The sequence below is a fragment of the Motacilla alba genome, chromosome 2 (assembly GCF_015832195.1).
Source record: "Motacilla alba alba isolate MOTALB_02 chromosome 2, Motacilla_alba_V1.0_pri, whole genome shotgun sequence".
Taxonomy (NCBI): domain Eukaryota; kingdom Metazoa; phylum Chordata; class Aves; order Passeriformes; family Motacillidae; genus Motacilla; species Motacilla alba.
Genome location: NC_052017.1, coordinates 126717773 through 126778720, shown reverse-complemented (window position 1 = coordinate 126778720; position 60948 = coordinate 126717773). Strand labels below are relative to the sequence as shown.

Below are 60948 nucleotides of genomic sequence, written 5' to 3'. Positions count from 1 at the left end.
AACTTAGATTTCTCTTCTGTTTGTGTGGTGCATGACTGTAATTCTCCCATTTCTTTTACAAGTGGTATCTCTGAGACAAAAAAAAAAAAGAAAAAAGAAGAAAACAAAAACCACCTGCATTTTCAATATACACTTGAATTGAAATGAAAATTGAATTGAATTGAAAAGTCAATAAAAAGTCTTATTTAAACAATTGTCTGTGGAGGCTAGAAAAATCAGGAGATGAGCAGATGAGATTTGCTTGAAATAATTTGAGGAAAGGTTGGGGAAGTTGAAGAGGGCATATTAGAGAAAACATCTAGATAAAGAGTCCTTTAATAGAGGCTCTGCCATTTTCAGCTGATATTGTGGAATAAAGCCAATACAAGAGCTGTATGAAGCGGATCAGAGTTGGTGGTAGAGTTGCTCTCAAGATTTGTAGGTCTCACCAACGTCAGGGGATACTTTGAAGATCTTTGGGTGGGAGTTTGCCTTTTGCCAGGTTTTCCTTGGAACAAAGAAATGCTCTGTGCTGCACAAATTTAGACAAAAAAAACTTTACAGCTGCACCTTGCAAGACGCTGAGCCCTTGGTGACGGTCTAGCACAGCACCTCTCGGGGGTGGCATGGCCAGATGCTCATCAGGGCACCTCCCTGCGCTCACCCTCAAAGGGCTGAGGGTCTCAGGATTCTCTGCACATTGACTTTGGGCACCTCAAATTCATCAGGATCTACAGGGATGGGAAGAACCTGCATGGTTGGTGAAAAAAAACCCAAAAACTTTTACGGGATGAGAAATGCTAGTGAAAAGCGCCCCCCTCCCAGCGTCCCAATAAAATTTGAAGCAACTTTTTTAGAAAGGTGACTGTCTAGGCTGTTTTCACTTAGTTAGAAAGGTGGCAGAACCTCTTCTAGCCATCCCCAAACTCTAACCTGCTCTCCTGACACATGCAGCCATTAGAAGCAAAAGGGAAAAGGAAAGGGGGAAGGGGAAAAGATAAGTGGAAAGGGAAGGGGAAGGGGAAGAGGAAGGGGAAGAGAAAAGGAAAAGGAAAGGGGGAAGATTCAGTTTCACTCGGCTTCACCCCTTTTCTCCGAGGGAGGAGATAACAGATCAAGAAAAAAAGAAAAAAAAAAGGGGGGGGCGGGGGGGGGGGAAGTACGGAGAGAAAAAAAGACAAGAGAAAAAGGCAAAACATAACAAACCAGGTGCCCCCGCCCCAAACCTCGCAGGTGCCCTGTGCGAAGGATGGCCCCCGTGCCGCGTACTCACAGGGCGGAAGATGCGCAGCCCCGCTCCCCGCTCCGCCGCCACCCGCCCGCCTCAGCCGCCGCCGGGCCCGGGCTGTCCCCGCTGCGGGAGCCGAGCCCGCCCCGCCGGGCCCCGGGAACCCGCCCCAGCCGGGGCAGGAGCAGAGGCGGCCGTGCGGGGGCACACGCCCTGTTGCATCCTTCGGGCGTGCCCTGGCGACACTTGCGTTGTCTCCACGAAGGAAACTTGGGTCTCGCGGTCTGTCAGGCCACGTTCCCACCGTCGTTTCGGCCGCCTCCTCCTTCAGCACGGTCACTTCTGGGAGATCTTTCCCAGGAAAGCCACGAGAGCCCATTCCGAAGATGGAGTCCCGGCAGTGCAGGGGGTGACGGGGCGGCTCTGTGCTTCCATCTGCGCTTCCATCCCGGGCACCGCCAACAGCTGCGCTCTGCAAAAGCGCTCGGGCTCGATAATAAGATGATGCTTGAATATAATATACCCCTCAAAGTGGCCCGGCCAAAAATCAGGGGCTGCAGGGACGTGGAGCGCGCAAGGAAGCGAGCGGGGAGAGTTGGGATGGGGCAGCAGCGGGCTCGGAAGAGGGTGCCGGGGTCAGGGAGAGGAAAGCAGCTCTGAGCGGAGCTCCTCCGAGCTATTTCACACCCGTGCCAAGAAGTTCTCGCATGGATATCCTGTGACAGGGGCTGGGACTCTGTGCTCCGGCCACACACCAAGAACAGACGGCATTGCAATTTTACATCATATGTTACAACAGTGCGATAGATTATATGCCACAGCTAGTGATTACTATGTATGATACTATGCTTCTTAACTAGAGTGAAATTTTTGTTTTAAAATACCTTCATGGATGAAAAGCCTCGGCTGTGGTGTGACTTGAAAGTTTCTACTTCTCTCACCTCTCTTTCCACGTTTCAGAGGAAAACCCGAGAGATGGAAGAGAGAACTGTCCAATTGGAAAGACAAGGCATTTCACAGGGTGAGCAGTTTTTATCTCAATTCATAAAGATGGCTTTAGAAAAGAGGTGGAAAGATCATCTCAGGCTATTTTTGCTTTTTAATAATACTGAAAGGCTTTTATTTAATCTGATTTTTATGATGGAAATATGGGAATATATTTTTTTCCAGAGAGAGGAAAGAAGAAAAAAATCCAAAGGTAGTCTCAAGAGCCAGGAGGGTGAGTAGAAATAAGAACAAGTTTCTTTATATTATAGAGGGGCTTGGTTTTGTTAACTTTTATAGCAACGACATGAATAATTTACATATTTAACTTTTTGGACTAATTTCTATCTTGGTATAAAAAGACCTTTGATGAAGACCCAGTATCTCTCCTTTTTGATTAGCCTTGACATTCACCAAGAATATTTTGTTTGAAAAAAAAAGGCGCCATCTTGATACTTTTAGGGTAAAAATTAAAACATAAGATTTAAAAATGTCTCATAGGATTTTTATTATATGAAAAAGTTGTGAGTAGAGTATATGTGAAACTTACTGATGATAGTTTTCGTACTGCTTTAAAATTACCTGAAGCAATATCTCCATTTTAATGCCACAAGCAGAACCAGAGCTCTGAATTTTACTCTGTTTCATATTCATTCAATGATCTCCCTCTGCCTCCGAGCAAGAAGACGTGAAGAGAGGGGAATGCTGCTCTGGTGCCCTGTGATGTGGGAGTACAGGTGCTGCCTTACTGGGGGGATGATGGCTTTGTGACTCGCCCAGGTGAGGTTAGCAAAGGTCAGCACTCAGTGACATGCTCCCCTCTGCAGCCACAGACCTGTGCTGCTCACCATCTATTACAAGAAATAAAAGTTGTTCCCTGTGTGTCTGAGGATAAAACCTAAAAGAGCCTGTTTTTTTCTTGCTGTGTGTCAAATCATTGAACTTTTATTTAGAAGCCAGGTACTTTACTAGCATCTTTGCTCATGTGAAATGAATTGGTCAGCCAGCATGCAATGATTTTGCCCTTACATCTGGGAAAAACAAACAAAGCTGGCAGCAAGAGTGACCCTCCACTTACTGCGCAGTGGATTGTGATGTGCAACAGCCATTGATGCTGAGATAGATAAACAGCAAAACTTCCTTTTTACTGAGGAAATGCAAGCTGTCCAAGTGTCTAATTGAGTTACTAAACCATTCCATGATTCTACACTCTATGTGTGTGGCCTCTAACTGACAGGAAAAACACTATGTAATGTTTGTGCCAAAATATAACCTCTCCAGCAAAAGAACAGTACTATTTGCACTTGGCTAAGGGAATGGATCTGCTTTATGGTCTTTTTTCTTTGCTGCAGGAGCTGACTGGTACATATGCAAATACTGGCTGAGCCAGTATTATACAGAGTCCCCTTCAGCTTTCAAAACCTGTAGTTTTGTCACGGTTTGACCATCTGGTCTGGTGCTCTGTAGGCAAACCCCATACCATACCAGCCTCTGGTTTGGTACTCAAATGCTGCCCCTGCAGTTGCTCCCTTATAACTTTTCTTGGTCATAAAGTAAAATCAGAGAAAATTCAGATTTAGTATGATTTTTGCCACGGCTTGTGGGCAGAAACAGGGAGCAAGAGGCCACCTTTCTTTTCCTTCCCTTTGTGTCTCACACATGGACTAATCTGACCCAAGGGAGAGCCCAGTATCTTTGCAGCTCGGTGTTCCTAGGAATTAGACTCTGATGATGAAAAAGTAAGTCCTCCTCTATAACAGATGGTAACTGTGCCAGTGACAGCAAGGGTGGATGTACAAAATCCCAGAAGGAGTGTTGGTGCGCCTGGAAAACCTTTAGGTCAGGCACCCATACAGGAGTGTGTGGCTAGGTATAGTTCATCAGATGAAAATCACCTCAAGGTTCCCAGCTTTGCCAGTTAACTTTACCCTCATCGGGATCCCACCTGGGATGAGGCCTGGGTCTGTTCCCATGGCTTTCCTGCCCTCCTCCTTTCCCTCTGCTCCCATGTCCACTTGGTGGTGGAAAGGAAAACCAGACAAAGGCAGTACTGAAGCCAGGGCAGTTCAATGGCAAGCCATTGCAGACAGCAGGGATGAACACCAGCAGGTGAGCCTGAATGCAGTCTGCATGGATTGGAGCTCTTTCCTAATCCACCAGGAGAATAAATATGATGTAAAGCCCTTGTGAGAAGTGGAAATGTTAGAGGTTAATGCCTCAAAACAATTGGCCATTTGTAGAGGCAGCAGGGTGCCTTACTGAGGCAGGGTTTGCACCCTGGCCAAGGGGAGGTGGGAGGGTAAAGGGGCACCCAGCAGCAACTATGGCTCTTGTTGAGAAAAAGCCTGCTGTGAGACTGGAGGGATAAGGCAGATATTTGCTCATCAGATCTAAGAAAAACAATTAAGTAGAGGATTGAAGAATAAGGGTCAGAAGCAAAATGATGTGAAAGCACAGTGAAAAACCTGTATTTTTATTCTCTATATTTGCAACATTCCCACCAAAAAAAAAAAAAAAAAAAAAAAAAAAAGGTAGGACAGGGTTAATTCTTTTGCAGTAGCTAGGAGGAGGCATGGCTAGGGCACTGAGGTTATTCTGAATCACGTCATGTCATTACTGGAGGCAGGGGAAAGTGACACTTATTCAGGGAGCAGGGATTCCTTCATATCAAGAAAACATAGTGTTTTCTATTACTGGGGATTTTTCCCACCATGTGAGTCGCTTCTTTTTTTATAACCTCTGTCATCAATATTGTTGCTGTTACTGATCATTTTCTTATCTCATCTCTCTTTCCAGTAAATTGTTCTTACCTTAACCCATGATCTTTGCCTTTTGTGCTTCCAATTCTCAAAGCCATCCCTGTGAACGGGAAGGGGAAGGGAGGAAGGGCAAAGGGGAGTGGGTGTGTGGCTTTGGAGAGTCTCGGAGGGGACAGTGAATTGGAAATACTGTTTCTAAACCATGACAGATATTTAATCCAAACCCAAAGAATTTCAGTTCACAGTACCTGTCAGGCTCAGGTATAAGCAATGGTCCTGAGCAGTCCATACATCCCTGCTCTGTTCCCCCTAAGAGGGGGAGTCATAAGGTTATTTGTATTGCAAAGCTTTAGTTAGTCATTGTTTATCAAGCCTGGAAGAACAGTTTCCCACACAGCTGAAGAGGTGAATGAGGTTCCCACAGAGAGTTAATTCCAGTCTTAAGGGTCCTGGTCTTTAAGAGCTCAGAATGAGCCATTGACTACAGAGCACTTTTAGGAGTCTGGGTAATTTATTCAAACTCTTGTGGCTAGTTGGAGTGTGTAAATAACTAAAGTTTCTTCCACGTGTATGTGCCCTCCTGCCAAATGGCAACCTATATGTAACATATTTTGTTACTGTGGCTGTCACTGAGAAAAAATGGCAAAGGCCTTGTGCCTCACACCTGGGCCAGAAGTGAGCACATATACACTTGTAATAGACAGTACAGCAATCTGGGAGAGTCTCTGAGCCCTGTGACAGGGAGTCATGGTTTTGAGTTTGGCAAAACTTCCGTGCCTGAGCTCTGCTTTAGGTGCCCAAATATTTTACTACGTGTAGGCCATTGTCCTTCCTGTTCAACTGGGATTTAATTACATGAATCCAATAAAAAGATCATGGATCAGATAAGATTATCTCAAACTCATTTCTGTAGCTGGATTTGAGATTTTTTTTTTTTTAAAGAAAAACTGTATTATTCCAATGGTTTTTTGAACTGAAGAATTTTTTCCCTATCATTCCCAGGCTGATTCTCAGATATATATCTCCCATGAAACAGTACCTCATGTGATGATTCCAGCTCTTTTCTTTGCTTTTCAGTTTGAAAATCCCTGCCAGTTGTTGAAATTCTGCTGTCTGAAACAACCTCCTGGCTTACACCAATTCAGTGATTTCATCTCTTGGAGCCATGCTGACCGCTCAGAATATGCAGGCAAACCCATCTCCCCAGCCTGGCAGCGCTCACAGCCCAGTGGAACATCTCCTGCTGCTTCTTACCCCAAGGAAAGCAAAGGGCTCTTCAAGGCCTTTTTGATTGATGTTTTGAACATATTGCTACAACTGTAGATGAGACTCCATTTTGCTTTCAGTGGATCTTTGTGGGGAACTGAATTCTTGCAGAAAGAGCAAACACATCCCCATCTATTAAAAAAAAAAAAGTCTCTAGCAATTTTATATTGCCAGAGAATTCAGTGCCAAGTACTGTCTGCTCTCCAGCTGCTACTGTGCTCAGTCCTAGGCTAAGGAGAATAACACAAATAAATGTAAAAAAAGGAGGGAGAGAAGTTATCTCTTCTTGGTTTAAACAATAATTAGTACAATTAATAGTTAAATAATTAATATGAGAACTAATAGATGTCTACTTGAAATAAAGAATCACTTTGCTATTTTGCAGAACCAAAAGCCTTAATCCAAACAGACCATAGCTGTGAAGAAATTTCTATCTAAATGCGACTCTGTATGAGAAATAGAAATAATTTCTGGGTACAAATGTTGAAGTTTTGGCTTGCTTCTCAACATTCTGCTTCTTTGGAGAAATTCTACCTAAAATACTCCCAGAGAATTTCTAGTTACAGATGGGATTTGAGATTGAGTGTAACAGTAAGTGATTTGGAAAAACATATCCCACTAATCCCATTATTCTGGTGCCAGACTTGTGGGCCTCGTTCAATGCCCCAGTGCTAGCCCAGCCCAAAGACAACTAGGTTAATTCCTGGCCATATTCTGTGGGGTCCTAGACAAAGAATTTAGTAGCACTGGTACACCTAGGAGCCCCTGGATCCACAAATTATCTGCATTATCTGCACAGAGAATGCACCCTGTCCCATCATCCTTGTCATTAATGAAGATGTTCTGTAGTACTGGTCCCAGTACTGGTCCCCGTGCTGCCCCACCTTAGTGACTGGCCTCCAGCTGGCCTGGAGAGACTAAAAGAGCTGTGACTGTTCAGCCTGGAGAAGACAAGGCTCCTCAGTGCATCTACCTATAAGGACAGGGGCACAAAAACAAAACTCTACAACTCTTTGGATACAGATTAGATGACTAGATCTAGATATTTCTGGAGCATATCTATATCATCTATATCTACATCTGTATCTATATTTAATCTACCTATAGATACATAGCAGTATTTAGGGACTTTATGTTTACCTTTCAATTATTCTGCCATAAAGGGACCTCTCAAAATTCCTGAAATTTGTGAAAATTTTTGACAAACATGGCAGCACATAGATAGAAAGTAAATATTTTTATTGCAGACATTCCTAGAAATCTTAACCATGTAATATCAGTCTCTCATGCTGGATGCTTAACAGCTGCAAGACAAATGGCAAAAATCACTGGTGAATAATATCAATCACATAATTTTTTGTTTAAAAGATCTATAACAGAGATGTAATGAAATTCCTCCTCCCTGCATCATTTTTGATATACGTCTGCTTCTCTTTACCTCAAATAATGTCCTCAGTAGTTAAGAGATAGTAAAAGCAAATATCCTGCACACAGTACTACTATACTGCACAGTCCCTTGTGACATGCCTTCAGAGCAGTGAATCTGAAACCTGTAAATCCATATCACTAACTTTATTGCATCATGGAGTGCATTCATTGCCTTGTGGTTGTGTCATAAAAAGGCTATTTTCAAAAGGTCATCAGTATGTGACATCTAATTAGGGATTGTTCTCAAACTCCTTTGCTAATCAAAAATTAAAAATGATTGTAAATTGAATTGTCTGTAGGATAGACAATTTGGCTTCTTGGTATTAAAGAATTTTAAGAAAATTAAGCTGGTATTAAAGAATTTAAAGAAAATTAAGCTTAAGAAAATAGATAATCAAAAGCCATTCTATAATGATTGTACCATTTGACTGAAAATAATCTAAAATCACAAGATTCTGTTAGATCTCAAACAAAACTGATTACCTTGTTCAAAAGTAATTTCTGCTTTCAGTTATTTCATTCTAAATATCTAGGCAGTTGTAAATAAAAGATTTCAGCATTGTTGTTGTTTACAGGCTCAGAGAACACTGTTCTTCATGTATAAATTAGAGGGTTTTTTAATCAAAATAGGACATTGTTTGCTCCACTCCAACTCTGAATTGATATTATACTCTATCCTAATTTTTATTTCTAATCTGTTCATGCTGGGCTGCCTCATGCAGTTCTATATAGCTACTACATCTGTGCCATCTTGTGGTCTGCACAAAGCTTGTAGATTTTTACTTTGGGAATTAATCAGAAGTGCAAGAGCTCGTCCTCAGCCACATCCAAGGGGGGATGGCTCAAATGGTACCCCCCTAAGCAGTGGCCCAATTGATCTGCTAAGGAGAGGATGCTTAACAGACAGACACATGCCCAAAACAATGTTTCAGGTCTGCAGGTTACTGGTTGGCAGGCACAGAGAGCAAGGCATGTCAGGATGTCATTGTGGTAATGTCCAGAGATCTTTTCATCTTCAAATTGTGTTAGTTTTCTACCTGGAGTTTCAATAACTCATAGCATAAGTATATATAAGGTTTTCTACAAGATCCTTCATTTTCCAATGCAGAGGATTCATAACCAGCCCTCTGCCATTGCAATTCAGCTCCAGCTGTGGATCTGAATGGTGGCTGACGTTCCTTATTGTGGGCTTACTGCTCTTCTTGCCAGTCTTTTCCTTCTTTGCTTTTAGGAGCAGGAGTAGGTAGGTTCAGAAAGGGCCAGATAGGTATGATTCCAGTTTAATTTATAACCCCAGAGCCGAGGAATTGCTTGCTCTGATGTAGGACTGGCCTTTTAATCCCAGCATTAATCCCATCATTACTGCTTTGAGAGCAGTCTCTCCCATTGAGAGATGAAGTGGTTTTACTTAACTGCTATGCAATTTGGTATCCCTTTGGCTTCTGTATGTCCAGCTGCAAACAAGAACTGCCTTTTGACTACTCATGTTTTATTTTTCCTGCTGCAGGATAGTGGTGCTCCAGGTGGCCCTTCCATATTTTTAGTAGCTGCTGTCCTAAAATTGCATATGCTTCTTTTTCCCTTTACTGAGAGACAGCCCTGCTTCCTGGTAGTTATTCTCCCCACTATTTTCCAGACAAAACATATTCATGGCCAGTTTATTTCCACGTCTTGCTGTGTCAGTTAAAAGTCCTTTTCCTTCCCTGAGGTTTGGTCTTGATAGCTTTACAGAGAATAAATGTTTCTTCTTTCAGCTTTGATTCTGCTGAGTTAATTAAGTTAAACTTTTTAATGTTTCTCTCATTAAAAGAAGCTGTCAGCTCCCGCATCATGTCTGCTTCTATGCACACTCTAATGTTACTCATTTGCTTCTCTTTTTCAAAGCAAGGGACAAGGGTTTTATGCCACCTTTCAGAAAGGGCTCATCAGGAAAATGTCATTACATGTCCTGACCTCTTTGCTAAAATTAGTGCAGAATCACAGAATAGGTCCGGTTGGAAGGGACCACAGTGGGTCATCTGGTCCAACCTCCCTGCTCAAGCAGGGTCATCCCAGAGCATATGGCACTGGATTGTACCCAGATAGTTCCTGGATATCTCCAGTGAGGGAGACCACCACCTCTCTGGGCAATTTGTTCCAGTGAAAGGTCACCTGCACATTATAGAATTTCTTCTTCATACTCAGGTGGAACTTCCTGTGCATCATTTTCTGCCTGTTGCTTCTTGCGCCCTTGCTTGGCACAACTGAGAAGAGCCTTGCTTCATCCTCTTGACACCCTCCCTTTAGATACTGATAGACATTGATGAGGTCCCCCCTCAGTTGTCTCTTCTCAAGGCTGAACAGACCCAATCCTCTCAGCCTTTCCTCAAAAGTGAGGTGCTCCTGTCCCCTCATCATCTTCATTCTCTGCTGGACCTTCTCCAGGAGCTCAGACACTACTTTCTGGATACCGTTGTTCCTTTGAAAATAAATCCCTGGTTCATCAACTCCACTTGCAGTCTGCAACACAAATCATTGCATGTCCAAGGGGCAGGATCTTACAATATATTTGATGAAAGATCATCACACTATTTTGACTCCATGCCATAAAGTTCCCTAGATCTTCCTGAATGATATTGCAGCCTTCTGCTTTGTCACTTCATGCCGATATCAATTAAAAGTAACAAAGTAGGGATGAAAGCTCTCTTTCTGTGTTTGTTGTTAGTTTCTGCTCAGCACAGGAACCTGTTTTCTTAATGAGTTCACAGATGATCTGGCAGTGCTGTCAATTGGACTTGAATTCTGAATCTTGCCTAACAAGACTTTGTGGTGTTTGTGCAGCCCTGACAACTCTTCTGAAGGTGTCCATGCTGAAGGGAAGTGGGAGGCATCCCCTTCCCTGCACTGGGAACTTCCCTGTCTGGGTATTGAAGCTCTCCTTGGAGCATACACTTGCAGCCCAGGAGCGGATTTGCCCTGGTGGAAGGAAGGGAACTGCCTTGTAACACTGGCTGAGTAATGCAGCTCAGGGTCCAGAGCAGCATTGCATTCATTTGCTGTGTAGCCCTGGAGCACCTGGTAGGAAAATCCCTCGGGAACATATTGGGTTGAGGGGGGAATAGCAGTGTAAGTGCTGTTACAGAAAATGACTAACCCATCCCAAACCCACAAGAATCTCTACTACTAACCTCCTTCCGGCACAGTAATTTTCTTTTCAACAGAATCAGTTTGTCATCTGTCTTGTTCCAAACTTCATGCATTTTTCCATTTCTCTTGTGAGTTCCTTTACCATTTATCTAGCAGAGATGGTCCCAAGTGACAGCACATTAAATGTTTTCCTGGAGTTCAGATAGATGAGATCTGCATTTCCTATTCTGATCTCTCAGCACATCAAAGAAGCTTGGTCTGGCGTGATCTACCATTGGTAAACACAAGCTGCCTTTGATGTAATTTTCTATTAACTTCTGTGAGTGAAAATTATAAGAGATGTGCAGTGTTTCTAATCAGAATTCACACTTCCCACGAGTCCCATTTTTTATTTTTATTTTTGTTCCCTTCACAGTTGCTTATACATTCATGAGTAGCAATGCAAGTGTAAATAAGTATACATATCATGTTCCTGAAAAGCGGGAGATTAACAGCTGAGATTGCTGAACTCCATTAATCCACAGATCAGGTGCAGCACAAACTACAGCCTTGAGAAATGCTGCTTCTCTGGAGAAGTCAGGACAGGAATAGCTCATGCAAAGGGTCCAGAACTAGGGCTATCCCTTGCCCAGCTGGGTGGCTTGGGCACAGCCACCGGCTGTCCTCTGGCCACGGGGGCAAGTGCTCTGCACACTGTGGGCCCTGCTATGGAGTCAGAACAGCACATGGCTCTAAGATTTTTATTTTCAGTAGCTGACTCATGTCTTAACTTTCATGGATCTGCTATTTTTCTCTTCTCATCTGGTGCAATTTTGCTGTAAAAAGCATACAAAATCCTAAAGGTTTTCACCTTTTAGCAAAATGACCCAGGCTGCAGGCACGCTCTGGTTTCCCCTTTGAACACAAATCTGCCAGGAGACAAACACTCGCCCATCATTTTAGATTTTATTTTTTACACTACAGCCTAATACTATGTAACCAAAAGCTTTAGGTAATTTTCTCCAGTCTCTCTGAATTAAAGTGCTAGAACTGTATATTTTCAGCAAACGTGCCTTCTAATGGCTCTAAACCAGAATTAGTTGAATAGAATAATAATCTTTGAATAATCTTTCCAACTTTCCACATTAAAGTATTTCCTCAGAACTAAACAAATAAGTCATCAAAGGTGCTTGTGAATAATGATTTCACAGACGTTTTAAAACATAAAAATAACACTGACAAATATTCTACCTTAACATGTAAAAGGAACAGAAAATATATATGACTTTTTTAGAAAACAGAGTTTATGTTATTTATATTTTGGAGAATAAACATGATGCCTATATTAATTTTAACTCATTTTGAACTTATCACATTTAGATAAAAATTAAAATTGTCATATGATGAAACAGCATGAAGGTGGTTTGAATAACATCCTTCAACAACATTCTTCTTTGCTCTATTTGCATTGTCGTTGCCAGTGTGTTTCTGACATGGAACACTTCAGAAATTCTGAATCTTGCCTAACAAGTCATTAAAACAAAAGATTTAAAGCTTTGCAAAGCTAGTCTCCTATTTCCCTCTGTCTGACATTCAGCAATCTTGTTTAGTCTTTAGAAAGCTGCAGTGCATGGAAAGAGGTTTATCAGTCACATCTGGTCCCCATCTTATCTTCTTTCCCTCCATTTTGTATTTCAATTCCTAAAATTCAAAGGGCGTGAACAGGTTAAATGAGAGCAGCAGAAATAAAATGCATACATATACAAACTCCATCTGCACAAAGAGCATTGCCCACACTAAGCCTTTCTCATGGATAAGAACTTGGGAATTAACAAGGGTTAGTAGTATTTGTCATGTATTTGATTAAACCATGGAAGCTATTAACAGGATGATGACCAAAGATACCTACTAATGAGCTATCAATTTCTGCAAGCCACAAATTAAAGCAGGGAAAGTGCTTACAGAGAGAGAGACACGGGCAGTGTTTGCAGAAGCTGGCACGGTCTGTTGAACACTCTGTCTGCTGAACAGCACTCTGTGTTTAACTGCAGCATCTTTAATATCTCAAAGCTGTTAGCTCCCGATTATGTTTCTTACGGTAGAAAGTGATTTATTTTCAGAAGAGATTACAAGGAAGGAGCTTTAATTTTGATGAATATAAGATGAAATCCTGCCATGGATACAATGCATAAAAATTAAAAATAGGGCAGATTTAATAATTTCCCCATTTGTATTTGATTTGTCAATATGATTATTCTCAGGCAATAACAGTTTCTTGACTGAGCAAGGATTTAAAGTCTGAAACCTTTGTAGAGAGAAGAATGTTTATGGAGATGCGTAGCAGATGTAATTTTCCCCTTTTATTATTATTTTTGTAAATATTCACTGGAACCCAGCTGAGGTCTCTTTTATCTCTAAGAGACAAGATCCTCGTAGCCCCAGGGTCTTGGTGCAGAGTAGTCTTTCCCTTCAGTTTCCCCAGCAGTCATGCCAGCTTCCTTCCCACAAACTTTCTTGCTTTGCACTTTGCCAAGCACTGGATGGTCCATCCTGGTCCTGGCTATCCTGCCTACCTGCTCAGCAGGCATTAATGGGCAACAGGAGTGTGCCTGGGAGGTGGCATGCACTAGGGGAGAATCAATGCTGAATTTAAGGATAGCTGGTGGTTGAGTTATATCAATTCTCCCTTCCTGTTTTGTAGGAACACACTCAAACAGTGTGCACTGCTCTCCTAGCTTCTTGCACATGGCAATAAAGTGGGTATTTATGACAGTCCTTGACTCTCAGCATGGCCTCAATTAACAGCTAAGATTTACCAGCCTTACAAGCTTTGTGTTGCCAACAATGAGGAACCAAGGCAGTTAAACAGTAAAGAGAGGTATTTATCAGATGAATCTCACTTGAAAAGGAAGCAAGTTATGTGTAAGACATGTCAAAGACACTAAAGCACTCCTCAGAAAAGGAATATTACCACAGCCCCCTGCAGCCTGGGAATAACTCCTCTGCCAACTCTGGACTATCTTGAGTAGGGGCAAAGGTACATCTGCAGACTGAGGACCTAGAGAGTCTGTAGCTAGATCTTACTTGTCACACTGACCTGGTGAGGTTCCTGAGCTGCAAAGAGTGTGTGCACCCTCTTCTCCTCCGAATATGGGCAATATTTGCGACACAGGTGACATCTGCCCAGAATGTGCTGGTCTCCTCATTATAACCCCAGAGCACCTCAGCCCCTGCTGCTTCTCGTGCTGTCCTTTGGGGGAAAGCCACGCTGCCTGCAGTGTGCACACTGACTAATTACATCTCCTTGACAAAGGTCAGATTTTCATATGTGTGCTCAGTAATAAAAGTCTCCTAATCTCTGGCAAATAAGCCTTGATTCTAGTATTGGGTTTTGTTTTAATTTTTTTTTTTCTGTCCTTCAGAACATTTGTTGCTTTTAGAATCAACCAAAGCCAGCCTGACAAATATTTGTCAGTAGTTACCTCTGACAGTTTCCCACCCACAAATCTTTTGCTTCAACTCCCTTTGGCCCTGCTGAGTCCTGCCTGTCTTGCAAGCTGAGCATTATTTCTTAGTTCTTTTCTTTGTGTTTGTGAAAATGGGCTTCCAGCTAAAGCAAATCTCCATCCACTTCAATTGTAAAAGCAGGCAGGGAAATTACACAACAGGTCTGCAATGCAACTCCATCCTCCCTCTAATTCCCTATTAACCTCAAGAGAACCAATTAATTTTTTTACCATGCTTCAAGTACATCCACTCTTTGGAAAGCTTTTTCTTGTTAATTGAGATACTGTCTATGTATTTTTCAACTTCAGGCCTTACTCCTCCCTCCTAATTTTTTTAGATAAGCTTCTTTTCCTAATCTACCCATTTCGCTCTGATCACCTCTTTAAAGGCAGAAGAGCCTCATTTAGCCAGCACTCACTTTCAGTATGACAAACTACATTAAAGCTGGGGTGTGCTGTAGGTTTACAGCATTTACCAGTATAGTTTGGTATCAATATTTAACCCTTAGACAACCTTCCATGTGTAAAATACATCCAGCTGTAATGTCTGTCTTGTAATACACTTTTGTACTGACAGATGGAGCAAGAGACTCATGCCTAGAAACGGTGGTAGTGGTTGGTAGTGATGCAAGTGTCTGTCCAGCATTTGTATAATTGTGTCAGATGAACACAATATAGAAAACAAAGGATAAAGTTAAAAAGGTAGGAAATTTATTTTAATTTCTCCTTTGGGAAATGAAGCTTCATTACAAATTAAACTATCTGAAAAATGCACTGCTTTTTATGAAATTCCATGATGAAAAGAATTGAAAAGCATTTTTACAATGTCAGTGTGATTAATTTGGATCCTTTTCAGAATAAACTTTTTCATGATTAAAACTCAAACCTCTTTACAAGTTACTGTCTTAGGGTAATACATTTCAAATTTCCTGAAACAACGTCTCCTCTAGAAACTGTCTTTTAAGAAACTATAAAAAGTTGATTTTGTTCTCATTCAGAATGAGCACAATTTTCAAGGAGTCAGAACTTCCCTACGAATTATAACTGGAGTGATGTATAACAAAAGTAATTTGAGAGTCTCAGTGGATACAATAGGAAAATTTAGAAGTTAATTCCAAGGATTATGAATTAGTACCTCCATGCTCCCATCACTTCTGCACATGGAAAGTTTTGTGGGAAAGGTAGTGCTATGTTTTTTGTTTTTTGTCTTTCCAGAAGAAAAAGCCAAGTGCTCTTGATCTCTCTCTCACTCTTGCTGATGTCTTAATAGAGATGTCAGTCTAGATCTATATTATTGCAAATGCTGACTGAACCTGACTGTGTTGCCTTATGTTTAGTGCTGGTGACCTTCAGGCCACCTCACAGAAATTTGCTGGTGTAAAATGCTAAATATGTACCACTGGAATACATTACTGGGACACACATCAGAGCTAGGTAGTTCATTATTAATCTTACAACCCATCAGTTGCTTCCATCCTGTATATTGCCACCAGTCAAAACTTCTGCACCTGGAAATCTGCTGACTCTGGGAACTTTACTAGTAGGTCATGGGACAGAGTAAAACACTGGCTAGTTCTGCTGCCTATACAGTTTGAACAAATGAGGTTAAAGCTTTGCTTTGTTTCCAAAATAAGCAAATTCAAGCAAACCTATAGAGAAGGGTATGATTAGTTGGTGATGATACGTGCACAAATTTCAGTTGTGTTAGCACATCTCAATTTATACTACAGCCACAGGTTTAGACAATTACCTTTTAATTATCAAGATGATAACTGTTTATTCATTATCACTATATATCAATTAACAGTATTAGTGGGAACTGAGTTCTCCTTCTTATTGGAGATTTTCACAAATTTCAGTTGTGTTAGCACATCTCAATTTATACTACAGCCACAGGTTTAGACAATTACCTTTTAATTATCAAGATGATAACTGTTTATTCATTATCACTATATATCAATTAACAGTATTAGTGGGAACTGAGTTCTCCTTCTTATTGGAGATTTTCACTCTTTGACTCAGTGATCCTTTCCTTCTGCTCACTTTATTGAGAATGTAACTCACGTGAGGAAACAACAGTATAATGGAGAGTACTGCCTAGTGAAATTTTCCCAAGACAGCCAAATGACTTGGCAGCTGTACTGGTCTCAGTCAGACTTATAAGTCTAAATACAAGTTTTTCCTTTGGTTTTCTACTTCAGAAATAGGAATCAGAGGTATCCTTGGTGCTTATGAAGGGGGTTCCCCAAATAAACTCTTTTTTCTCTTTTCCTCTTCTTCCTTCCCCCTTCCTTTTCCCAGGTTCCACTGACAAGTCCTTTGTCTACCTAGAAGATACTAGAAGAAAATTAATCTAACTAGTAGTCATTAACAGCTCCATCTTTAGTTTGAAGGTGGTTCTTGATTGGGTAAGGAAGTGAATGTGAAGAAAGATCATTGCATACAGAAGACATGGTCTGAGGTTGGAACTGAGATGACCTCTACACCCAGGTACAAAAATGGCTGCATATGATGGTTTGGAAAAGTTAGCTTCAAAACTAGAGGGATGGGATATTTCAATTCATCAGCAAAACCCCTTGGAGTTAAGTCACTGCATTTTTTAAATATTGAAATTTAGCAGAGGATGAGTTTGGCAGCTGTAGAAACTTAAAAGAAAAGAACAAAAGAATTTATACTTCCTTGTTGTACAGACAATGTTGCCATCAAAGCAGGCAAGAGATTTTTATTCCTCTCTTCACTTTGCTTTTGTGTGTATCTTGCAGGAACTACAGTTTATAGTCTCTCAAACTGTACATCAACACTGAAAAAAAACCCCATGGATTGGATGGTTTGGCAGAGGTTCTGAAAAAAAACATCAGTGGAAAGGAATTTGATACACATGAATATGTGAATATGAACAGAATTATGCATAGAAGTATCTTCTGTGAGCAGGGAAACAGCATTAACACACTCTGTTTCCCTTAGGACTTCATATTTAATCAGGGGCAAAATAATAGAAATACTAATTTTCTCCCTTGCTAAGGATATGACCAGGGTGCAACAATCCTCATCTTGTGGCACTTTTGTGAGACATGTTCTTCCCATCATTTCTGACTGAGCAGCTCCTGAATTCTCTCATGTTTGTGGGCCAAACATTCTGATCTCTTGTAGGCTTCAGATGTACTTAGAAATTATAAACACATTATAAATACATGCTGAGTATTCTGAGTATTTCTCAATAGAGAAAAGCCTACTCTCTTGTCTTTTTCTCCATGGCTTCCCTTTCCAATGCCCTCTAGCAGAAAGAATAAAGCTTAATAATTTATTTTTGGCGAGCAGCAAAGGGAACATTATTATTCAGGTGCTGAATAACCTGAACTAATCAGATTATTTTAAATATAAATGGCAAGAGAATCTAGATAAAACACAAGCACTTCTTTTATTGGATGGCTGTATTTGCACTGCTCTTTCTCTTAGGCTCTCCAGCTGTAAGTATTCCTATTGCCTTTTCCTTCAGTCCCTGGCTGTATAAATCTATACAGGCTACACAAAGCTATAATTCTGCTAAATTATATCTACTTAGAGGGGGTAAACTTGCTAAAAAGTATCTGAAGGTGGGCAAAAGACAGGTAGTTTTTATCAAGGTCTCACTCGTGGCTATGTCTGCTCACCATGGCCAAAATCTCTCTGGGTAATGCAATTAGAGTTGCTAATTCCCAAGGGTTTCCCAAGAGGGAACCTGGCCTAATTCAGGAGCTGACAGAGCTCCACTTGCAGAGCCAAGTGGGAGGGAGTCTCACCTGCTGTAGTGTGTGCATCTATCCAAATGCCTGTCTGAAACCAGCACAGAGCTGGTCACATGCAGGGTACTGTAGTCTTGTGTAATCTGCACTTCTTCCTCTGGAGTTATTCACATTTTCCTTCTCCTGAGCTAAGGGAAATCACCATGGACATCTTTTCAGTCTCAGAAGAGACTCCCACTCCCATGTTGATGGGCTGTGGGAGTTCCATAAAGGATAAGTATTTGACAGGATCCTGGGCTCATATTGTATACAATACAGATAAAACTAACAGTTTATTATAGAGGGCAAAGATTAATAGTACACTCTCTAGGAAAATCTGATTGTCATGCTGGTATTCTGAACATGAGACGAGGACAGACATTGTTGTGGGGTCATGATGGCCCTAAGTATATTAGTTTCACTTTGAATCTCTCCTAAAAGATACGTGGCATTTTCAGATTGACTGGCTCGTAACATTTTTAAAGGAGCCTTTACTGCATGCTGAAGAGAACTGCCGAAGAGACGTCCTTCAAATATATCTTTTGATTTTTGTCCAATTGTTAAACAAGTGTTTTTCCAGAAGCTGGCCTGTGTTGGCTGCCTAAATAAATGCTCAGGAAATAAAAAAGAAGAATTTTCTGTTTTATTTTTAACCCTTCTCATTCCTTAATTAAAATCTTAATGATGATACAGTCCTTATTTTCTTTATTTTTTAAGTAATTTTTGGTTGCCTAGGCTGAAAAGTGGTATCTGAAGTAAGGAATAACCTTACTTCAGGAATAACCCCTTTGTGGCAGCTCCCCTTTCCTGAAGCTGCATAAGCAGTACAGGCTCTCTTGCACATACTAGTTTTGGTCTCCTCTGCACTTACACAGGACTGTTTAGTTCAGTTCAGAAGCCTGAGGAGATTATTTCCTTTACAGGAAGTTCTTCTGTCTTAAAGTCATGTTCATTCTTTTAATTTTGAATTGTTTTGCTGCAGAAATATAGGAAATAAAAAAAACCAACCCACTGTGGTAGCAACATTAGCTGTGCTAGTACAGTGTATGTTTAAATGTGATTCCAAAAAATATGAAAGTAGAGGATGATGTTTATGTGATAATCTGTATGTTAAAGGACAGGATTTAATGCTGTACTGCCCATATATGTCAACAATGAGGAAGAGCCAAAAAATTTACCCATGTCTTGAGTTCCCCTAAAAGCAAAGGTCTGTTAGCTTGGCTTCCCTCGGTATGGTTCTCCCCTCCCCTCCCCTCCCCTCCCCTCCCCTCCCCTCCCCTCCCCTCCCCTCCCCTCCCCTTGCTATGGTTTCCTCTTGCTTGAGCTCTGAGAAAGAAGAAATCTCTTGGCAGTGTAGTTTGTCCCTCCAGTTGACCAATTTTTCTTTCTTTTGCCCTCGTGGTAAAGCAGAGATGCTGTTGCAGACACAGTGAAGATCTCTTGCAGATCCATGTGCAGCATCTGCAAGTATTTGACGCCGGCAGAGCAATTCCATCCCTCTCCCCCAGGACAGCAGGCACAGCAGACCCTGTCGCCACACTGATCATTTCCCTCCTGTTGTGTTGCTTTGAAATCACAGCTTCCCTCTTCAACTCTGCTTCCAAACCACAGAGACGGTTACAATCTGTGGGAGGGCAGGAAAGATGGGGAAATACCCTGGGGCTTTTCACATGTACTTTGCTCTGAACTAAATGCTGGCATGAAGAGGAACAGTTCATCATCCACTCAGGTGTGCTACGCATCCACCACCAGCCACAGGTGACCTGGTCTAGACTCGTCTTAATAAACTACTTCACACCAGCTGGTTTTATGTTAACAAAAGGAAATACAGGCTACCTATGTGAATCTACTTTCTTAGGAGTTCTGGATGAACTGTGAATCCCACAGCTGTTTCCAGGGCTGGCAAGCACAGCCTTTTCACATTCCCAAAGAAAGGAGAGCTTCCTGTGCTCTGAAAATAACCTCATCAAAATTGTGCACATCAAAGCGTATCATAAAGATATTGGGTCCTTTTGTTAAAAAAAAAAAAAAAAGAAAGAAAAAAGGAAAAATAGAACACCTCTCCTTAAAGTTCTCCTTTTGCTGAAGTTTCTCCCTCCTGTGTGCTTCCCTGGGACCTGTCATTATTTCCCACCATCAATCAATCATACTCCCCAGTGAATCAGCTCATCCACTCATCTTCACCTCCCTGAAATTTCCCAATGAGGTTAGAAACAGCAAATTGCTCTGATGTTAAGTAATAAACCCCAACCTTTTTATGACTTGGCTGTTGCTTATTTTTCTCTAGTGGATACCAATAAAATAAAAAGAGCTCCCTTGAGCAGCACATCTGAGAAGCTGGAATGCTTTTAAGTGCGACAGGTTAGAAGATTGTCTTTAGACACAATCTCTGGTACTCTCTAAAATTAACTCCTTGGGGAAATCCTAAATAATTCTTCATAATTAGAAACCTTGTAATTGGATGCAGCAGAGTTACAACTACTTTATCATCTCTGTTGTTGAAGCAGCCTTCTGTTACAGTGAAGGCTAAGTAAGCCTGACTGCTTCTGTGTCTCCTATTCTGCACATGCAAAATCTCTGATGTCAAGGAGGATAATTTCTTCTATATCTACTGTAATGCCCTATTGAATCAGATCAAGTTTTCAGCTATGTAGCTACTTGATGTATAGAATTTTATTAATCTCCCTCCTCCAGTTTGTTACCTGTTTAGAGAAATAATTCCTAATGATGGGACAGTACCCTGAAGGAAGAGGCAGGGAGGGGAGACAGGTAACATGGCCCGTAACTTTCTCCTGGTCCATCCTTCTTTAGCCTCTTCCAGCATGCACATGGATTCAGACACAGTGTGTGAAGCCCCACAACACAGTCCCCAGATGTAGACAAGAGTTGTAACCAGCCCTGTTTGTGTTTGCTGTCCACTAGTGACATTCTGTGATCATGGTATAGGTACTGAACCAGAAAATATATTGTGAGAAATGTGTAGCAGGAAGTAAGAAATGTATTCAAAGTAAAAATATATTTTGAATAAATATTTTCTGTATGTTATCTGAAAATACACATTGTAAATAGCCTTCTGAGAACATGAAGAACATATATAGGAGTAGTCATAATGGACTTGCCAAAGGAAAATCCTGCCTGAGCTACTCGATTACCTTGAATAGACTCAATTTATAATTTCTGAGATAAAGGAATAACAACAGAGATGGGAAAGAGCTGCTTAAACCTAAATAAGTAAAATGGTATTAAAAAATCAAGACAATAAAAAATAAATGCTTTGTGGATTCCAAATGTCAGTGCAATGAATTGTTCCTCAATTTGGTGTGTCTCTAAAGGGTAAGTTTGCAAAAAGCTTCCTCATATCTCTTGGGAAGTGTCCTGGGTTAAGGTCAGTCCCTACTGGGATTGACTTTATCACTACAAACTAAGTTTATCATCGGTTGGCTTAATTCTGAGGCAATCTTCAAAGATATTGCCTAAGAAATGTAATCTGCCTTCTGCCCAGCAAATGGAGGAGTGGAGGAGTAGTGACCAATGAAGTAACTTGAGGCATCTGAAGGGCTGAAAGTTTAAAGTGCATGACAACTTTTAAAGAAAGGGGCAACTAGGAAACAATAGGGTGAAATCGTAAAGACTAAAGGTGTTGGACACCAAAGATACACAACCTTTGTTCTCAACAGAAACTCAACACCTCACATGCAGTTTTCTTGCCAGTTTTCTGATTTCTTTAAAGAACTGCTTCATTAGACTCTTCATTAGATATTTCAGAAAGAAAGAAAGAAAGAAAAATAACAATAGCTACTGCAAAACAAATCAACCACAAAAACATGAAAACCCCAAATAACTTTTTAATGCTATGTGATCCTTTTTAACACATGTCAACCTCTGTTAGCATAATAACCATGCGTAAGTGAGAAAAGTAGTTTGTATTTGTAACACAATTTTCCCTGGAATTAGCCAATTAAATTACATTGTTCATAGTTTAAGCCCATGTGGAAATTAGGCACCATGCAGCTGCTCACTCAAAGCCCCTTCTCTCCCCACAGCCCAGTGGAATGGGGAGGAGACTCAAAGTAAAACTTGCAGGTTTCAATAAGAACAGTTCAATAATCAAAACCAAAGTAAAACACAGTAATAATGGTAAATTGTGGTAATAATGACAATAAAAAGGGAAGAACAAATGATGTGCAATATAATTGCTCACCATACACTGACTGATGCCAGATCCCCTTTCCTGAACCCTGACTGGCCCCCCCTTCTGTGTAACTCTCCCAGTTCATACACTGGGCATGATGCTCTGTGGTGTGGAATATCCCTTTGGCCAGTTCAAGTCACCTGGCTATGCTCCTTCCTATTTTCTTTTGCATACCTCCTCTCTGGCAGAGCATAAGACAAAAAAAAAAAAAAACAACCAAAAACCAAAAAATCCCAAGCCAACCAACCAAAAAATACCTTCACAAACCAAGCCTAAATGCCTCGCCTGCAAAAAAACCCACCAAACAAACAAACAAACAAAAAAACCCCCCAAAAAACCCCAAAACAAACAAAACAAAAAACCTACAAAAAACCACCAAATCCCAAACCAAAAACCCATTAACTAAATCAAAGTCCTTGACTTAGATAAACACAATTTAGCAAGAACCAAAACATCAGTGTGTTATCAACACCATTCTCATTCCAAATCCAAAACACAGCACTGTAACAGCTTCTGAAAAGAAATGAATTCTATCCCAGCTAAAACCAGGAGAATTACCTATATTGAAGCAAGTCTTCACGTTTGGGATCTCTGCACGTTGGATGTCAGTGCTCCTCAGGGCAGTACAGGTCCTTAGTGACAGCAGGTGCAGTTTGTCCATGGATTCAGACTAGAGATAATTTATGTCTCTGTCATTACTGGTGTGCATGTCTATCCTTCAAGGTGATCTAGAAGGAAATTCCTAACATCTGAATTTATGGGAACAAAAATGTTTCTTCAGGAATCCAGCAGTTCTCTTTTGGCACCTTAGGTCAAGGTATGTGATACAGAAAAAGTCTGTAGCTTCACAGGTGAAGGAAAAGGCACCATATCCTTTTTCTTATGATTGCAATAAGTCATTGTGGAATGGAAAGGCTCATACAGAGGTGCCATGGTCATGCCAGAGTCTTACTCCAGCCATATTAATTCCTACAGAGCATATAGTGTGTCAGAGACTATCATCAAAGTACATGTATTGGGTACACTTGGTGGCTCTTTGTACGGAAGGATAACATTAGCATCACACACTGTGACTGTTTGCTCAAGTTATTAAGTATCACACAGTGATAAAAAAAGTGTCTTTTTTTTCTTGTCAAATAATTATTTTATGGAAATTTTTGTGCACTGTGTAGGGGGTGAGGTGGAATTTACACTTTAAAATGCATTCATATCATAGCAAAACTTTTCAATACTTTTCTATGTCTTGCTAGATGTGAGACTAATCTGGAAGATCTTGATGCCTAAAGAAGAAAATTAGGAATATGAATATTAAGGCAAATTTTTGCTGGAGTGATGTGGAATTTCATTCAAAATTCATTAAAAATTGAGCATAATAGCTCTTCAAATATTTCCTTTGCTCTTAAATGATTCCTGTATTATTCAACAAATATCAATAACACACATAAAGAAGAATGAAACTAAATTATTTTTGAAAAAAAATGTTATCCAGTTTCCAGTAAGCAATATTATGGTGGTGGTGCTGCTGTAAGGGCAGAATGGCATCTCAGCTGGATTAGGACTGGCACCTGCTGCCCATCTGACAGTAAAGTGATAAAGCAGCAACAGCTGATGAGGGGCATGAAGAAGGTAATTTGAGGAGATCTGCATGCCTGAAGCAACTGGTGTAACTGCTTGATAATACACACCTGCTACTCCATGGCCATAGGCAGAATGCCAGGAAGAAGGCAGAGGAAGAAGGGAAACGGGGGTGAACCTCCCACTGTTATTGACTGGGAACAGAATAAAGGATGATAAGTGTTACCACTGGGACCATACAGAATGACAAAGCTAACAGTTTTCTAAACATGGAGCAGTATAAGGCATTTATATATTCAAAAATGTTTCACGGGGGAACACAAACAACACTGAAAGAGTGATTTCAGAATACGCTAATAAAATTGTGAAAAGCAGGAAGAAAATTTTGGGATCTCTTCCTGTTGCACAAACTTACTTTAAAAAATCGTCTTTACGTTTTTTAAGATTAAAATAAAGAAGTACCCAAAAAACCAGAAATATGTATAACAGGAAAAAAAATCTGGTTTTTATCCCAGTTTTGGTACTAGTTCCCTGTATTTAACCCTTTTGTTTTATTTGTGATCACAAGAAGTGTGAAGAAAGCAAACATTGTTCAGAGGTTTTACAAAGATAGCTATTTCAATGTTGTAGAAAGCTTTTAAGGTGCTCTTTCAATGAAGAAGAAATTCTCTGGTCAAGTCAGGACTTCTAGAAATGATATCAAGCCCCCCCAAGATTTGAGTGGCTCAAGATTTGAATCAGACTTTGCAATTTGTTTTTTAATTGTTTCCCAGTAGTTCTGGCTGGACAGTTATGATTAAGCAATTGCATTGCGAATGTTGTATGCTTGGCTAATCTTTTGTTTCAAGAAAAAAGGAAGACAATCCCAAGATGAATGGGCTGTCTGGATGAGAGCCACCAGGAGTGAAGTCAGCAGAACTCAGCAGTAACTGAGGAAAAGGCAATTGTGGCAGTGACAGATTGAGACCATTGACTTATTGACCACCTACTTAAAGAAGACCCCAGACTCAACTGGAGGGAAGAACTGCACATGCAGACTAATTAGCATGAGGAGCAAGAGATAAAACTAATAAGAATTTGAGTACTAATTAGTAAAATAAATATGTAATCTGTAACCAGTGAGTGCTGATGCCTTTGTTTGTTAAAATGCATTGTCTTGATGATCAGGGAGACAGCCTTTTGTGGGTTACCTCCCTACTTTCTGCAAACTAGAATAAAAAATTGAAATACCTCAACTTGGTGTGTGAATTGGTGCTGCACATCAGGGAATGAGCAGCGTGACACAATGGTTCACATCATCATTTTTCTTATTGTGGGAGCAATAATGGGGGAAGACTCCATTATGAGGCTGAGAACTTCTTCCCGGGCTTTGATATGCTGCTGATGTGTTTATTTTCTAAGGCAAGGGTTTGCAGACCTGGGTTTGCAGACTGCCTGTTTTGCCTGGTGACTTGGAAAGCACTCTAGAGCAGATTCATTCAAAGGGACTATATGCTTGATTTACAGTACACATATTTTATAAAGGCAATTTTAAGTGCTTCAAGGGACCAATGGAGGCAATATATCCAACACAAAATGCTTATACAGTGTTTGAGAATGGAAAGTACACAGGAGCCAGACAATTGAAAAAAAAATATTGTGCCCAGTGAAAACTGGTAAAATTGAAATTGTTATAATAAAGATGAAGAAGCAATGGTAGAGGTGGCTCAAACCTCCAAACACATTCAGAAACAAACTCTAAAACTAGGTAAAGAACTGAAGAAGAGATGAGCTATAGAGCATATCCATGGAAATTTCTGTATGCCTTCAGGTTTTGTGAATGTCTTTGCCTGAAAATGTCTACCAGTGACATTGTCTACCTTTTCTGTGTGTTTAATAATGTTGTATGCAACTATTTACAACATTCCTTTGGGGTTTATTTGCTGTAAAGAGAACAGTTTTGACCACAGTACAGTCAAAGAGGGCAGACCAATATATCTGCTTACATGACTAACACCTGTGTGCTGCTAAGTCTTCAAAATACCAAGTTTGGAAACCTCTTTCTGATGTTATCTAACGATATCATTTGAACCAGGTTTACTAAATAACTTCAGTTTAAACACATGCTTTTGGGTATCAATATATGAGCATTTTAAGTCAGTCTCAAAGTCAATAAATAGTTTCAACATGTCTAAATATTTTTCAACACAGCTATTTTGTCTCTGTTGAACCTGGCGAGAGGTACCACTTGGAAAGATTTGTTTTCAAAAGTCCAAAACACCACGCACCTGGACTCCTACTTGCCTAAGCTGTGTGCCCTATAATAGAGATCTGCTCTCTTCACAGGCTCTGTATTTAGCAAACACCCTAATCTTAATTACTGTGTGCAAGGCTGTCTGTTCCAGCATCACAGGTTCCTTCTTTCTGTTATGGAAAAGCTGCCCTCGAGTGTAGGAAAGGGTGCATGGAGGTTGCCATGAATGGAACAGGTTTGGGGTCAGAGGGAGCAGGCTCCTTCATGCACAGACCTAGTCCCTCTACCCTGTTTCTCATTCCTTCTTCTGTATAACTCCACTCAAGTGGGACTATAAGGCATTTTTATGTATACAGCATCTCTTGTGACTGGAGGAGAGGAGGAACGGGACCAAGAACACACAGCCCTTTTTCATGTGATTCCCTATTGAGACTAACATCCTTTAAGTCCTTTCAGCCCTCTCCATCTCATCTGATCATTAATTTATTTGTATTCTACGTCTCTCTCCCAAGATGCTTGATACTGAGCACCTCTTACAAGTTCCTGTGTGGCCGCCAAGCCTGCCGAGGAGTACTGAATGCTTCAAAAGAAAGACAGGACACTACAAGCCTTTGGCAAAATCTTTGCTGCAAATTTAATGGATGGCTGTTATTGCAACTACACTGTGTCCCCAATCTCAGCTGCTGGAGCAGGGGTGCAGATACCAGAGCCTAGAAAAAACAGACAAGAAGTGGAGTTTCCACTTCACAGTCTTGGCACATAGGAGGTGAGACCATTAAGAAGAGACTTTTCCAAGCCCAGTCATAATCTACGTCTCCTTTAAACTGCACAGTAGAGAAGAGCCAGGCTGTCTACTGAACTCTGATTTTTGGGGCTTCTAGTTAAAATGCTCTTTTGCCTGGGGCTAGGGTCATAAGAGTCGGAATGGGAGGCAAATTAGGCTTAAAATCATGTTTTCACCAGTGTTTAATAAAAAATGTGAATGTTCTCTCAGAGGATGCTTGTAACTCATCAGTTAGTCTAGCTTGAAACGATGAATAATAAATAATTTAGTAGATATGCTACAACAAGGATTATAAACATGCAAACTGATATAAACAGCGCCTGATATAGGGAAACACTCAGATGAGCTCTGCCTTTGAGTTTGGAAGTTGAGATTCTTTTTCAATCCTCATGCTTCTACAGAGGCATAAACCCCTGCTATGTACAATGTCTACCAGCAGTTACCATATTGTGGGTTCTTAAATACAGAAATAACAACAAAGATGAAGAAGGACTGCTGAAACTTTGCCCAGTAAAAAACAATTATAAACCAAGAAAACACAAAGAAATTAATTCATAAGCTTTTTCTTTTTTTCTCTGATCTAAGACTGCTGTAACTGATGGCCTGATTTATACCCTCAAACTTAAATACATGTTTGTTTATCCAAGCCACAAACTTGATTGTCTGCTTCAGAGCTGACTTGAAGCTAACCTTAAAGCTGCTTAATAAAGCTTAATAGTAAAACTCAGTCAAATGTTACTGTGTTATTAAAACAGTCTCTGGGTCTTGGGTTATCCTTTCATGCTAAATACTTTTACAAAATCACTGAACCAAAAATATTAGGTGAAACTGACCTCCAATCCATAACCCTTGCTGTGGAAAAAGTGAAAATGCAGACGACTTTTCTCTGCTTCACAGCTTCCTGAAATATACTTTAAAAGCAAATATATGAAAGAGATCGATATAGCTTTTACACATGGGATTGCAGATGTAGCAAAAGGAATCTGATAACTTGTTGAAGAATATCAAACTATATTGCTTAAAAGAGACAGATGTGTGGGAACTGATGAAAACATGACATTAAGGATGTGCTAGCATTTCCATTCACTTACACCCCTCCCATTAAAAGTGCCCTGAGCATGGCATATATTTAGCTACAGTTCCTCTTTTAGTCACTTCAAAGTGGAGGAGAATCTGGGTGTAAACAGCCTCAATAAACGACTTCACCAAGAGAACTTCCTGTTCCTCAGATATGCTTTTCTCACTGTATTTTGTTTCATGTTACCCAAAATTCCTTTTGAAAATACACTTTCTAGATCTTAGTGCTCCCAAGAATTGCCTCAAGCACTCTCTTGCATGAAAATGTAGATTCCGAGTTTGTGGTCCTGGTAGAAGTCAGTAATTACTTGGCTAACATTTTGAGGTGCATCTAATGATTGCACTATGCAATTAAGGAGGATACAATTAATTTAATACTTGGACTTCTTCCATAGCTTGCCATTTCCTAGGGCAACCAATGTTAGTCTAGTCCCACAGAGGAATTTTGCAACTTCCAAACTTCAGGCTGTTCTGCATTATCCCAATAGCCCCTGACTAAGGCATTTTTTGGGCAAAAAACCAGTCATTTCAGGGAATGGAAAACTGGCAGAAGTTTTTTCTGCCAACCAAAGGATATCCTTTTCCAAGAAAGAATTCCCTGTGAGTCTTTCAGATTAATTAGCTTAAGTTTTCCATTGCTGCAACAGGTGAAGGCAGCTATAGATATACTAAGTATGCAGCTGTATTTTTGCCTTACATAGATGGAAAGTGTCCTCTTTCTGGTCTAGGACACTCTAACAAATATCAAAAATCCCCACTTCTAACTGAAATGGACTTGTTTTTGATGTGTCACTGTTTACATAGTAAGTCACACTAGAGTGATGTCTCAGAATTTTCTCTTCAATGTAAATATTTCAGCACATTGCTTACTGTATTTAATTGTTATTCATGCCTTACATAGAGTTGTAATCAAATTGGCTTGAAATGTTTCTTGTAAAATCATTGTATAAACCATATTTCTTAAGTTGGAGCATGTATGAAAATAAACTGATTAATTTTCTGAATTATATGAGTTTATGATAGTATAACAAATCCTTCAGTGTTTTTAACATGATTATATGACACTTATCTGGGAAATTGGGATTATATATCAAGTAATAAAGTTTCTGTAGACACCTAATAAATCACACTGCAAAATAACACAATCTAGATTCTCACCCCAGGACTTAAAATCTCTTTCAGGGATACATTAAATAAGGTTTATGCGTATTTAATTTTTTATGCTTGTATATTTTACATAAAGATTTTTCTGAACTAGGTAGCTCCTGGTGAAAGTAACACAAAATTTATTACATCTTGATAGATATTGGTCCAAAAATTAAAATATTAGATGATCCCAAGTTGCAAATAGTGCCCTTTCTCCTCTTACACCTGTTCCTGATGCAGTAACTTCAGAGCTATCACCTTTCATGGGGAATTCAAGCAATGTCATAAAATGCTACATGATACCTTGTTTTCCTTCAGCACAACTGTCTTTCACTTTGACAAAACTGTGAATGCACGTGTATTTGAAATGCAACAATCCAAATCAGTGGGGCCCAAGCTATGGCTTGCAGACATAACTTGGTCGACCAGAATAATTTCTCTGGTCATGACTTCCTCCTTGCCAATACCATCCCCCACATCTTGGCAACTCACACTCTGTTTAACAGTAAAAAGACCCTGCATGAGTTTACATCTCTCTTCCATCAGGTGGATGTAAAGGAATCCATAGCAAGGAAGACTGCAGGCCAGATAGAGGCACTTTCAGTGAGCCTGCTGTGTGTGGCCTAAAACTCATTACTCCTGACATAGATTAGTCAATGCTGCACTTCCCACCAAAGGATCTTTACAGTAATGGTGGCAGGACTAACAGACATTTAGAAGTACACTGGTGTTATGGTTCTTAATATCAAAGTCCTGCTTCTCCCTCCCAAACAGCAATTCAGGAAAAACTATGGCAAGTTGTCAGGAGCTTCAGAATTATTTTAGGTCCTGATTTGTGGCTTAATGTATCCTACTCCCCATCTTCAGGGTCCCTATTCACTGTGGACCAGTTGCATGGATTTAAATGAGTCATGCCTTTCATTTCAGTAAGATGACTCACATGTTCAGTTGGGTGTGTTTGCATGATAATAGCCCTTCAAATAAAAAATGAGACAGAAGAATCATAGTTTCAAAACACAAAATAGCGTTTCTCAGCTGCTTGTGCCAGGACAAGGAAACATCCTCAGCCTATATTGCAGGCCACTACATTCTATATAATTGTGAGAGCATCTTTCTACAGAAACACCTTTTCTTGAAGCAGAGCACTACTCCAGCTGTTACCCTGTGCCTCTCAGGTTTTACATGTATTTATTGAGAAAGACCAAAATTAAATATTAAGATAGGTAAGAAATCAGTTCAAATTACAGATGAGATAATGAAAATCTAAGTAAGTAGATCCATCTAAGGAAGTGTAGGAGCAGTATTAGTTGATGTAATGCAATAATTTAAACCCATATGAGCTAAACCTATAATTCTTATTCATATTACTTCAAGTAATTTCCAGAAGTAACAAAAGTAACAGTTGTGCTTTTTAAAAGAACAGGTTAGACAGCATTTGCTGCAAATTATTCACTAAGTCAACTATCTACCTGGGGAAAAAGGAAAAACAAACAAAAAAGCACTATCTTTTTTGGAGAACAAAGTGTTTGTCCAGGAACTGTGTGCTCAAGAGCTTGCCTAGTTTTGTAAGAGTAGTGATTGGAAAGATAATTGCTTTTCCCTACACATCTTGCCTTGCTTGTATCATTGCAACTGCATCATCCATGCTACAGGAATATCCTATGATTCACTAACTAGTAAGTCTGAAAGGCAGACAATTTTGTCCGGCATTTTGTCTAGCAATGCGCCAATTTGGCACATTTCCAAGGGTGTGTGAGGTTGTTGCTTTTCCCTTCAGATGGTAAGAGCGTGCTGGGAAGGCTCGGAGGAGCCAGCTGACACTGCCTCTCATCTCTGTAGCTGTATCCGCTGCGCATGAGGGAGCAGCTACCAGCTCCACCCAAGTCTTGCTGAATTCCTGCGGCCTCTCTTGGATGTTTATCCAAAGATGCTCCATGACCATGGTCTGTGTCACTCAAAACCTGACTATTTGTTGCCTTTCCTTCCTGAGCTATTGCTCCAGGGAACAGAAGAATGCCAGGATTAGCTATTTTTGGGAGCCCAGGTGATGGATAAGGTCAAGGAGATTCAGCCTGTATATTCCTAGGGACTGGAAAAGCATGTCCACTAACTAGTTTTTGTTGTTGTTGTTGTTTGGTTTTTTTTTTTTAATAGGTTAGAGTGTAATATCAAAATTGTCACTTCGATAGACCTTTATGTTCTTAGATAGACCCTTATGTTCAGACTCTCTTGTGGTCACTTTTCAAGTACATTTTCTGTGATTATAAATACAGAACCCTGCAGCTTTTAGAGTGACAGCCAGAAATTCATTCCAGCTCAGAGTACAAGATTCTGCACTTTAAATACAGCAACGGAGGGGCAGTGTAAAGCTGTAACTCTCTTAGACATTTCCACCCAGACTTTTTCCTGTTTTATGAAAGTCATCGCATTGAACAAAAGTATACACAAGCTGAATCCACATCAAAGACATATGTGCTCTTAGTATAAGTCCAGAAATTAGTATTTTGTCTTCTTCTTCTACCAAACTTCCAGCTGCCCGCTTGCTGAAATGCCTTACTGAATGGACAAGCATGCCCATCATCCTTTACAAGCTCTAGTGCAGGGTTTTGTTGACATTATTATTATTACAATTCTGGATGTGCACCCTGCCTGTGCTTGCATGCATGCAAAGAGTGAAGACAAAATCAAATGGTCACACTCAGATACAGGTAACAGCAAGAAAGCAGGTTATCCTGGAGACATTTATCTGCAATTTCCCCGCTGTACAGAGTTTTTATTCTGCTATTGGCTCTCAAAGATATCTGTCATTTTCTTAGGCTGATTTACTGGATTACCCATATAATATTGTTTCTACCATTGTATTTTGCAAGTGCATAATTGCGGTACTTAAAGATATGTTCTTAATTTTGATATCTGTTTGTTTGTTTCCAATCACCCTTTAACCTTTACAACCTACATGTATTCTCGTTTCACACACGCTTGCAAATTTCCCACCAGGGAAGTACAACTCCGCTGGAGCACGTTGTATGCGTAAGCGTTGTAAAGAAAACAAACCCTTTCTGCACATTCCCATTAGTAACACCAGAGCAAAAGCTAACTAAAAAAACACCTAGGAAGCCATCGAGCCTCAGCGATGCTCGCGAGAAAAAAACACGCCTCTAAATGGAGCTCTCACTCTATCTCCAGGCTTTCTTTCCTTCTGGCAATGCCACAAAACTCAACCTCAAACCGTCCCAAAGTGGGTCCGAGCCTTCAGGCATGTGAGCCACGCTGACCTGGCGTGGAGGCGCCGCGGAGCCCGGGCGCATCGGGTGTCGCCCCTTGGCTCAAACCACGGTCGCTGATCGGGGAAGGCTCACTGCCAGCGACGGGAAAGCCGGGGTGTTTACGGTACAAAGCCCTCACGTAAGAGAGGGAGACATGTCAAGGGAGCGCAAGAGTACCAGAACAGTAAGCAATGCTTGAACCCCGCGCTCCCCTGACGGAAAACAACCCGCTCTGCTGCACGGCTCCCTTCAAACCCTGCGGGTTACAGCTCTGCCAGATATGCGGGCAGCTGCCACCGAGGCCGATGGGGTGTGCAGCAGGGGCGGCCCGGGCGAGGCGGGCGGCGGGGCCGCGCTGGGGCACACCCGGCCGGCGCGGCGCTCCTGGGGCGGGGCGGGAGGCGGAGCCTTGGCGCCGCCGCCGAGCCCCGCAGCGGGGCCGGGCGCCGCTGCCGCCGGAGCTTCGCCTCGCCTCCTCCCTCCTGGGCTTGCCACATCGGCACCCCCGATCCGAGAAGTCGCTTCCCGGAGCGGAGCGGGAGCCCAGCGCGGGGAGATGGAGCCCCGGTGCTGCCGCCGCCGCCGCCCCCCGGGACTCGTGCTCCGCCAGGGCCGCTGCTGCCACTGCCGGGACGGAGAGAGCGGCCCCGCCGCCGTCTAACGCCGCAGCCCCGGCGGCGCGGCCGAGGCGGGAGGCGGTGCGGAGGCCGCCCCGGCCCCTCCGCCCGCCGGGCGGCGGCGAAGCGCGGCCCCCTCCTCCCGGCCCTCCCCGCCGTCGCTTCCCCGCCCCCGCCCGGCCCTTGGCCGGGCTCGGCAGCCGGGCCATGGCGGGGCGATGAGGGAACGGCCGCCCCTGCCCGCAGGCTTCGTGGGGAGGCGGGGAGCGAAGGGGCTGCGCGGCTCGGCGGCGCTGGAGCCGGGCGGCGGGGCGGGGGGATGCTGGGCGCGGGGGCCGCGGCGCTGCAGCTCCTCTCCCGGGCCGTGAAGCAGGCGGCGGCGCAGGGCGCCCGGCAGGACCTGGGCCGCTGGCTGTCCCGAGCCGCCGGGACCGCGGCGGGAGGCGGCGGCAGCGGAGACACCATCGGCTTCGTCCCGGCGGAGGCGGCGGGGGCCGGCGGGCTGCTACTGGGGCCCTGCGCGGACCAGGACGGGCTGCCGCCCGCGGAGCTGCTGCTCTGCCAGCTGCCCGAGCCGGGCGGCGGCGGGCATGGGCTGGCCGAGGCCCGGGGCTGGCGCTGCTCTTGCTGCCTGCTGGGCACCTGCTGGTGCAAGAGCTGCCTCAGCCTGTGCGTCCTGGCTGCCTTCTGCTTCGCCTCGCTGGCCCTGGTGCGCCAGTACCTGCGGGAGCTGCTGCTCTGGGCCGAGAGCCTGGACAGCCTGGCCGGCGTGCTGCTCTTCACCGTGGGCTTCATCGTCGTGTCCTTCCCGTGCGGCTGGGGCTACATCCTGCTCAACGTGGCCGCCGGCTACCTCTACGGCTTCGTGCTGGGCATGGGGCTGATGGTGTTCGGCGTCCTCGTCGGCACCTTTGTCGCCCACGTGGCCTGCAAGCGGCTGTTGGCCCGCTGGGCACGGGCCAGGATCCAGGGCAGCGGGACGCTCAGTGCCATCGTCCGTGTCGTGGAGGGTGGCAGCGGCCTCAAGGTGGTGTTTCTGTCGCGGCTGACGCTGATCCCCTTCGGGCTGCAGAACGCCGTCTTCGCGGTGAGTCCCTGCCTGGGCTGTGCGGCCAAGGAAGACAGGTGCTGGAAGGATGTCTTTCGGTACAGTTATTGTCTTTCGTTGCTGTTATTGGTAGAGGTTGCCTCCTTTTCTGGGATCAAGCGATGGTTTCTGTCTTTTAACAACAACCCTCTCTGCCTGCTCTTCTGTGCACGCAGAGATTCTTGAGATGCCTTGCTCACTGGCGTTGCGTTAGAGTTGCTCTCTTGTCCTTCAAAACTGTATTCTGGTGTTAGACTCACCAAGGTGCCACATCTGTGGAGAACTCAACAGTTATGATGTGTCTCTGCTTTTAAAGTGATCCACTTTTAAAACATGGCAAGAGTTGAGGAAAACTCTTGCCAGATCTTCCTAAACTACTTAATTAAGTAATCATATTGGAAAAAAAAGAAGTGGACAGATTAAAATTCTTTCTCGGTGTGGTTGGTGTTTGTACCATGCATCTGGCAAATCCATACAGGATGTTAAGTCCATGCGCACAAGACAGGTTGCAGGTTTTGGGCAGGGCAGTATGTAGCCTGAGACCTGAAAAAGGACTGTACTCGGGAGTAACTGAAAGTTAGTTTAAACTTGAGTCTGGAAAAGGGTTAGTCTTGCTTTTCTTTCTACTTTCAGGTGAAGATTGGTACATTCGTTTGGTCTCTGATCATCTTAATGGAAAAAAATAAAGAAAAACATGGAGGGTGGTTTGTTTGAGTATTGTCGTGCTGTTGATGATAATTTCAGACCCTCCTTTCTTCCTGAGTACTTTGTCTGAAGGATCTGGTTTTGGCTGTGTTAAGCCTCAGTTGTATCTACTAACTTGGTGAAGTCAAAACAAAGCAAACTGGATTGTGAAATACTTTAAATGTTATCAGTAACTTGTGTTTTCTTTAACATAAGTGACTGTCTAAACATGTTTTGGTCTGCTGCTTTCTTATAGCCCACCCTGTCTGCAGTCCTGATCCTGTACCCTTCTGAAGCATTTGCTTAATTTTGACAGAATCAAATTGGCTGCAATTAGTAGGTCAATGAATACCAAATTTGTTTTTTAAGTAAAATTTAATCCATGCAATTTTGGGGTGTAACATCCACACCAAATATTTTAAATTGCTGGATATAAAACTGTGTGTACTGGAGCATTCATCTCCAGAGCTGTAATCTCTATCCATAAGAACTGTAGCAACTTGTAATTTCTTTTTAAGAAATCCTTTAACCGTTTTCTTGTTAAGAATGAGAAACTCAACAGCTGAACCTTTGCTGTTTTATTTGTTAACCTATATTACTGCAGGCGTATACCACCTACATTATTACTGAAGAGGCTTAGACCTGTCCAGCTGGGAGAGCAGAGTCCCTCCTGGAGCCCAAGGTCCAGGTGCAGATGAAGCTTCTGCTGTGCCGTGACCCTCCTAAAGCAGGGAGAGCTGTTGTGCTCTGGTTGTTCACAGCTTTGGGAAGTCACTTGCAGTAGTCAGCAGATGATATAGAGTAGTATCGGATCTGAATGACAGATCAGAGAATTACCAAGTTAAAATTATTTCCTTCCTGGCATAACCCTTCTGTTGGAAACACGATTCAGCAGAGTATTCGGGCCAGTTCAGTATTAAAATGATGCTGTAAATCATTGTGGTTTGTATTCTCCATATTCTGCAGGCTAAATAATTTTCTTTCCAATTGGATGGTTTCAGTGTTAAAATAATAGATAGGAAATGAGATGAAACCAGATGCTTGAGTTATGCCAAGTAACTTGGATTTTTTTGCTAATTTTAGTTTGGTTATGTTTATTACTCCTGATTTACTACTTTATAGCATAGTCAAATAATGCACAGTGTATACTCAATTTTTCACTGAGAACATTTAATATGAGCTAGTAGATCACCAAAAAGTGATGCATACAAATCTAGGAATTCGAGACATTTTCTCATTTTGAGTCAAATTTAAGTTATATAAAAAATACAGTTTTCTGCCTACACAGACCAAGCTGTCATTTCCTTGAAATCTTACTTATTTGAAAACTTAGCATTCATTTTAAGTTTAAAATGCATTTCCCCATGCTAGCAACTTCAGCAGTGAATTTTAAGAGGATTCATTTTTAAGCAACAGTGAACTTAAGAAAAAGTACACATCTTTAACTTTCCAGTGGTCTGGTCTATGCATGTTTCCTATGTGGATATTTTTAAGTAAACTGGAGATACCGAGAACACTTAAATGAGAGAGAAGGAAGGAAGTGACACATGTGGTTCAGGGAAAGGCATAACCTTGATGTGAGCAGGGTCATCTGCAGGGCTGGGATTAAATGATTTCTACAAGCACTTGTTCGGTGGCATGTACCATCTGCTGAAGGCTTTCCTGAGGTTGACTTGTAGGGGTTGTAGAGAAAGATGGAAGAGCTTCTTAGGATTTGATTAGTGAGGGAATCATATCAATTGAAACAGCACAAGAAGAAAATTAACACAAATTCCAGCCAGACATGGAAGATCTTGCTTCTTGAAAGGTCGTTCTGCTGGTAGTAGAGGGGTGAGGTAATGCATTTGCTTGCCTTTCTGGAATATAGCACTTGCTAACTGAAAGTATGTTTGTATTTCTCTTTTAAGTTTTGCTTAATTGTCACTCCTGATGCCAGAGTGGCCTGGGCTTCTGGGTTGGGTTTGAAAGCTTTTATTGGTGGGTTTGCCCATGCACAGCTCTCTCACCTTACCAGCTCTGGAGTGTTTTGAAGGCAGGTCTGTAAGGAGGCCTGGTATGCAGGTTATCATCTCCTTCCCTGTCACTCCTGATGCCAGAGTGGCCTGGGCTGCTAGGGTGGGTTTGAAAGCTCTTATTGGTGTGTTTGCCCATGCACAGCTCTCTCACCTTACCAGCTCTGGAGTGTTTTGAAGGCAGGTCTGTAAGGAGGCCTGGTATGCAGGTTATCATCTCCTTCCCACATGTTTGTTCTTGGAGTGAGATTTGTGCAGCCTGGTTATTTGTAGTGCCACATGTAGGTTAGATGGGATTTCATACTTCCCCTCCCGTCTTTAAGGGGAATATTGCATGAAAGAAATAATCTGATTAAAAAATCTGAGTGTTCAAGTGTGCCCCTCTGGGTTCAAAAATGCATACAATGAAGTCAGAGTTGAAGACATTGTACCTGCTTTGCAAGAACATGCATACTGCCTCCTCTGCTTGTTGGAAAGTTGGCAGCTGGTTTGGTTTTTATATTACTGTGATTTTTGTAGGTGGTGGTGTTGACTATTTATTTGGGGGCCAGGAAGAAGTGTTTCTAGGGGTTTTTGTTTTGGGCTTTTTTTTTGAGGAAAAAGCACCAGAGTTATCCTTTGCCCTTGGTCACTAAGCCTACCTGATCTGAAACACAGGAATTTTTAAAGTGAGGGAAGAGAGGTTGTGCTGCAATCCCTAAATGCATGGGAGCCCCCAGCAAAGTCTTGACAGAAGCATTTATTCCTTGACAGTGCTGAACCAAAGGTGTCAGCTGCAAAAAATGCACAAGAGTCCCATGGGACAAAACCCAATGCAAGGCTTAATGGGAGGGGGGTTGGTTCTGGCTGTTGTTATCAGTGTAATTAGGTAGTTCTTAATTGTATTTGAATACAATTTAAATGTGTTTCTGTTATGGCCCATAACACAATTGCATCCATCCTTGGTTTGGGATTTCAGGGTTACTTTTTGCTGGCTTGAGCTTCCACCAGAAACAGAGCCCTGGTAGGCTCTGTTAGGCAGTCTGGCCATGCAGGTACCAGTTTGGCAGATTCATAGAACCGGTAAGTTCCTGGAAAGAAAAGTATGGAAAGCTGTAAGATTTATTGATGATTTCTCAAGTTTCTTAGGCAGGGATGCTGCCCACTTCCTGTGCATTCTGGGGAAAGAGATACAACTGTAGCTCTAAACCTACAGTTCAGTTAAAAGGACATCTCAAAAATTTTTTCACCCTCTCCTTAGCTTTCTTTGCAGTGGGAAACACAAGCTGCAATTAAGCGTATCCACTGGGGCAGTCTTCCCTTCATTTGGGAACAATCTCTTTCATTACTCAGGAGGTCCAGTTGTTTCAGGACTCATCCAGGTGTGCAGACATGTTGCTCTGCAACTGAAGTGTCCTTCATACATCTACAGAAATGAGAGAGGTGCCAGGAGTGTTAAAGCAATCTTTGGGAAGTTTCCCAGCTCCATTAGATGTAATGATAGTGTCCTACTTAGCAAATCTTGCCTCTGCATTAGTATTTCAGAAACTTTTAATAGCAGCTCCTTCATTCCCTTGGCAATATGGGAACTTTGGACTATGCATTCTTATTACATGGCCCAGATTACAACAATGCTTAAAAAGGTCTTTTGAAAGTAGTGGTCAAATGTGAAGTTCTGACATAATTATATAATCCTTTTTCATTATAAATCTAAATTAATCTTGTCTAGAGAAGGAAATACAATATTTGTGGTGCTGGTATATATTTCAGTCTGTGGGAAGTATAATATGCAGTGTGAAGTTTGGAAATGGCTTATTGGATCTTGTTCCAGTGAATTATTTTTAATCTTTATGCTTCATTGCATTCTGTTCCTCCATTGCCCTTCCTCCCAAAAACTTTCCACTGATGGTGGTTAGAGCTCTGAGAATTCAGCACTGTGACTTTCACAGTAACTGAAGTTTATTTTAAGAATAGCATCATGAAATGAGTAACGTTGCTGCTATTCTTTGGTCTTCAACATTGTACAAAACTGGCAAGGTCAATAATTTCCATGTAGACTCTCAGTGTTAGAGCTGTTCTTAATTAGATCAACTGAATTATCTGGAAAATTTGTTGGACTGCTTGTTTTCAAAATCATTATTTTCATACTCATTTTTAATCCAGTTTCCTCTTGTTTTCTTTTTTCTTGTGTAAATATCTTTTGATCTCATGACACTTGCCTTTAGTATTTCCTGATGGCTGCTGATACTAATCTATCTGGTACTGTGTACTTTGTTCCTGTGTAAGCTTGTACGTCCACCTATTGACGCAGAACAGAAACTTCACAGCAAAGAGAAGAAAATACCAAACTAGTCTTAGTGTTTTCTCTTGAAAATAACAGAGAAATTAATAAAACCTACAGCTATGTGTACTGTTTTGTTCACTAATTGAAGTGAGATGCAAAACAGCTTTGGTAGACAATCTTAATGATACTCGTATATATCAGTATATATATATAGACGGGTATTGCTTGTGGGGATCACTGAAAGACATGTGTATCTTAATAAGCTCATAACTTGCCCAGCACATACAATTTGTATCTGCCATTCTGGTTACCTGCATCCTATTTAAAACAGTGACATTTTGAACAATTACCTTTTGTATTATTTGCCATATACGTAAAATGCAAACCAGATATTTTTGTGTTAGGCTTTCACATTCGATAAAATAATATCTTCTCACAAGTAAATTCTCATTAATCCAAGGACTCTGTTCACCAGGTAAAAATAAATATCTTCAGTGAACAGTGTAATTGCCCCCGTAGTTACTTGACTGTGGCACAGAGATGTTGTGTAATGTAAGGTGAAAAGAAATCAAACCTAGTAACTTAAAAAAGGCCACATGGAAACTAGATACATACTCTGTATCATTCTACTATCTTCTCTTTGTGCATGAATCAAAGTTTCAGTGAAGGAATATAGGATATGCTTTCATGATTTTGCAGGGATGGTTGTGGGAAGTGGTAGTCTGGTTGTTTGTACACATAGATTGTGTTCGGAGCTGCTTTTGATTTTTTACTCTTTCTTTTTACTCAGATTACAGATTTATCACTACCCAACTACCTGATGGCTTCTTCACTTGGGCTGCTTCCTACGCAGCTCCTGAACTCGTACTTGGGCACTACCTTGCGCACCATGGAGGACGTGATTGCAGAACAAAGTGTTAGTGGCTATTTTGTATTTGGTTTACAGGTCAGTTAAAATAACTGCTTTCATAGACCTGGATAACAGTACTGTCTCTCTGTGATTTCTGTTGACTGCTAGATACCCAGAAAAATAGGCACCCCGTGTACTGACTTCTTTAGATTTTGTTTTATGCTCTGAGAAAAGTGTAATTCTCTTACACCTCACCATAACATAAAGCAGAACTTACACAGTGTTCTCTTTTTCTGGTTCGAGGGAAAAGAAGTGTGTAGTTTGTGTTAAGAAACAAACTAACTTTCCCAGACAGCAGGAAAGAGCTCTCCTTTACTTTTGATTAGTTTTTTTTAGCTAGCTGAGGCAGAGAAATTCCCCAGATTATGGCTTTTCTTTTTCTTGGAACTGATTGGCTCTGCTCTGGACTGAAAATTCAGAAAAACACTTGCCTTCTAGAGTAATCTGCTGAATTTTAGACTTGTCAAACCACCCCTACACAAAAGCTTGTGTGTAGATCCAGGACTTGTGCGCTGTTCACTGTTAGCGCTCAGCATACCCCTTTTGCATAGATATTCAGGATATTAAAAATGCTGTAGAGTACTATTTCCCTAATGCCTAAATCAGAATATCCTAATTTTACAAGTGAGTAAATTAATGAGAAGTATATCAAGTACCTTTACATGACCTTAGCTCTTGAAATAATTTATCAGTAAATTTTGGGTGTAAGCCTTAAGTGTGAGAACATTATGAGCATAGAGGTTATGGGTATTTCTGAATTATATTATATATTAAAACCTCATCTGATGGTGGCAGTACTTCAAGCTGTGTTTGACTAACAGTTACCATGGTTTGCAGACTTTCAGTAGGTACTGCAGTAATTTCCGTTTCTCTGTTTTCACAGTCCTAAAGCTGATGTTTAACAGTGCTAACATAGAAAACTAAGTCTAGGACCATTTTAAACATACCTTCCTCCCTTGCCCTGAAATTTGTGCACTCTTAAATAGAACTATTTCTACTGAATAGAAATAGAAGCTATATAATTTATAGCTTTTGTGAAACATGGTTAAAATACCTTTGTAAGGGTGGCATAGACAGTCTTGATAGATCAAAGAGAAAATAAATGTTTTTTTGATCAGCTATTATTTTAGTCTTGAAATGTTATTTTCAGGGTAGTAGTTTTTAGTGGCCTTTTCCTTTTTTCCCCCCATTTATATATATTTTTTTTAATTGACTCCTTTGTAGATTATATAGGTCATAACATAAGTGTTGCTCAGCTAAGTGGTAGCTGGGTAGCCTGAATGTTTTAAAAGGAGTACTAACCTCCTTGAGACCAGTCCTTGGGATGTGACTGAATAACTGAAGCGGAGGCCTTTAGTGGAGAAATTTTTTGCATTCTCCCACTGTCTCTCAGGCGTCTGCCGAGTGCTTTGCGTGGATGAGCTTTGATGGGACTTTGATTTAGTAAATAGCTCTGAAAATCTTTCACATTTTGTGGTTGTCTATGTATATATATTTTTAAATTATTTATCTGGGGAACTAGGTTACTGGTAGCAATATTTCTAAACCAGAGCAAATTTAAATATTTGGGTAAGCTTCTAGAATAGAAATTTTCCTATCTATTCAAAAATTAGTGTGTATAATATCATTGTGAATCTTACATTAGCCAGCTTTTGAAATGTGTAACATAAATTGGTGAGGAACATCATTTTCACCGCAAGCGTAGTCAAGCACTGGAGCAGAGTGACCAAAGAAGTGGTGAAATCTCTATCCTTTTACAGTTTTCAAGACCTGACTGGACAAAAGTTCTGTTCTGATCTTACAGCCAGCCCTGCTCTGAGCAGCTCTTGGCGTAGAGACTGCCAGGGTGCCTTCCAGCTGCAGTTGCCCTGTGCTCATACTTGTCATACTTGTCAGTTGTCTTAGTGATATTCTAGCACTGTCTGCCATGCTGATAGGTGTGTTAAGCAATAGTCCTCAATGTTAAAGAAAACAGCCCACGGTTAGTAATGAAGTTCAGGTTTTAGACTCAGAATTCTCGGTTCTTTCGAAAGTAATATAATTTCTTTGCCTTTTGAAAGGAAGCTGCACATTCCAGCTAATTAATGTTCTTTTAAAAAGGCAGAGGAGCTTGCTTCTTTCAAAGCGATTCTCACTATGAGACACCTTGATTTTTATTTGAAGATTTTATGTTTGTGGTTTTTTTTCCCTAAGAAGGATCTCAGCTAAATACTTGACTGGTGTTTTACTGAAGAAAGAAGGTGTAAGGATTGCTTTATAACAAGTATATGGAGTTCAACAGAAAGAAAGAAACTTATCTTTTCAATTGATATAAATATTTTAAGTTCTGAGTGATGTCTATGTTCTGATATGCTGGTTACATTGTTAGCTTATGTAGGTTTAGAGCTACTCAGGGGCTAAGTTTATCTCCCTTGCAGTGTCTTGCCTGTGAAGCTTTGAGTCAACACTTGTCTTCATGAATCTTTGCATTGACAACTTTTTGTTTCATTCAGATCAGTTGCTTTGTATTCATTCCCACGGCCTGTGGAGCCTACAACACTCTTGTTTTATTTGCAGATTGTCATAAGCATAGGACTCTCGTTTTATGTCGTTCACCGGGCTCAAGTGGAACTCAATGCAGCGATTGTAGCGTGTGAAATGGAAATGAAGACATCGCTTGTTAAAGACACTCAGCCAAGCATCAATGGCTCAACCACATACTGCAACAAGAGGACAGTAGCGTTCTCTGGAGGGGGTGTCAATATTGTGTGATTTCAAGTATTAATGACTAAGTAAGGTTTTGTGAACCTAAGCTAGAAATATCTTGAACCTTGCCTAGAAATATCTATGGACGATTGAAATGGATCTTAAAAAAATTACAGGTGATTACAGGTTGTACTGTGGCACAAACCAACTGACCAGCTCTTTAATTGCACATGGGGTGACTTCTAGCAAGACAAGGAAGATGGCAAAGTAACTTAAGATGTAAATGCAAATTTGGCTGCACCTTTGGTCATTTATTATGCCTGTCATGGCCTGTAATCTGCACTTTAAGTAGGTTTTTTTTCCTTTGCTCCTATAAACTGAGAAATGCTTCTATAAACAAAAAAGTAGCACAGAGGTAAATATTTTTCTGCTTAGCATTATTTATAAGGCTAAATAATTATATACATTAGAATTTTATTACTGATAGAGGTGAATGAGAAAGTATACAATTCAATGTATGTTATTCTTGAATGTGCTTTTGGTTTGGAATTGCTTCCAGAACTTGGAGTGTATTATTTAGCTAATGATGGGACCATTTGGCTTTTTCTTCATTTTTGATTTTAAAAAAAATAGAACCCTATATAAAGTTTTGGTTGAATGTATTTTTCTAAGTCATTACAAATGTTGCAGAGCCATGCAAATATATTCACACAAGCTTAAATCCTACATTGTGGGACTGAAGTGCTCTTAAATTACATTTTAAGTTACACTGTGTAATATGCAAAGTACAAGGGAAAATGCCGAAGTTAGATTGCAATGAGTATTTGAATGACACTTAATTGGTTTTGCCACCTTGGTGATTGTAACAAAGGGCTGTTCCACATTAGTCCTATATATGATATTTTTAATTGTTAAAAGGATGAAGTTTTTCAGCTCACATGACTGCATGTTGTAAGGCTTCTAGAGCAGGGAGCTAAATCTCTGCTCTAAACAGAATGATGGGTTATTAGCAGTACTCATTTTACAAGAAGGTGGCCTTTATTTTGTAAGTGAATCCCCTCTCCCTTTAAAAAGCTTTAAAAATTCACTTTGGTTGGCACATCTTTTGTACTAGTTTTACATTTTTTAAAAGATGCAATCTATTACAAATTTCATTAGAGCGAAGAAACGAAAACTAGAGGTTCTCCTTGGAAAAAGAAATAATCCAGTAATGGAGAGGACAGCAATGTCTCTGAGACTCAGGAATTCTGACTCCATTTTTGCAAGACAACACTATATTGGATACTGCTCCTTTTACGCCTGCTGTGGACTGTTTTTCACTGCATTGAATAGACTGGATAACCTGGCGGTAACTTGTGTGTGTCTAAAAGAAAAACAACAGTAATGCCTGAACACAATGTTCTGTATGTGTGACTTTCATGTAGATGTACATACCAATGTTCAGTGGCTCAAACACACGCAAGTCATCTGATACAAAAGTAATGTAAAGTATGGCTTCTTTTGTAGTTATTATTTTGTGTTGAGTTTTTAAGAATGCTTTCAGTCTTCAAAATTTTGTGTCATTTTCTAACAGTACGACTGTGCCTCCTTTTTGTAAGGTTGGTTGTAGGGTCCAAGCATTTTTGTCTTGAGAATAGTGGGTCTTCAAGGCCATTGGGAAGCAGAGATGTGAGAGCCTCTAACAGCCTTACTGAGAGGATGCGCAGCACTCGCGTAACCGAACATCTGCGCGTTCCTTCGTCGTGGGAGTTCCATTTTGTTCCTCAAATACATGTCCTTTGCAGATTGGTGTTCTTGGGTCCTGCGACCTAAAGAACTGAACTAGTTCAATGAAAGCAACAAAGTTCAGATTGTCTCCTTTCTGTTGTTTAGGGGCTTGGGTTGTTTTTTTTGGTTGGGTTTTGTTTTGGGGTTTTTTTTGGTTTGGGTTTTTTTTTTTGTTTTTTTGTTTTGGTTTCATTTGGTTTTGGGTTTAGTTTTGGTTGGTTGGTTTTTGAAAAGGCAATCTGTATCTACCTGGAAGTGTTCATTTACACATCTCTGCCTCTGACAGCTCCTGTGTGAAAACAAGAGAGCCAGATAACTTTTTGATGGCGTTATTTGTCATCATAGTATAATTGAGTAATTGAGTCCTTTCTTAACTAAAGGGTTGTTTTTTGTTTGTTTCTTGTGAAGAACAGTCCTTCAGTGAACTGATCTGAACTTTGCTCTATCTTGCCAAATGAACAATAGTGTTTTGAAGAAGGTATCTCTTTCTTTGCATTTTTAAACTAACTTAAGGTTGCATTGATTATTTGAAACATTTCCCAAATACGTATTTTGAAGTGCTTTTATTTCCATGACATTTTGTAACCAGAGTAACTTCACTATGTGAACACTTTTGTAGTATGGAATTAGTTCTTAAGACTTTTGCATTTTGCTTGATACTTGTAATATTTGTGTACAAGTTAATGGGAAATGTGCATTAAAAGGAACTTTTCTGTACCATGCCAATCATAATTTTATACAATAAATTCACTCAAATTTCTTTAAAGGAATATGTATTAAATGTTTAAGTTTTATGACATAGTTGGAAAGAAGGTGCAGTGGAGTCTCATCTTTATGCAGCCATACAAAGATAATTGTCTGCATCAAAGCAGAAACAAGTTAGATTTTAAGGACGAATTCCATGGGTGGGGAGTTACTGACAAGGGAAATAGATTTTTACTTTTGTTTAATTAAATACATGCTTAATTCTATTAGGTACTTTAATGGTTTGGTATTTGCAGCTGCCTTTTTGATAGAAGAATAAGCATACACATGCTTATGAGAAACATACTACAAAACTGCAAGAGGATTGATATTTCTGAACATAACAGTAGCAAAAGTGATGTGATTATTATTTTTTTAAGATAGGCTCCCTACCTAGTGTAGATAAACCCACAAAGGTATGAATCTAGTTTAAACAGTATGTGGCAAGTCACCTTCAAGAATATTTTCTGGGTTGTCATGATGGTGACATTTCTGCTTTTTGTACATTGAAGATAGCTAAAGGGCAGGTCATAAAGACTCTCAGCTGCATGGCACTTCTGCCCTATGCAGAAGTGCAACTGTGCAGTAAATTTGTCAAAATTTAATTTTAGACTAAGCATCTGTGAGAAAACCCTTTTTTTTTTTAGTCCCAGAGCTTTATATACTATTTTCATACTGATTTTTGCACGTAACTTGGTCAAGCATTGCTGAGGCCAAATTTGAAGAATGGCAAGCTGCTCTTAGATTGTGTGTGGCTTTTGTCCCATACCAGATCCTTTGTGTTCATTTTCAGCTTTCCACCTGAGTCTGATACAATTTGGATTTTGACTGACTGAGATAACTGGTGTCATCAGTTGTCTTGGAAATAATCTAGGATACGATTCTTAAGATGAAATATAAAAGCGTTCCCATTCACACTGTGGTAATTTTTAATGGCACAAGTAAAGAACTTGGGTAGCTCTGTGAGAGGCTTTCTCACAATAATTCAAAGCTGGTACTAGTCCTGTCTGTCTAAGATGATGGTTTGGGCATGAGGGGATACAAATTGATTGCAGAAGGGGAGCTGATGCAAATTCTGGCTGTGCTGTGCAAAGCAGCTTGTCTCTGTCCTTTCCAGTCTTGGAGAATAACTGATGTGCCTGGCAGCACAGGGGCAATGAGTCTAACAAATTCTCCCTTCATGGACATTAGCATTTGTCTTGCACTACCCTGCTGTATTGATTTTTAATTTATATTAATTTATTAGTGATAAGTAGCAAGAACCTGAGTCTGCGGTGTCAATCCTGTCCCTTTCCTACTACAGTATATTATTCTGATGTATTGCTAAACTTAAAATTACATTTTAATGAAGTCCTAGGTTCATTAGTGTAAGTTAAGTCCTCCTTGCTAGCCAAGTGACTAATGTGTAGTTGGATTCTCGATTCATTTGGGAAATTAGCTGGGCCAGATTTGCTGTTGTGAGAGTGAAAAGTCCTCTAACTTTCCTTCTAATTATTTAGAACTTAAGATGCATTGCTAAAGAAATTAGCAGAACAGGCTTAATGTACTGGGGGTTTTGCTTTGTTTTAGAAAAAAGTCACTAGCAAGCTGATGGAAGGGTTTGTTCTGCCTAATCCTGAGACGTAAATATCAGGTGCCATCCTTTTTGAGAGACAGTATTTCCAAGATGTAGCACGCATAAGCTTATGTCAGTCAAGGTGATAAAGGACTGGTTTTGGTGAAGAGGATGTAAAACTTGGATCATTCAGTTAGTGTGACAAGTCTTTTTACATCATGCAATCTCCAGTCCAGCACAGTTTGGCTTTGGTGACTGCAGTGCATTGCTTCCCCTCTCTCCTCTGCAGGAGGAGGAATTTGGAGAGCTGCAAGTTGTTCAAGCTGAAGAGGAAGAAATAGTCCTTTGGGCGCAGTGGACACAGTTTGAAGAGTTAAATGAACCATAATGTTGCCAGACCTTTGAATACACCTAAGTGCCTTGGTTTTGTAATTGCCACATCCTTCGGCAACTTCTGCTTCTTACCAGGGCAGGGCAGCTGGGTGGCCTCACGTAGAGGCAGGTCAGCATTTTCTCTTCTAGAGGATTCTAGCATGCTTTGACTTTTAGACCTCTTAACTTCTGAAATAATCTTTTGCTGACTTTTCTGTAAATTAGAAAGGTTTAGTTTGTCCTAATAACAGGGTAAGATCACCTGGGATACAAATCTGTGTACCAAGTGGTGTTCCTGCGTGTGCGTGAGTCCCTTTGCTGAATGTGAGGTGTTTCCCTCTGTTCCCTGTAAGCTGCAACTGTTTGCCTTAAAGTCTGTAGGTGGGTGGGTGGGTGGGAGGAAGGACGGAAAGGCCTGCGGTGATGAACTGTTCTAATAACAAATTTTCACTGTGCTTTAGAAACTTGATTGCTTAAGATCACAAATACTCTCCAGTTAATGTGAGAAATGGTAGGTGGTGAGGGGAATAGACTAATGAATTCTCTGATTTTTGTGAGGGAGTAGGAATTTGCTTGAATAGATTATGAAGTATCCAGATGATAGAGGGTTGTTTTTGGTTGGACTTTTGGGGGTGGAGAGGGGTGGGGGTGGTACTACTGGAAGTAAATAACACTGAAATGGCAACATTATGAAGCTTTAAACCTTGACTTTTTATGACTTTTCCAGGTGTCTTTTACTGCTGTGGGGGATAGCGCCTCAGAAGAAGGTGGAGTAAACACTCAAAGAGTGTTTCTTGGATTCTGGAGAGCTGCTAGACGCACACCTCTGCCTCCAGGACCTGCTTTTTCAATTTGAGCTAGAGAGGTGCAAACCAGAAGTAATGGCTAGATCTCATCAAAAGTGGAGCATTTGTTGCTGCTCTTCTGATGTCTTATGCTGCAGCAGCACATGGCAGATGGTTTTCCTTCCTGAAGGACTTCCTTTTTGCCTTGCTCTGCTTCGCCTGGCACAGGTGGTGGCTGGGGGAGGAAGAGCTGTGCACTTGCCATTTACTTTTCCACCAGCTGGGGAGGCAGAGATTGCTGATCTGAAGCCAGAGGTTGCTCTGTCTTTCATCCTCAAACCACTAACCACTACGAGTAACTTCCATTCCCTATGAGCTAAAAAAAAAAAAAAAAAAAAAGAAAGAAATTACAAAACCAAACAAAAAAAAGATAATTTTAAAAAAAAGCCCCCAAACACTGCCACCCAAGAAAGCTTCATAACTGGTAAAAATCATTCCAGTAAATTAATATTGTCTATATTCTCCCTTGGATGTAAATTGAGGTACAAAATCATGTTTTTTCTGTTCAGACAGCTGTAGTAATCTCTTCCTCTTTCAGCAGCTCCTGAATGAGGTTCTGCAGTCAGTGAACTTGTGAGGCAGCAGTGCTGTGGTAGCTGTGCAGGGATTTCCTTGCAGCTGACATTGGACAGAATCACTGATTTCCAACCATTCTTGTGTGGCACTAAATTTTAGGGTTTCACAACTGGAAACCATAGCCATATGCACATGTGCAGCTCCAAGGTCATATAGATTAGTGCTTTACAAGCATTTTGTGTTGCCTTTGTGTTGTGTTCTGTGGGAAGGCTGCAGTGGTTGTAACTCGATGTGTGTCTTTCCAGGTTTTAGCCAGAGCGCAGTTGATTTTTGTGCAGTGAGTTGAAATATATTTCTCTGACTACAGCATGCCCCCACAGCAGCCACAGCAGTTTCTCAGATGTTGTACAGTTATCATTTGGTTTGCGGGCAAATAGAGGACTCTGCTATGTATACATGCTGGTCCATCCTTGAACAGATATTTTTCAGTGGCTGTCTCCTTTCAACTGAGGAATCTAGCCATCTTTTTTCCACCTACTTTGCTCAGTCTAATGACCGACATTCTTCTTGCAATGGATGCTTCCTTTAATTAAGTTGGGTATGGTAGTGTTCTTTCAATCCAGCTTGGAGGTGGGAAAATGGCAGGGTCTGGAGAAATAACTCTGGGCTCCTCAGAGCCCTGGCATTTGCAATGGAGAAAAGACTTGTAGTAATGAGCTTCAAAAATGTTTCCATAAAGAAGCAGTTTGAGAATTTAAAATTTAGAGGAGGAAGGGGAAAGTTGCAATTAGTGAAAAGAATATTAGTATACTTAGCAAGAGGTAAAAACCCTGGCAGCTATAATTAGAGGACTTTATTCTCTCCTTTTCAATGAGTCATTCCATTAAGAATGGATTAAATGTTTTTTTTAAATCCTTTTTACTTGTTAAAAACCTGAATAGGAAAAGGAAAGGGAGTCACAGAAGAATGTATTAACAATGCAGAAAATGCAGACCCGTACAGATTACTGAATATTAACCTTGAGACAAGGCAGAAATTTGCTTTTTTAAGTGGCAGGTATGTTGGTACAAATCTACTTTTCTTCATTATATCTGCTCTGATAAACAGAGGTTAAAAAGTAGTCATGTAGTGAAGCATGGGTAGATTTGTATTACATGGATTGTATTCTCTTGGGTAAAAGTCCTTGAGTATTCAGTTTTTGGAGTTATGTGTCGAGCAGAAATATCTGGTGTTCTCTTCCTATGCTCCACATTGTGTATGAGCCACTTCAGTGTCTCAGAACTGGCCAAATGTGTAGCTGTGGTAATGTGGCATAAGCCTGAGCAAATAATCCCTCCCCCTTAGCAGCAGCTCTAACCAGCTTAGAACTCGGTAAAGGAAAGCTGGGCAATTCACCTGCACTTTCTGGTAGTGGGTATCATTGGCCATAATGATATTTACAATATCATTGGGTACCTTTGATGGAAGGTACACCCTTTTCAGGTGTACTGTGTGATTACATTTATCAAAATAAGAGATGAGTTTTCTCCTAAGAAAAAAAAAACAAAACAAAAAACAAAACAAAACTACCTCTTATTTTCCCCTATAATTAAGAATTAACATAACCAAATTGGGAACTTCTGCCTTGAACAAATGAGATCATTTTGACCAGCTGAACCTCCAGAAGAGCAGTTTGCCTCCAGGTTTTAGCATTATAGAGTAATGAAGATTGGAAAGGATATCTAGTCTAGCCCTTGCTGAGTTAGATCTGCTCTCCTGAGGGCAACTTATGGTTGAGGCTTAAATATCTCCAACGGTGGAGGATCCAGAAGCCTGGGTGACCTGGTCCAATCTTTGCCCAACCTTATGTTGAAAGAATTTTTCCTTGTACTTGGTTGGAATTTCTTGTGTTGCAGTTTGTGTCCATTGCTTCTGTTACTGAGCACCTCTGGGAAGATTCTGGCTCTGTCTTCTCTTCCTGCCCATTAGGTAGTCAAAGACAGCACTCGAGTGGAAGCTGGGGGCTACAACTCCCTCAGAGGCACTTCTGCTATGTGGGAGCCCAGCAGGAACGAGCAGGAGAGGCTGGTGGGAGGCTGGTGCTGGAGACTTAGGTACAGCAACGAGGAAAGAGAGCAGAGGTGCAAAAGGTCACGTTCTTACATTCAGCCCTGCAGGTCGAAGAAATGCACAATTCCTTGGATTTGTTGTTTCTCTGTGATTGTAATGACGTGCATGCACTTGAATATTTATGTGGCAAAAGAGTTATTTGTGCATGAAGATCATGCATGAGGAGAAAGGCATCTCCAAGTGCTGACCTGGCTAAGTTATAGCTGGAGAACAAAGAGAATATGAAATCCCAAGTGACATCTCAGACTAATTTTGTTTTTATTCTGCTGCTGAATATGCATTTTTTGCCATTTCATGCAGTAGTTTCTTAGACACATCCCCAAAATGTGTATTTTTGAATTGTTGTATTCAAATGCTTAAATTAAGTATCTATATGGTTTGATTCCAAGATTTTCTCTTAAATACCATGGTAATTACTAAACTGTACTTTTCAAAGTGTCAGCTTGAAGTAATATTGGTAAAAATGATACCAGAATATCAGCTATTCAGAGCAGAGTGTTTTTCTTCCTAGAGGTATCTACAATAATGACAATTAAGACAAATGTCCAAACACTTGCAAATAAATGTTTTAAGTACAGTGAAATTACTGTGAGTCATTTTCAGATTCATGCTGCCTTGGCAACTGTTTTATTTTTCCTATTTTGTAATGGTAGTGGGTATTTGACAGTAGCGGGGCAACAGTAAATGCTGTCAACACAAGAGATGGAAATAATATGTCTGAACTTCTCAAAGAAGTCCTGTTATGTATAATAAATATTAGATACCCAAAAAGCAGTTTCTCTAAAGTAGCTTTGTGCCTAAAAGATGCCTGAAGCCATGTGCTAAGGGTCTCCAAAGCATTTCAGCACCCGATTCCACTGAACACTTCTGAGGTTTTCCAGTGCTTTTAAGGGGCCATTTGTGACCTGCTGTATCTGTATTACTCAGTCCAGTGTTTGGAGAGGCACAAGAGGATCAGAATGGGAGTGCTATGGTATCTTCTGCAAAGCAGCAATTCCCTGATCCTGATTCCCACTGATTTCTGAACTTGTCAGCTTTTGGGGATCTTCACTCGAGATGAATCAAGATACTGTGATAAATGTGTCATGCCTCTTGGAGAGATACAGTCTCTTGTTGAGTTGCCTCAGGCAAGCTTCCCTCTAGTTTGGAACAAAAGAATTAGAATTTTATGTACTTGAATCTTGCTGAAACCAAATCTACCTAGATGTTGTCATCTAAATGCAGACTGCAGAACAAGCTCAGAAGTACACTAAAATAAATCACAAGAGAAGGTTGTGACTGTATTGAAATATTGGACAGTGAACCAGACCTGCTCACTGCCATCATCTTAAATTACTCAAGCTAAATCATGTGGAGGTTGTTAGCTAGAGCTGCAATGCAATTCAAAGCAAAAGCACTGCTTGCTATATATGGTTTCACTTTGCTCTAGAGATCCCTCAGCATATGTCTGAGATGATCCTGAGGAAAGTAGTGCTGACACATTTTGCTTGTACTCTTTGTACTACATACAGGAAGAGAGAGGAGGCGTGGAACAAAGAGAGGAAAATGGTTGCTCAGATATATATATATATATATGACTGCAGATTAAATAGGTTCACAGCTTTGTGATCTCAGGCACACAGACATTCTGGACTTGAGAGTCCATTTCTTCTTAACCTAAACAAAGCACCTCAGTAATAGTGCAGTTTCAATCTATAAAACAATTTTGCACACCGGGTTTTGTAGGATGCTGTGTCTGTGCTTGCAGGTCAAAAACTACTTCTCAAAATCTTGTCCTTGCAAAACCAGCCTGAAAGTCTGGTCTCTGAGAGTCATTTTGAAGCTAACTCTGAGATACTGCAGTAGTTGTTTACAGGGAGGAACACCCAGAAGCCATGCTGAAATTCAGCAGTCTGCTGCTTGCATGAATATTCTTCAGCTGCCATTTGGGAGGGCTGAAATTTTGCAATAAAAAATTAGTATCAATAAGAAAGGTTTATTATCTTGTGTCAATATTATTACAGTAGCAACTTCACATTGATTCCAAGAACTCTGTGTTATATTTAGATTTGTGTCCTCTGATGTATGCTTAACAGTTTCAGGATTTAATAATAAATTAAAATACAGATGGCACCTACTCTGGAACCAGATGGATTATCCCACTGTATGATACTGGAACTGGAGAAGATAAAAGCAAAACTAGTTGTATTTTATAATATCAGTATAATTTAATTTTATATAAATTTAAGGTTTTATATCAGTATGTTCATATATATGCATTAAATATGCATAATCATATGCATCAAATAGCTAGCTCTTAAGTAATTTCCAACTTTCTTACATACTTAAGAATATCCTTGGATGAAAAAATCAGTATGCTAAATATTTCAAACTGAAGGGATGAGAGAGAACTCCCCCACTGTATCTGACAGCCTCCCCCTGCTCTTGTTAACCAAAAAAACCCCTTAATTTTCTAAGTGTATTCATGTGTTCAAGGGTTTTAGATCTCAAAATTCTAATAGAATGCAGGAAATCTGCTTAAAAGTTTCTCTTGACAATCATCTTCATAGGTGGCAAATAAAATTAACATATATTTAGTCAATACTAATAATTAATAAAAAAAAGAGTAATAGAAAATAATCCTGTCTCTTCCTTCATCTATCCTCTCCTTTGAATACATGGAGGAAATTCCAGGTAGCATTTCTGGAAAATTTTAAAGTCTCACTTCAAAATAATTGAGGTCTGAAGTCAGCAGAGAGGTCTGTATAGCAAGGTAAGTTCCTGCATCTTCACAGAACAATGGCTAAATAAAGTAGTGCAGTATCCCCCTAAGAAAAGTCTTTTCTTAAATAGTACCTTAAATTAAACATTTTTTCTCATTTTACTATTAGAATGATATTCACTGGAGAAAACTACCTACAAAATTATAGAAATATATGGTGTTACATTGTAGGTTACAGAAAGCAAATCCCTCTGTCAATCTCTTGAAGAACAGTATGTTATAGTCTAGATCAGAATAAATAAAAGAAAAATGTTCACTGAAAATATAAGAAAGTTTTTAGGTGACATGGAAGCAGACAAGCAGTGTTTTGTACAGCACTTATTTTGAACATCTTTCCCCTTCTCCTATTCTCAAAATGGATTCTTTGTATTGGCAAGGTCAATATATGGGTTTTGGGTTGGGTTTTTTTGTTTTTTTTTTTTTTTTTTTTTTGGGGTGGGGTGGTTTTTTTGTTTGTTTGTTTTTGAAAGGGATAGTGATTTCTGAGGGAATTTTTTAAAACTCCCATCTTTTAAAACTCCCATGACAGCAGGAGTTGTTCCCATCTCTTCAGTGGAGCTGTTTCTCCTCGGGCAGTTTATTTTCCTTTTGTAATGCTGTTTGCCTGGCTTTTCACTTGAAGCAGGAGAAAAGGCAAAGATCTGGTCTGCTGCCACATTCACGTTTGCCTGCAACAAGGAAACAACCTGATTTAAGACTGACAGTGGGGGTTTTTTAAAGGGGTTTCTTTGGGATAGAAAACTGCTTTATATTTTATCTGTATTCTTTATATTAGCTTGACCTATTTGTGTGCACATCAGTAATCATCTCTCTTTAGAATTAAAACTCTGTCTTGTTAGGAGCTTCCTTATATTGATAACCGAGTTTGGCTACTTAACAGGAGAGATTGATTAGTGTGCCCAGGATAGGGAGTTATAGTACACAGTCTGTAATCTCCCTGACTGCCTCTTCCCAAAGAGGGATTTGTGCAGGAAAATAAATAATTATTGACCTTGTGGTCTGTAGCATATGAAAGAGACAGAAAGGAAGAGAAAGAGGGAGGGAGGGAGGGAGGATTGTGCATGGCAGGGTGGGGGCACAGAGTGACAGGGGTTAGGTGGAAATGTATCACCTTTCTAGGGGTCCTAATGACAACTCACGCTTCCCTCCATCTGGTCTTGGTGCTGAGTCCCCCACCAAAAAGTATAGAATCCCAGCTGTTAATATATATTCTGGCCAGGTGGGAACACCCAGGTGCCTCCCCTGGGGAGGGCAAGTTTGACACTGTCCCTTGCAACACTGTGGATCCATTGCAAAGCTCTGGTGCAGGGTCTGGTGACCCCTTTGGGGGAGCCTTGGATGGGCCATGATGTCCCTCTGTCCTTGATGTGGAGGCAGCTTGTCCCAGGGTGAAGGGGCCCCACAGCTGAGCTTCTCTGCACAGAGCAGAGAGTGGGTGTTCACTGCCACTGAGCAGAGGCTTTTTCACCACACATCCAAAACCTCTCCTCCTCCCGCTATTCCTTGGTGCCAGGGTCTGTTCCAGCCTGGCAGCTCATAGCCCTGGTGCAGACCATAGTTCTGGTCTCCACCCTGAAGGTGCTAAGCTTGATACCTCTGAGAATGTGTTCTTCTTCCCTCAGCCCAGACCTGAGGCATTTTGTTATCTTCAGAGTTCAGGGCCTCAGTCAGGGCCTATTCAGGGTGTGGTGGTCTTCTCTGCAGCTTTTATAGAGCTTTGCTATAATATGAAAATGTCCTTTATGAAGATGTTTAAATTAGAACCTTCAGTCTCTGACACACTCTTATGATAATTCTCATGATTAAGCCACACTCAGATACTCTTTTTAATGCTGACTAATTGTTTATGTCTCAAAAGGTCTTACTACTCAGGATGGCTCAGAAATTCACATTCCCACAAAACTAAGATGGATTTATCTACAAGCAAGGAGGCCCATCCTTCTGGAGATAGAAGGGTGGACCGAGAATAAATGCTGTGCTGAAAGAAGGAAATCTGAGTTGAGTCTCCCATGTTTTGGGGGAAGTGTGTCTCACTAGTGTCTTTTTGTTCCTCATCTATAAATAGAGATTATTTCTGTTTTAATGCACTTATGCTGAGTGCTTGTGGCAATGTGGTCTTGCTCACAGTGTAAACATCTACAGACCCACTCTGGAGGGATTCTGTAGCTGTGGGAGGACTCCAGGCACTGTAAGAATGATGAAAAATAATAACAGGTACACAGAGATCTCTAGATGACAGGGATTTGGTGATTTTCAATTCCTTAGAATATATTGAAGAAAACTCTCTCTGGAGGAATAAGGATTGTATTTATGTTTCATTCCTTCGGTGTGCAAGGAACTTTCTCTGTTTTTAAGTTAGGAAGGGATTGATGCTAGATATTAACCTGTGACAAAATTATTTGTAACAGCAGGGATCTAAACTCATGTAAAAGGATGGGGGAATCCATGTTTAGTCCAGCATGACTGTGATTTGGCCATCTGTGTTTGTACGTAGAATGTAATCACTGGCCTACAGCTCTGCAGCATTGCAGAAATATGGTATTTGTACTGCCTCAAGAAGGAGATACCTGCTCTGAATGCGTGCTATGAAATATTCAGCACACCTTGCTACTGCAGGGAGTTTGAAAGGCTCGCTGCTAACACTGGGGTTACAGTGTCTCGTTTGATTTCGCACTCAGTACTGTTTGTGCCAGATGAGGATGCCACATGGACAGCTGATGTCTGCCAGTAGTGGCTTGGGGACCTAGAGTGCTGAGTAAAGGTAATTGAAAGAGTAATTAGATTCCAATTAGTAGCTGTTCAGGCATCTGCTTTCTCTAGGTTGTTTTTCCTTGCAGTATTGTGCAATCTTCCTGTGTGACAACCCAGAAACAGATTTAATAAGTGCTGTGTGATTCAGATGATGAAGCTCCACAGTTCCACATTTTGTTGACTTTTTACAAACAAAAGTATTTTGAATGTTGGCTGTGACACAAAAAGTACATAATGAACAGTGTCAGCCATGAGTACAGCAGAATGCACATCGATGGTACTAACACCTCTCACATTGTTTTAAATAGTCACAGGAGTATGAAGGGGTTAGGGTTAAGGTTGGGGTTTCCTGCTGTCAAAGCTCACAGTGTGTGCTCTGTGGCACAAGGTGCATGTGGTACTCTGCAGGCCTGGTTCAGTGTATCTCTCCAGCCCTTTTCTGATCTTTCTGCACATGCCATGGTACTAATTGCTCCTGTTAGACGCTGGTTGGTTTCAAATATCTCTAGACTTATTGCAGGTCAAGCAACCTCTTTGGGAGGTCAGATCCACAGTTACAGTATTACCTGGGCATGTTGTGTACATGCACTGCAAACTCCGGTGCCTGAAGAAACAGGGTGTCTTTGTGCTTATAGATGAGAAATTTCTTATGTAAAACACACACCCTTCATAAAGCCAGGGATATTTTTGTTTTCCAAATGTCTGAAACTACTTCAGGTGTCTGAAACTTCCAGTGCCCACATTGATCAGGATTATCAGTCTATTTGTCTACTTTTCTGGCTGCAGGTTAGGGGCTTTATGTTAGTACTAGTTAAACTGAGCCTGTGCTAAAAAGGGGTGTGCCTAACCCTTATGTTGTTTCTGGGGATTATGAAGCATGGTCTAGGGTCTGACTCTGGGCTCAGCTGGGCCTTACATGAGGGTGCACTGCAGTGACCCTCCAGAACATTACTCTGGTTGAGCTCACCTAACTTTAATCGTCCGGTTGTTTTGGTTCCCAGCAGAGTCACAGCAGTGGAAATTCAAGTACAGTTCATCTGATCATATAAAAGCTGTTTCCTTGAGGAGGTAATGAGGCAGTCCCTGACCTGTTCCTGCTGTTCCTGCCTAGCTCCCTGCTCTCTGCAGGACTGTGGAGGGATCCTATGGTGACTTGGCCCAAATGTGGGCTAGACATAACTCACACCTGATTCAGTGAATCCCATAATTTGCTGTATGGAGCTTTGAGATCTGTAGAGTAAACTTTTTAATCAACATCAAAGACGTGAGATCCTGTTTCTGGGCTTACCTGCTGACAAAACAGAGTAAATGTGCCACTGGAAATGGAACCAGTCCTGTCTCCTCTTTAATCTGACTGATTCAAACTAATTTCTACCTACATTCCCAAACCCTGACTTTTCTGCCAATAGCTTTCAGCAATCTGAAAGACAAGGTTAGACTGCCATCATCACAAGCACAAACTCTTTGATGTTCTAAGTAAATAAGTTGTGCTGTTTATGTTTCACTAGTCTCCTCTAAATAGAACCAATGTCTCTAACAGAGCAAGCTGTCCTGAAACTTTACTAAGCAGATATATTGCTTGGCAGCTTGTGCAATCTCAGAGACACAGATTTCCTAGTCACTCAGGATAGAAATTACCCAGGAATTAAGCACATATGGAAAAAAAGCTCTCATATGTAAAAAGGACAGTAGGAATAATACAATTTTTTAAAAAAAGTATTTTTCTAAGACTTCCTTTCAATACCTCCTTTTCAAGAGGATTGTAATGCCTTCCTTCCATGTGATAAATACAAAATTCTTTTTTGGTCATTAGGAGACTTAATTTTCCCCTTCTATTCCCACAAATACAGCCTAATCTGTTGCCTTTTAGCTGCAGTGACAAAACCAATGTTGTAGCTAAATATGTGGTTTGCCAAGAAGTTGTTCTTGCAGGAGAAAACATTTTGTAGATTCCCTTGGGTCTCTTCCATTGCTTGGACTGCTTATCAGTTCATATGCTCCTGTTGTTTATCAACTGCTTTTAAATCTCTGCAGGTCACATTCTTGTAATAATTTCAGCTTCAGCTACCCATAACTTGCAATATTTGGCTATGTTGGTATTCATAAAATAAACATGTCTGGGAATGTTCTCCAACACTGAGACCAACTAGCACAGAATAGCCCTTGTCCAACTGTTACATTAGTTTAATCTCTAAAAAAGGGATAATTGCATCCAATCTGCCTGCAAGGAATAATCATGGTAGGAGCTAACTTCTGAGACGTGCCTGTAAATTGTTTGTGAAGGTGCTAGTTGGTCTAAGTCAAAATTATGCTTGCAACTTCCCTAATGTTTAAATGTTAAAAAAATTGAATTCCATTGCCTGGAAATTTTTCTTGATGCTGTTTAATAATTGCCAGTAGACATATAACTTTTATCACGGTGAGTTTTGTTGGGTTTTTCTCAAACTGCACTTTTTCTTTCCACTAGCAAGATGGTATCTAGATTTGGCCTGGATTTTGCTGGGTTTTGTTTTTTTTCAAACTCAGCTGTACATTGGATACTGTTTTGGATAGTATTGTGAGAGCCTTTCCCAGCTCTTATCTGGGAATATTTCTGGCTATAGGCTGTTTTTGTTTGTTCTTGGTTTTGTTTTTGTGGTTTTGTTTGGGGTTTTTTGTTTTTTTGTGGTGCTTCCTCATTTATTTTGGTTTTTTGTTTGGTTTGGTTTGGATTTTTTTGTTTGGTTGGTTGGTTTTTTTCAGTTTTTGATTTATTGGTTGTTGGGTTTTTTGTTTTACTTGTTGTCTGATGTTTTGCTGTTTGTTTCTTTTTTAAGGTCACTTTTAGCACTTCTGATTCAAAGTGATATAGGTCAAACCAATATCATGCCTCTTCATTATCTTCTTTTTTTACATATATGACTTTGTTGCTTTAAAAAGCATAAGATAACTTTCACTGTGTATTAAAACAACATATCAGAACTTAATTTCAAACTCATGATACTTACTCTCTGAAAAACCTTACCCGTTAATATTTTTACACACTGTAGGAATCCAGTGGCCTGATTTGTCCATTTCACATGTTCTCCATGTCAGTAATTTAAGTTTTTTCTCAAGTTTAGTTTTTAGGTAGGTAACATTGGTATTTTACTTCAGGATACAGCTTTAAAATTGTCTTTTTTCTGTTCAGCTCTTGTGAGTCTCCAGCCAGTACAGCTTCACTGTTTGCATTCTCCAGTCAGCATGATTTCAGCAAGGCTGTTACAGCCCTGTTAGGATAAACATCAAAGATTTTCTTGCAGGGAGCAGCAAAACAAAGTACTGTTTCTGTCTTTGGGTGGCTTTTAAAGTCAGAATATCTGTGAGTGTTTTTCAGTATGGATATGCCAAATGCTTGGCAGAAAAAAATTTGTTTTTTAAAATTTAAATTGGTTTTTTAAAATTGGTTTTATAAAATTCACCTGGAGATCAAAACAAGCGTTTCCATCTTGCTCATATTACATTTAAAAGTTTTGAAATCAAAATTTCAATTAACAAAGTATCTAATGTCCTCAGTAGATTTTCTTGGTTTATATATAAAGTAGCAGAGCCCAAGGCTCAGATTTTAAATGGTGTCTAGTTTCCAATGTATGACTCAACTGTACTGTGAGTCAGGAGCTGGAATACCTGTGAGTGTATGGATCTTTACCAGGATGAGGAAGAAAAAGCTCAAGCATCACTGCAACAAGAACATTTGTCACAGTTTGATGCCAGCAGGCAGCCAAGTCCCATCCAGGAGTTCACATGCTTCCCCCTACAGTATGGGGTTAGAATCAGAGAATCACAGAACAAGCTAAGTTGGAAGGGACCACAAGGACCATTGAGTCCAACTCCTGGTTCTGCACAGGACCAAGCGTCACACCAGGTACCTGAGAGCATTGCCCAAACTCTTCTTTTACTCTGCCAGGCTTGGTGCTGTGACTACTTCCCTGGGGAGCTGTTCCAGTGCCCAACCACCCTCTAATACCCAGTCTAAACCTCCTCCAAGACAACTTCAGGCCATTTTCTTGGGTTCTGTCACTGGTCACCCCAGAGAAGATCAGTGTCTGTCCCTCCTTTTCCCCTCACAAGGAAGTTGCAGAATGCAATGAGGTCTCCCCTGAGTCTCATCTTCTGCAGGCTGAACAGACCAAGTCACTTCAGCTGCTCTTCATTCAGCTTCCCCTCAAGGCCATCTGTATTCCCTCCTTTGGACACTCTCTAGTGGCTTAATGTCTTTCTTATATTGTGTTGACCAAAACTACACACAGTATTCAAGGTGAGGTTAAAAGTGTGAATTCAGATAAGGACAGACTAAGAGGTAAAGCTAAAGTTATGCCCAAAAGCAAAGCAAAGCAAGGAATTAATTTCCCACTTCCCATGGGCCCTCAGATGTTCATCCATCTCCAGGAGCGCAGGGCTCCATCATGCATAGCAGTGACTTGGGAAGACAAACACACAACGTCATACATGGTATGGGATATCCCTTTGGCCAGTCAGGTTCACTTGTCCTGTCTGTGTCCTTTCTCAGACTTGTACCCCATGCTGTCGGGGCAGCATGAGAAGCACAAAAACATTAGCACTGTGCAAGCACCTCTCAGCCACAGCCAAAGCACTGGCGTGCTGTCAACACTGCTGTTACCACAAATCCAAAACATAGCCCCAAGACCAGCTGCTTTTCCATCCCAGGAAAAGCAAATCCAGTAAAATATTTCTTAATATTCTGCACAGGTAATAGGATGAATGCTCACAATGCATTCTATGTATTAGAGTAATGCAGAGCAAAGATTGTTCGACTGAGTTTTTAGCTCTGCCTGTGGATCAAGGCATTGTGGTGTTACACAGCTTAATCAATGCCATAATGTAATGGTCATCGTCTAGGGAACAAATAAGGATGGGGACTATGACATCTTTATGATATTTTCTTTTATTACCTCTTAGAATAATCCTTTGGAAGTCTGAACCAAGGAGGCTCAAGAGGAAA

At 40.8% G+C, this 60948-nt stretch overlaps 1 protein-coding gene, 1 long non-coding RNA gene and 1 pseudogene across 3 annotated transcripts; all 3 read left to right on the top strand.

The window, feature by feature from the left end:
* Positions 1 to 1281: 1281 nt before the first annotated feature.
* Positions 1282 to 24178, top strand: LOC119697782. Of its 2 annotated transcripts, XR_005255938.1 has the most exons (4): positions 1282 to 2228; positions 2378 to 2426; positions 16557 to 16745; positions 19427 to 24178. It is a non-coding gene; the product is annotated as an uncharacterized LOC119697782 (long non-coding RNA). The 2 variants fall into 2 exon arrangements; XR_005255937.1 differs by lacking the exon at positions 19427 to 24178 and having other exon boundaries at positions 16557 to 18770.
* An 8391-nt stretch (positions 24179 to 32569) lies between these two features.
* On the top strand, positions 32570 to 33156 carry LOC119696968 (annotated as a pseudogene).
* On the top strand, positions 33055 to 43187 carry TMEM64 (transmembrane protein 64). The gene is made up of 3 exons (XM_038128921.1): positions 33055 to 33993; positions 39743 to 39898; positions 42419 to 43187. The coding sequence occupies exons 1-3, from the start codon at positions 33226 to 33228 to the stop codon at positions 42611 to 42613; spliced, it is 1119 nt and encodes a 372-aa protein (XP_037984849.1). The 5' UTR covers positions 33055 to 33225; the 3' UTR covers positions 42614 to 43187.
* The last annotated feature ends 17761 nt before the right edge of the window (positions 43188 to 60948 follow it).

Excerpts from the sequence above, each read along its gene's own strand:
- TMEM64 (XM_038128921.1), top strand. The coding sequence starts at position 33,226 with ATGCTGGGCGCGGGGGCCGCGGCGCTGCAGCTCCTCTCCCGGGCCGTG. Across the intron at positions 33,994-39,742 it reads TGCAGAACGCCGTCTTCGCG|ATTACAGATTTATCACTACC; the intron begins GTGAGTCCCTGC and ends CTTTTTACTCAG. Across the intron at positions 39,899-42,418 it reads ATTTTGTATTTGGTTTACAG|ATTGTCATAAGCATAGGACT; the intron begins GTCAGTTAAAAT and ends TTTTATTTGCAG.